The sequence below is a fragment of the Alosa pseudoharengus genome, unplaced genomic scaffold, assembly GCF_046254945.1.
Source record: "Alosa pseudoharengus isolate Yale_2024_CS ecotype anadromous, Long Island Sound unplaced genomic scaffold, YU_APseudo_1.1 YU_APseudo_1.1_scf_4, whole genome shotgun sequence".
In the NCBI taxonomy this organism is placed as follows: domain Eukaryota; kingdom Metazoa; phylum Chordata; class Actinopteri; order Clupeiformes; family Clupeidae; genus Alosa; species Alosa pseudoharengus.
This window is the reverse complement of record NW_027468774.1, coordinates 21535013-21587414: the sequence shown is the minus strand read 5'-3', so window position 1 is coordinate 21587414 and position 52402 is coordinate 21535013. Positions and strand designations below refer to the sequence as shown.

The 52402-nt window shown below is 43.9% G+C and overlaps 2 protein-coding genes across 2 annotated transcripts; both read left to right on the top strand.

Annotated features, from left to right (window-relative positions):
• Window positions 1-499: 499 nt before the first annotated feature.
• kpna2 (karyopherin alpha 2 (RAG cohort 1, importin alpha 1)) lies at window positions 500-3994 on the top strand. Its single transcript, XM_076265289.1, has 10 exons — window positions 500-625; window positions 714-854; window positions 957-1045; window positions 1145-1413; window positions 1519-1613; window positions 1899-2162; window positions 2834-3067; window positions 3175-3357; window positions 3505-3654; window positions 3753-3994. Exons 1-10 carry the CDS (start codon window positions 557-559, stop codon window positions 3840-3842), a joined length of 1584 nt encoding a protein of 527 aa, XP_076121404.1. The 5' UTR covers window positions 500-556; the 3' UTR covers window positions 3843-3994.
• Window positions 3995-4209: 215 nt separating this feature from the next.
• Window positions 4210-51017, top strand: smurf2 (SMAD specific E3 ubiquitin protein ligase 2). The gene is made up of 20 exons (XM_076265287.1): window positions 4210-4639; window positions 29441-29479; window positions 30348-30456; window positions 33260-33393; window positions 34488-34553; window positions 35355-35439; window positions 36248-36331; window positions 37105-37307; window positions 38461-38545; window positions 38932-39090; window positions 39374-39418; window positions 42399-42600; window positions 43489-43592; window positions 44164-44278; window positions 44599-44777; window positions 44937-45074; window positions 45391-45511; window positions 45869-46070; window positions 46555-46630; window positions 48205-51017. The coding sequence occupies exons 1-20, from the start codon at window positions 4588-4590 to the stop codon at window positions 48302-48304; spliced, it is 2298 nt and encodes a 765-aa protein (XP_076121402.1). The 5' UTR covers window positions 4210-4587; the 3' UTR covers window positions 48305-51017.
• Window positions 51018-52402: the final 1385 nt, after the last annotated feature.

Sequence of the window (52402 nt, the reverse complement as noted above, 5' to 3'; positions counted from 1 at the left end):
AAAAATATGGATGAGACTAATTTGTTAGCAAAATATCGCGATATTGGATCATGTGCATTCTTCGGATTCTCCGAGACTTCCCTTGAATTTTTTGAACAGTCCAATGGGTGAATGCTTTTGCTCGAACGGGCCAATCAGAGAGCTTTGCCCCGCGAATTTAAAGGTCTGTAGCATCTTACTGCCACACATCAAATTTTTTATCCAGACAGAGAAGGTAAGTCAAGTTATGGTCCTTTATCATATACATATTTAAGGTGCTGCGAATTGCTTTTAAGCATGTTTTTGCTGTTTGTCTTGATTGATTTTCAACTTTAAAACAACGTTCTTTTAAGTATCGATACTCTTCGCTGGTTAGTTTTAGGTCTTGACAGCTTTTGGCAGTGCGTTAACGTAACGTTATCGAAGAGCATGTGGAATATCATGTTAGCTAGCTGTCTAGTTAGTAAAGCTACAGATTATTTGTTTGCGTGTCTTTTCAACGCAGTTTACCAAGCTAACGTCTGTACTTTTCATTTGTTAGTTAACAGGTCTACCTCAAACTCAACAACCTGCAAAAATGTCGGCAAACAACGAGAACACGTCTGAACGTCTGAACAAGTTCAAAAACAAGGGAAAGGATGCAACTGTAAGTTACGTTGGCGTCAATCGACTGGCCAAATTGTATTTATAATTGAATGTGAAGTAACTTGAATCCACCTTCGTGTTGTATGCAGGAAATGAGGCGCAGGAGAATTGAAACAAATTTTGAGCTGCGCAAGGCAAAGAAAGACGATCAGATTTTCAAAAGAAGAAATGTCAGCACTTTACCCGACGAGGCCACTTCTCCACTTCAAGAGAAAAGTCAGAATTGCCAGGTAAGTGTTTTTTTTTTTTTTTTTGGTAGTATCCTGTTTGGATTCATGTTTGTGCTTACGTAAATGCACATTAATTAATTTGCAATACCATGTACTGTACAGGCGAGTCAGCAGTGGACAGTCGAGCAAATTGTGGAGGGTCTGAGCAATAACGACATGGAATCTCAGTTGCAAGCCACTCAGGCTGCAAGGTAGGGTGATTAATGAAAAATATTAACATTAAGATCTCAGCAAATGATAATCGTAGACCTTCTGTGTAACCCTCCTTGAATGTTTCTACTCCAACACAGGAAGTTGCTGTCAAGAGAGAGGCACCCTCCAATTGACCAGATCATCAGCTCTGGTCTGATTCCCAAATTTGTGTCCTTCTTGGGCCTGGCTGACAGTCCCCCAATCCAGTTTGAGGCAGCCTGGGCACTCACCAACATTGCCTCAGGAACGTCTGATCAGACCCGTGCTGTGGTAGAATCTGGAGCCATACCTGCATTTGTGAACCTCATCACATCTCCTCACCCCCACATCAGTGAGCAAGCAGTTTGGGCTCTGGGAAATATTGCAGGTATGTTTCAAGGACTAACCACTTACGGTCTGTTTCTGTTTAGTAGTAGTTTAATAACTCCATTTGTCACATTTAACATGTTTCTTTTTAATTTATTTATTTTAGGTGATGGTTCTTCATACAGAGATATGGTCATCAAGCACGGAGCAGTGGCTCCATTGCTTAGTCTGTTGGCTGTTCCTGAGCTGAGTGTATTCTCTGTAAGTTTATGTGTTCCTCGCTGGGGTGAAAGTGTATCAAGACCTATACATGGCTGTGTGGGGTCTTTATATTTCTGTTTGAAAAATGCCATTCTGGCCAAGTTCAGACTTGTATTCTAAATTGTTTTCTGTCACCACTAGATGGTGTAGTTATACACACACCATTCTGGCCAAGTTCAGACATGTATTCTAAATTGTTTTCTGTCGCCACTAGATGGTGTAGTTCAACACTTGTCTACATATGCCTTGGTCTCCATGATCATGTCTGAACTCCTTCATTTCCAGTCTGGTTACCTGAGGAACGTGACGTGGACCCTCTCCAACCTGTGCCGTAATAAGAACCCAGCGCCACCTCTGTCTGCGGTGCAGCAGTTGCTGCCCACGATCGTCCGCCTGCTGCATCACGATGACAAGGAGGTGCTGGCAGACACCTGCTGGGCCGTGTCCTACCTGACTGACGGGCCCAATGAAAGAATCGAGGTGGTGGTACAGACTGGCCTGGTGCCTCGCCTGGTGCAGCTGCTCGGTTGTGGAGAGCTGTCTGTAGTGGTATGAATATGACTTTGACATACTCACTCTTAGTAATCATTTACATTTATTCATTTAACAGACACTGTTGTCAAGTGATTTACATAATGTCAACTATATTACAAGGGATTCCATTGTCCCCAGAGCAACTTGGGGTTAAGTGCCTTGCTCAAGGGCACAATGGTGGAAGCTGGGAATTGAACCCACAACTTTTAGGGTACTGCATGCTACTACACTACCACCTCCCCAAATCATGGGATTTACCTTTTTGTCTGGCAGGAAATTACTTGCATATGGGTCGTTGTTCAGTAATTGAACAATGTTACAAAACGTTTAAGTGCTTTTACTGCTTTACATGGTCTACAGGGCTTAACGTTTTTAAGCACTATGCCTGAATTTGAGTCGTGGGCTGAACCTTTAAGATTTAATATAGGCAATTAGATATGATGGCTTCAAAAATGTCTGATTTCATGAACACACATTCTCCTTGCTTTTAAAGTTCCTGAGTCTGTAATTGGTAGACTGGGGTGGACATGGCTGAATTTTAAGTGTCTTGAATCAAATGGATCTTGGGGTGGTGGGGTTTCCAAGATGTTGCAAGTGCCTTGTTTGACTGGGTACATGTATGTTCTAAATAATGGGGTAATGAAGAAAAAGAAACTTAGCCACTGTTCTTCCTCTTTCTGCTACAGACTCCAGCTCTGCGCACTGTTGGAAACATTGTGACTGGGACCGATGAGCAGACCCAGGCTGTGCTGAATGCTGGTATTCTGGCTTTGTTCCCTGCCCTGTTGCGCCACCCCAAGAACAACATCCAAAAAGAGGCTGCCTGGACACTGTCCAACATCACCGCTGGCAAAGACTGCCAGATTCAGGACGTCATTGATTCAGGGCTGGTGCCTTACCTGGTGGATGTCCTCAGAAAGGTGTGTGTACCCCAGTTTTGCATAAAAGGATGAACAATTTCTTATTTAGTTACTGTGTTGATTTTTAGAGTTATTGTATTGATTGTATTGCCTTTATTTCTCCTTAGGGTGACTACAAGACTCAGAAGGAGGCTGTCTGGGCTGTGACCAATCTGACCAGCGGAGGCACTGTAAACCAAGTTGTGTACCTTGTTCAAGCTGATGTGCTGGAACCTCTGTTGAACCTGCTTTCCACCAAAGACAGCAAAACGATCCTGGTTATCCTTGATGCCATTACCAACATCTTCCTGGTATGTAATTTGTCACTTCAAAGTTCTTCATCTGGTGACTTCAAAGTTGTCTGAGGTTTAGCAGAATTTGAGTATGATGTATTAAATTGAAATGGACTTCTTGGTGTTCCTGGCAGCAGAACTGGAGCTTTGTCTTTCTTCCAACAGGCGGGTGAGAAAATCGGTGAGACAGAGAAACTCTGCCTGATGATTGAGGAATGTGGTGGCCTGGACAAAATTGAGGCCCTACAGTCTCATGAAAATGAGCTGGTCTACAAGGCTGCCCTCAACCTCATTGATAAATATTTCTCAGGAGAGGTATGTTTGTGTGTCTTTGCATGTGTTTAGTCTTCTTGCATGCCTCAGTCCCTACCAATGGTACTAATTGATTTCCGTCTGACTATTTTACCTTAAAGGAGGAAGAGGATCAGAGTGTTGCCCCAGAGACTACAACAGACGGTTATGCATTCCAGATCAGTGAAAACCAGAGCGCGTTCAGCTTTTGAATGGTTGTTTGTCTTCTATCTCCATTCTATCCTGTAACTGTTTGTCCTTTATTTGTGTGATTATGTCTCCAAACCTGTGGGTGGAAGTGTATATAATCTGTTAACTGTAATGTATCTGTTCTGTAAATAAAGTTTGTGATATATTGCTTACATTCTTGGATTCATAATTTAGAGTTAACCACATTTTACTAACAATTTTAAACTACCATAAACGTGGTAAGGCGCTTAGAAAGGGTGGGAACAATTATGTGCAAGGCCACTTTCAAAAATCTCTTGTGATTAACTTGTCTGATGATGTCACCAACATCAGCCTTCCCTTCCCTGCCTCCCTAAACTGTCTGCATATGCTGGCTCGCCTCAGGAGGAAAGCAGCGTACTAGATCACCACCACTAGTCAAGTTCGCAGTAGCTCCGCAAAATAAGACTGGACTTGAGCTCTTTCCCGAGGATGAAGAAAAAGTTATTTATCACTGTGCTATAAATTGGATTGGTTTAGAGACGCTAATTGAAGTATATTTTTGCAAATGGTGTTTGCCTTCTGGTATTCCTACTGTTCAAATGCGATGTTTATGTGACTACTTGGAGGCTAATTTAACTAGCTAACGATGGCAGCGGTATGGACATCCGGGCCACAGCACCGTGATTCTATTATTGTCGGTTTACTGTGATACCATCAAAACCGTTAACGTTATAACATATTTTACCACATTTTATGAGTCCTGGTCACGGGGTGAAGTGAGAGGAAATGTCTAACCAAGGAGCGAGGAGAAATGGACCAGTGAAGTTGCGTTTAACAGGTAAGAGTTCAATATTGACGATAGCTTGCTAATGTTAGCGGTAGTTGTCTAGCTAACGTTACTAATTTCTAAATGTTGGCTAGCTCGATTGCAGTGCTTCACTGGCTAGCTAACACTGCAGGGCATTATAATTACGATTTTACCATTTAACATTAGTATGTAGCCAGTATTGCTGCTGTGTGAGGGCACACTTCTGCCACTGACTGCAATACATAGTCACTCGTTTGGGAAAGCATCCACTGCAGCGGAGCAAGCCAAACCCTTCGATAACACTAGGTAGACACTAGATAGTGGTTGCTAGCATGCAATTAGCCGGGACCGAAACCGCCCCTTGCCTTAATCTAGGGAGCTAACATAAGCTAGTGAACTTGCCTAACAGTACTATAAGGAGCTCCCTGCTTTATTTCGTGCTCTTAAACGTTACTTCTTGTTGGTATCAGCTGTTTGCCTGTTAAATGAAATGAGTGATAATGGAGTAACAGGACAGGTACAACAGTGTGACCGTAAGGTTAGGCTATATGTTGCTTGCCAGTTCATGTTAGTTTACAAGGCTCGTTGTCAACCTTAGCACAAGGTTTGAAGTTGTCCTGGTGGAGTTGTGCCTTGCTAGCACGAGGAACATGCCTGCAAACCACTTCATCTACACTAGGATTTAAGAAATTGTTAAAGCGCTACAATACTTCATCAAATGCATCAAAGGCAATATTTAAGACACACGTTAGACATCATACCAAATATGAAAGGTTGCATATGTTGTGTGAAAATGTGGTTAATCCAGCTGTGATGGATTTGTCGGACACAAGCTAGCAGTCATGCTAACTAATGGTTGTCATGTTTACATGAGATGCAGCTTTTTAATAACAGTAATCCGCCATAGCACTGGGAATTCACCTTTCTATGGTATTTAATTTAAAAATCATTGAAGTACGTAGCGTCTGAGAGATGGGGATTTCTAACGCTAACGTTACCTTATCGTTGCGCCTGTTAACGTAGCAGCTAGTGACACTTATGTGCTAAATATCGGACAGTCGCTCATCTGTACGAAATTCTCGTTATCGATTCTAAATGTGTGTATCCTAAATAGAACTCTATAAGATCATAGAGAGCGCAGCAACACGTAATTACTGGTGAGGCGAGGTGAAAGAGCAGAACTGCATCTGTTATCAGACAGTGAAATAACGTCAGAACCATGCTCCTTCAAATGAATGTACATTGTCTGGGTCGACCCTCACTGTGATCACACTAACTAGTAGGTCAGGACAGTAGATCCTTTTATAATTGTATTCATTTTACTGTGTCGGCATCAAGCGACTCCATACTCAGTCACTTTTTTAAAGCGCCAACCAGACCCCAAACGCTTTGGTGTAGTCTTATAGCACATATATACTGATGGGGATTTGCAGCATTATTAAAGTACTTTGATGTGACAGGTCTTTGTGGTTTGCTCCAGGGGTCCTCCCCCTTTCAGTTTTATTGACATTTTGTATGAAAGTGTTTTTCAAATGGTCCCCTTTCAGTGAGGCTTGAGTGAAGGGATCTCAAAACTTGATAAGCATCAAAAACTGACAGTTCAGTGTTAATGCAAAACATCTTGTAAGTAAAAGCTTAGGCTCTTTGTGAACTCAGCTGTCAGCTGTGTCAGTAATGTGTAGGAAATAGTGGTCTACTCTTGTGATGGTCTTTTGAAATGTAATTTCCACTCTCATGGGCTGGGATAGGGAATCTGGGGTTCACCATTTCTGCATTCAGAAGAGGACCCTTGTGGCCCACGTCTGGAGATCACTGCTTGGTTTACGCCATTTCAACAATAACTGCTCAGCAAACGCAACAGGACATTGTTTTGACTGGCAGTGAAGGGAGGACGATAACTTCCAATGTTTGAAAAAGGAACAAGGCTCAAGCATATTACTGCTGGATAATACCACAGCCTTTGAGAACTTCAGATATAATATACAGGTGTTTACACTGTAGGAAAAAGATGAGTGAATATGTGAGCTTTCTGCCTCAAATCTTGGATGTGTGTGCTAGATGGTCAACTAACACGCTAGCCACTACACCAGGGGTCTCCAACAGGTAGCTCACGAGCTACCAGTAGCTCCCAACCTGTTTCTAAGTAGCTCTCCAAAAGGTTTGAGGAAGATAAATCTGATAACCCCAGTCACTTGGGAAACATGTTAAAATTCTTATGAAATCAAATTCACAGTTTACAAACAGAGAAGGTAAATGAGTTGAAAGGAACCTTTAAAAAGCATACAAATCTTATTCAGCAGTTTTGGGTGGAGATCAGCTATGTGAATACATGGCATGCTACTACTATCATAAAAGCTATTGGCCATGTCCAAAGTGGTCAAAGTAGATCTCGCAGGAAAAAAGGTTGGAGACCCCTGCACACTATGGCAGCATGTTCGCATAACTTCTCATGTGACTGTTTTGCAGATGATACCCAACTCTATTTGTCATTACTGCCTGGTGACCCCCCGGTCTTGGCGTGAATATCGGATTGCTTCTCAGATATATCCAAGTAGATGAAGGAATGCCTCCTTTAACTGAACTTATCAAAAGACTGAACTGCTGGTCTTCCCAGCCAAACAAATCTTACCAAACTACAAAATATCAACATCCAAATTGCCTCCTCATTTCTTACCCCCACCAAAGTTGCGAGAAACTTGGGTGTCACGATTGATGACCAGCTAACCTTCTCTGACCACATTGTCTCTGTCCACTTTTCATGTGGCTTGCACTAAGAAAAATAAGAACATTAGTTCATAGTTCATACTTATCTAAATATGCCACTCAACCCTTGGTACAGGGCAGGTTATTCTCTCCTTGACGGGCCTCCCGGCTTGCACGGTGAAACTTTTACAGAGATGGTCTAGAACGCGGCAGTGCATCTGGTTTTCAACCAGCCAAAAAGGCACATGTTAACCTGCTGCTCATTGAGTTCCACTGGCTACCTAGCCGCCCACATCAAATTGCTTGCCTACAAATTTACTTCTGGGTGTTAATTCGGGTGTAGCATTCTAGTATTTATTGTTACTCTAAAGTCTCTGTAAAGTCTCTATTGTTACACTGTCCATCTGTAATGTTTTATGTCAGTAAAACGCATCTGTTTATTTTAAGACGCTGATCTGGCTTATGTTTTTATTTTTCCTTACGCCACAGCATAATTTTTTTCTGCTCTACAAGTCTGTCTCTGCCTCATATTGATTTGTTTTCTCCTTTGGTAAAGCTGTGTGAGGTGTTCTATCGATCGAGAGTACTGGAAGAACATTTTCAGAAAGGGTCCTTGAAAATGGCTCATCCAGTTGAAATGATGTACTCTAAGCCAACCTCATCCCTCTTTTTTCTTCTTTACTCTTTTCTTCTCTTCCCACCTTTTTGCCTCATTAATATAGCGTTTAGCCCTTCCTTTTGAAGACGGCTTATATGGTTGTATTGATTAGTGGTAGCATTCGGCTGAAAAGTGCTTAAATTGCAGTGACATTGGGAAACAATCCCATTACCTTATTCAGTTGTTAGAAGACATTAGACAGAACTTTTTGAAGGCTAAAAAGATATGGAATGCAATGAGTATGGTTAGGTTCCCTTCTAGACTGTGGAACCATTGGCATTTTAGTTTATATGCTAATATCTGAACACTCTTTTTGTGTATTGTGGAGCTCCGACTGTAGTCATTTTATTGTATGTGTTTTCTTGTCTGTCTTTTTACCATGTTTTGTATTGTGATATGGACCGCTCTCTGTGTCCTTAATAAAGAATGAATTGAATTGAATTGAATATGGGCTGAAATGGTAGGTGAACTTTGTCACCTTATTCACACACAGTACTTTTCTGCCTACACTGAAACACTCTCTTAAACCAGATGTCACAGGCGTACGCCAGCCCTCAAACAGGAAAAACACGGGCAGCCAGCTGCTAAAACTAACACTGTAGCCTGAGCCTTGGCCTCCAACAACACAGTTCAGGATTCTGTTATGCTCTAACAGCTGATCTCCGTCCAATTATGTAACATAGAGACAGCTCTGATGGTGGAAAATATATACACAATTCTCATGCACTCTCAAAATGTGTTTTTTTTTTTTTTTTTTTAGCACCGAATAGTATTCTGTTTAAGTAATGAACTCAGTAGTAGTATCATTGAAGGAATATAGCAGAATATGATACCTGACAAGTGGGTTTTGGTAGTTTGTGGTTTGACCTCTGAGCTGTTCAGCATGAGCTGTTCTCTCCTCTGTTAAATCATTTGGGTTTTCATGTCAGAGTCTGTGGGATTTCCTAAGAGACCTCCCTTTTCACCTGGGAAATAACCTTCCACACCATACACCATTTCCTAAGCCCTTTCCCTTTGTAATGGTGTGAGTCAACCAGAGGTTCTGACTCTTAAACCTCTTGCACCTTTTCTTATATGTTGCATGTATGGACAACAGTGACAGGGTTTTGTTTTTGTACTTTGATATGGAAGAAATACATTTTTCCAGCTCTAGTTTATTGACTTAGCCTATACGACACGATTCTATGTCTAACCCATTCACCTCCCGAGACAGAACTGGCATATTGAAGGAGATCTGTGGTTAGCTTTGATCAGGATTAACTGAAGTTGCATTTCACATAATCGGTTTGTCTCCTGAGTGCCATGTGGGCATGGAAGTGATTTTGGAATCATGTGGGTGTCCAGACAGCATCACGTCTTTAACACATCTGTGATTAAGCCCATGTGTGGGCCTGCTGGAACTGTAGGCTTTCCTGCCAAAACTGAGCTATGCCTTTCTAACAGGTTTGTCATATCGCCTTCTAAAGAGGGAGACAGCCAGCCTGGACAACAAAGGACGGGGAGGTACCTTGACTGCAGGTCATTTTTGTGGTCTCTATTTAAGACCCTCAGTGACATATATACCGAGCATCTCTATTCCAATTAATTCATTCGTTTCTTGTCAGTTCATCCTCTTTTGGAAATCGAGCTATTGCAGGGCTAGTTATGCTTCCAAATGTGCACTGTCTGTCACGACGCCGGGACTCGGGATGTAGGTCAGTCTCGAAGTACGGCCTTTGTGCAGACACATGCCAAAGCTCATCTGACAGGTGACGTCTGAGTCTCCATAGGGCTGTGCTAGCTGCCTAGGCTGGTCAGTGCCATTTGGAAACCCACAAGCCCGACTCCCTCCCTGAAACTGAATAGAAGGTTTACTTTGGTTAGCAGACCTTACAATGGAATATTTTACGACTGTACAACATACTGAACAGTCAGTACAGGTGCTGCTGTCCTGAGGGTCTGCTGTACTGCACATTAGCCATTCATGTATGCATTGCTCTGGAGTTTACAGGCTAATGTACCAAAAGCCAGTATATCACTGTGTCCCTGGACACACATCTCTAATGATTGTATAAAGTACCAGATCTCATCTTTGAATGCAAATTCATGGTAATTGGTCAAAGAAGTGGTCTCCACTTCATAATTTTTCTCCCCTGGTCATTCAGTTCAAAAGCCATTTGTGAATCCTGTGATCTCAGGTGCATGTCGGCTGTGCCTGAGAGTCAGGTGGAAGTGCTGACCCACTGCACAACCAGACAGACGTCCAGCCCTCCTCAGCCTGGAAATGTTTAGTCTAACCTCGACAGAGCAGACCTTGCTTCCCTTCCCCCTTCTCCTGGGGCCGGGCCTGTGCGACGACAGGGCTCTTATTATCCTCTTCCCTCACCTCTGCTGCACAGCTTACATTCCTTCACCCTCACCAGTTCAGACAGAGTTTACTCGAGGAACTGAAAGGGCCTCATGTCAAACTTGTATCAGAGGAAAGCCTCAGGTTAGTGTGTGTTTTGCTCCAACCTGTTGTTCTAACAGGCGCTCAGCTTCACCACTTCCAAATCCAAATCCAAACAGACTGTGTTTGTGTAGTATATTCAACACATTTAACAGCTTTTAGGTAGGAACATTTGGATCCGAGAATAGGCGACTCTGAAAGCAGGAGTTGTTGTGGAGAGAATTTGCATCAATTTAGTCAGTGTGTAGAAATGTGTTAGATGTACTTATGTGGACATGGGGAAACATACTGTACATCTGCCAAAATGAAATCTCCCAAACATGATCACATTAAGGCCTTTACCCTTTCATCGATACTCTTTAAACCCAGAATGGACGAGGAAGTTTATGTTGAATTAGATATGTCTAACTTTTGCTAACTTTAATCTGGTCAATATAGGCTTAAGTTCTTTCTGAATTCACAATGAATTCACTTGAACCAAAAACATAATCATTGACTCAATTTCTACTGAAGTCCAGCCAGTGTTCACAGGCTTCCTTAAAAGGAGACATGTCTGTGATTAAGACAAATAAAACAAATATTCTGACCTAGATCTACTTCAAGGCCAGATTCTAGATTGAATGATGTGATTTTCTAAGATAGTATTACCATAGTTGTTTCTCCATGTTCGTGTTTGGTTAGACTGCTTGTGCCTCATCCATAAATCTGCCTACTTGTCTATTCACCTGGGAATAAAGTTTTTCTAGAATGATCTCTGATCATGCCTGTTGTGGGACAGGGAATAAGTTGTTTACATTGTCACATCCAACATATTTCTACATATCTACACATTTCTAATCACACTCTTATAGAAGAGACAAAATAAGTAGTCAAGCAGAAGTTCTGATTTTGTCAGATGTTTGTAGACCAGGCTCTCCTGAAAAATAAAAGGATATATCCCAAAAGACACAAGTATGTCAGTGATTTAATGAAACGAAAGACATTCGTTTCTTAATGGCAAACTTGGGTTTAAATCCACATGAACCAAATCTTGTGACTATTTTGACAAAATAATGAGGCAATTGCAAAAATTGACTACTACTGTCTCACCTTACTTTAATTTTCTTTTCTTTTTTTTTAATAAGATGAAGCCTGCTCTTTGATTTTTTTTCTAACTAGCTGATCATTCCCATGTTTTATGATGTCAGGCTGTTAAGCTGTCACAGGAGGGTTGCATAAGGCCTGCTAGGAAATCCATTCAGCAGGAATGACGTGCTCTTCCTCAGAGGGGAAAGAGTTTGTTCTGATGGACACTCACTGGCAGCACATACCCCTCCAAATCTGTTCAGCAGATTGGTGAACTTCCCAGACCTTCCACCACAACTCACTCCATTGCATCACATTGCAGTGAGGAGCCAAGGAGCACAGGCAACAGTGGCGCAGTCAGAAGCGGCTATCCTGAGCCAGGGCCTGTTCTTGCAGCATAGTAGCACACTGATTTTGGAGCCATTAAGGAGTCTGTCCTCTGTTCTCCTGGGTAGTACTTCTCTTCATAACTTGTAGCTTTCTCTCAATAGTATTGAGAAGAACACATAAATGCAACCCCCTTTATAAAGTAAATGACAGAACAATTGTTTTAGTGCTTTAAAATTGTGTTGCTGATTCATCTCAATTGCCATATGATGGAGTTTCATATCACTTTCCATATCACTTCCGTCTGCTCATTCTTTTGAGTGTTAAACAAAATTGTTTCCATGTCAACAGACAGATCGCAAACTGCCTGAATGGGTTCTCACATTAGTGTTCACTGCTTTGTGACAACCCAAGTTAATCATTTCCTTTTTTTCCAAATTCCACTGACATACTGTACTCGGTGTCTGAGATTAAGCTGCTAGTCCCCAAGCTGTCTGTGGCGAGACACAAAGTATGTTTATTGAAACCGCTCAGAGAGCTGGAACATCGGCATGCCTTTAGGGTGCCATGTCCCTTGTTTGTTGACCTCTAAGAAAGGTTTCGTGGGACAGTCTGGCCATCTTGGTGCAAGGGTGACAGGAAGGGTGGCCCTGGAACTCACTCTCAGCTGTGTTTGTGTGATGGAGCCAGAGATCACCACATGGGCTTCAGTCTTTCTCAGCCTCTGTTTTTTTGTATTTTTTTTTTATCTGACTCTTAAACCCCCCCCCCCCCCAGATGAGCCATCCTCCTAGTTATGCGAGAGAGTGAAGATTTTGCGGCTGAATTAAGAACCCGGCTTCACATTGCCTGAAAGATCAGCGAAATCATGTCCAGCTCTCAGACTGATCTCCTCTAAGTAGGACATGAGATGACTTTGATGCTTGTTTTGCTGTCTGCCCTGTGTGCTTTTAGCCGAATCTTTAAATCTTTGTTTACAGAGACCACGAAGATTTTTTTGGCATCTGTCCCACTGATCATTCAACACTGTGGATGTCTTCATCTGGGACTGGATTTACTTTGGCTTTGCAGATGTCCTTGAGCATGTCCAGATCAAGGCTTGATCAGAGTTGTTATATTGAAGACTGCCTTCAGGCATGTGTTAGTCTATCCTTGGTACTTCATAAATAAACATGAATAACCGATTAGAGGTCTTCATACCTTAGGTGCCAATAATCTATTGCCCCCTGTCCTTCAGTCCTACCCTGACCGCCAACTAGACCTCTGCCGCCATTCATTGTGATTCATGGTTAATGAAGGCACCAGGTCTGCAAAGGTCTTGATCAAGCCGACATTCATTAGGTCTCTGTCATTGAGCTTTGTTGTGTGACTCAGTCACCCCTTCCCCCTGCCATGCTGTCTGAACCAAGGTTGCATTGTTGCTTTGTCACTGTGACGTCACCGCAGACTCATTTGTCCCTCAAGCGTATTTGTCCTGACACGGGCCCCAGATTAGGATCTGTCTCTCTCCCAGACGGGGGAGATGGGTAAACTGCAGTCTTCTGTCCTATGAAACAGAGATCTCTGGCTTTGATGGAGACATGGAAAAGAGCAGGAAGCACCAGAATAGATATGTGGTTGGCTGACACAAGTTCTGTGGATCTTATATCTTTTTGTCTTTCTTTCTGCTTCTTTTTCCTACTCTCTAACTCTGTCTCTCCTCCATCTCTGTGTCAGAGAAACCAGGCCAGGGAGGAGTGGAGTGGAGTGGAGTGGAGTGGAGTGGAGTGAAATGGAAGAGGAAGCCCTTTGTTTATGGAAGAATAATGTAGCAAATGAGAGTGTGCAGTATTGGCACTAGGCTCAGAGAGGGCGCCGCTGAAGGCTGGGGTCGGGGGGTATCGGCCTGCTGGAAGTATAAAGGGGCTTCGGTTCCCAGTCGAGGGATTCATGGACCAACGAACACCAGAGCACAGAGGATTGAGGACATCTAAGTGACGCCCCACCATGTTTATTTTAGCTGCCGAACATATTAGCTCAACACCAAAGCTGGGAATGTTTTTACAGCACAGAGGGCTCTTCAGTTTCTCCTCTCCTCTCGGTTTCTCACTCCCCCACATCCTCTGTTATGCTCACTGTTATGTGCGATGGCTAACCACATGCCCTCTTTTCCCCGGAGCTGTGCGAACCCCCAGTATTCCCATAATTGCACTCAACTGTTTCACAGACATTCTGTGCTTGGTGTGAACACGTCTTGGGTGTTTCTTTTTTAAAATATGTGATTACAGAGTCTTCATCCGGATGGATGTGGAGAAATGGAATTGTTCAGTTGAATTGTAGTTTTTATAGCCCAATTTGTTTCCTCCTACTCCTGGTAGAGCTATGCTTGTGGTCCAGTTCCAATGTCATAAACCTTCAGCCTGAATAGAACTAGCTTATCATGACCAACATAGGTGAATAATGAACTGAGTCATTTTTTTGGCTTGTCACTGATTACAAGCAGGGGTGTGATTCTTCCGTTTTTAAACGGATAAACGGAATTCCGTTTTTTTCGACTTGAAAATGAGACCCACGTAATTCGTATAGATCCGATGATCCGATGATCCGATGAGGGGGGGGGGTCTGTCGATCAGAGGTAGGCTATATTTCTGCATTACACAGGCCATCATTATAACAGGCCGTTGACAATGACGACGGGTTTTGTGCTTCACATCTTTCCGAATATCACGCCGCTTGTAGTGTATTCCGTTTACTAGGATTTCATTGAAAGTGAAAGTAGACGGGTTGATCAGCTGCGTTCTGAAGAATGCTTGATTCAAGTTCAGTGTGTGTGGCGCACTTCTCCGCAGAAGCCATGAAACGGTAAAGGTCAACAAATTGATTTAAAAAGACATCATGTATGAAGTTTTCTTCCCCATCTTTTTGGCTTTGCATCCGCTGTCAGGATTTTCCGATAATGAATCTCATGATGCTGATATTTGATAATAAATCTCGTGATGCTGATATTGAATTTTAATTTTTGCGCGTGTAAGCTGTGCTTGAAGTTAGCTGTGACAGACCTTACAGGTTTTCAAAGCCTGTCTACCTTAGGCCTACTACATTGTTTAGTTAACACCTTGTCATTTCGCGTTTGTCCAGCGGTTCACCTCCGTGAACCTTGCGCCCCTTGTCTAAAACATATTTCAGGATGCCATCTCACCATGAGAAAACGTAACGTTATGGTGACGGTGCGAGATCAAAGCTTTGGCATAAAGGTCTTGCACATAATAACATTGCGCTGAATATTTAGTGGAAATAGCCTACTGTAGCATTGTGCTGATAGATAAAAAGTCGCCAATTTAAAGGCGCAGTCCGCATTTTAACCCTAGCTCTCCATTTAGTACAGCGTTTCTCAAACTGTGGGTCGCGACCCACTACTGGGTCGCGGAGACATGCCAGGTGGGGCGCGAACTGACGTGAAAAACAGGAGTTTTTTTTTTATTTTTTTTTATCTGTAGCCTGGGCCCAGGTAGCACCCGATGCGCAATGGACGCACTGTGAACCGAGGTGAAGTTAGTTTGATATTTGATATTCGGATATTCGACAGATATTCAAAAAAAAAAAAATATGCTGCCGGTTTCACCCCGTGTTTGCAGACAATGTACAAACAGATGACCTGTCTACTTGCTCCCAGCCGACCATAGGGACCGTCTAAAAAGTAACTTCTGAATTACCTTCATAGTCTTTTTTGTCAATAGCTTTGACATCATGTGACCTAGTGACTCCAAACCAATTCAAAATAGTTATCCTATATGGGACTCATCAGACACACTTCTTTTTATAGTCACTGTATGCACACTGTATTTTATATGAATATTTTAAAGATAATACATTATTTATCATAAGAAACGGTCTCCTTTTTTTCAATACCTCCCAAGCCATGCGACCTAGTGACTCTAAACCAATGCAGAATAGTTATCCTATATGGGACTCATCGGGCACACCTCTTTTTATGGTCACTGTATGCAAACTGTATTTTTTATGAATATTTTAAAGAAAATACATTATTTCATATAATAAACAGTCTTCTATTTTTCAATACCTCCCAGGTCATGTGACCTAGTGACTCCAAACCAATTCAAAATAGTTATCCTATATGGGACTCATCAGACACATCTCTTTTTATGGTCACTGTATGCACACTGTATTTTATATGAATATTTTAAATATAATACATTATTTATCATAAGAAACGGTCTCCTTTTATTCAATACCTCCCAAGCCATGCGACCTAGTGAATCCAAACCAATGCAGAATAGTTATCCTATATGGGACTCATCGGGCACACCTCTTTTTATGGTCACTGTATGCACACTGTATTTTTTATGAATATTTTAAAGAAAATACATTATTTCATATAAGAAACAGTCTCCTTTTTTTCAATACCTCCCAGGTCATGTGACCTAGTGACTCCAAACCAATGCAGAATAATTATCCTATATAGGACTCATCGGGCACACCTCTTTTTATAGTCACTGTATGCACACTGTATTTTATATGAATATTTTAAAGAAAATACATTATTTCATATAAGAAACAGTCTCCTTTTTTTCAATACCTCCCAAGTCATGTGACCTAGTGACTCCAAACCAATGCAGAATTGTTATCCTATATGGGACTCATCGGGCACACCTCTTTTTATGATCACTGTATGCACACTGTATTTTATATGAATATTTTAAAGATAATACATTATTTCATATAAGAAACAGTCTCCTTTTTTTCAATACCTCCCAGGTCATGTGACCTAGTGACTCCAAACCAATGCAGAATTGTTATCCTATATGGGACTCATCGGGCACACCTCTTTTTATGATCACTGTATGCACACTGTATTTTATATGAATATTTTAAAGATAATACATTATTTACCATAAGAAACGGTCTCCTTTTTTTCAATACCTCCCAAGCCATGCGACCTAGTGAATCCAAACCAATGCAGAATAGTTATCCTATATGGGACTCATCAGGCACACCTCTTTTTATGGTCACTGTATGCACACTGTATTTTATATGAATATTTTGTAAAACAAATACATTATTTCCTATATGAATGGTCCTCTTTTTTCAATACCTCCCAAGTCATGTGACCTAGTGACTCCAAACCAATGCAGAATAGTTATCCTATATGGGACTCATCGGGCACACCTCTTTTTATGGTCACTGTATGCTATATGAATATTTTGTGAAAAAAATACATTATTTCCTATATGAATGGTCCTCTTTTTTCAATACCTCCCAAGCCATGCGACCTAGTGACTCCAAACCAATGGAGAAAAGTTATCCTATATGGGACTCATCAGGCACACCTCTTTTTATGGTCACTGTATGCACACTGTATTTTATATGAATATTTTAAAGATAATACATTATTTACCATAAGAAACGGTCTCCTTTTTTTCATTACCTCCCAAGCCATGCGACCTAGTGAATCCAAACCAATGCAGAATAGTTATCCTATATGGGACTCATCAGGCACACCTCTTTTTATGGTCACTGTATGCACACTGTATTTTATATGAATATTTTGTAAAAAAAATACATTATTTCCTATATGAATGGTCCTCTTTTTTCAATACCTCCCAAGTCATGTGACCTAGTGACTCCAAACCAATGCAGAATAGTTATCCTATATGGGACTCATCGGGCACACCTCTTTTTATGGTCACTGTATGCACACTGTATTTTACATTAATATTTTAAAGAAAATACATTATTTCATATAAGAAACAGTCTCCTTTTTTTCAATACCTCCCAAGCCATGTGACCTAGTGACTCCAAACCAATGCAGAATAGTTATCCTATATGGGACTCATCAGACACACCTCTTTTTATAGCAACTGTATGCACACTGTATTTTATATGAATTCTTTAAATAAAATACATTATTTCATATAAGAAACAGACTCCTTTTTTTCAATACCTCCCAAGCCATGTGACCTAGGGACTCCAAACCAATGCAGAATAGTTATCCTATGTGGGACTAATAAGACACACCTCTTCTTATAGTCTCTGTATGCACACTGTATTTTATATTAATATTTTTAAGAAAATACATTATTTGCCATCATGAATGGTCTCCTTTTTTCAATACCTCGCAAGCTTTTTTCTCGCTAGACATCACAGATCAACATAGAACTGTTCTGCTATGTGATAATAATCAGACACATATCAATGTGAAATAATATTTTGCATGAACTATTATATTTAATTTTTTTTAAAGAATCATATTTATTTCCTATGGAAAACAGCTTTTTGCTCAATAGCTGCCATATAAGGGGTCCTAGACAACACAGATCAATACAGAACTGTTCTGCTATGGGGTACTTATCAGACACACCTCAATATGAAAAATGATTTGGCATCTACTATTATATGGAAGGTATTGAGAAAACACAGTTTCCATAGGAAACAAATGGGTACTATAAAAAAATAGTACGTGCAAAAATTATATTAATTTGAGGTGTGTCTGATTAGTCCCATAAAGGATATTCTGCATTGGTTTGGTGTCCCTACGTCACTTCCCTTGGGGGGGGGGGGGGGTATTGAAAAAGGAGACCATTCCTTATAGGAAACGATGTATTTTCTTTAAAATATTAATATAAAATAGTGTGCTTTCAATGGTTATAGGAAGAGGTGTGTCTGATGAGTCCCATATAGGGTAACTATTCTGCATTGGTTTGGAGTCACTAGGTCACATGGCTTGGGAGGTATTGAAAAAAAGGAGACCATTCCTCATGGGAAATAATGTATTTTCTTTAAAATATTCATATAAAATACAGTGTGCATACAGTGACCATAAAAAGAGGTGTGCCCGATGGGTCCCATATAGGATAACTATTCTGCATTGGTTTGGAGTCACTAGGTCACATGACTTGGGAGGTATTGAAAAAAGAGGACCATTCATATAGGAAATAATGTATTTTTTTACCAAATATTCATATAAAATACAGTGTGCATACAGTGACCATAAAAAGAGGTGTGCCCGATGAGTCCCATATAGGATAACTATTCTGCATTGGTTTGGAGTCACTAGGTCACATGACTTGGGAGGTATTGAAAAAAGAGGACCATTCATATAGGAAATAACGTATTTTTTTACAAAATATTCATATAAAATACAGTGTGCATACAGTGACCATAAAAAGAGGTGTGTCTGATGAGTCCCATATAGGATAACTATTCTGCATTGGTTTGGAGTCACTAGGTCACATGACTTGGGAGGTATTGAAAAAAGAGGACCATTCATATAGGAAATAACGTATTTTTTTACAAAATATTCATATAAAATACAGTGTGCATACAGTGACCATAAAAAGAGGTTTGTCTGATGAGTCCCATATAGGATAACTATTCTGCATTGGTTTGGAGACACTAGGTCACATGGCTTAGGAGGTATTGAAAAAAAGGACACCATTCCTTATGGGAAATAATGTATTTTCTTTAAAATATTCATATAAAATACAGTGTGCATACAGTGACCATAAAAAGAGGTGTGCCCGATGAGTCCCATATAGGATAACTATTCTGCATTGGTTTGGAGTCACTAGGTCACATGACCTGGGAGGTATTAAAAAAAGGAGACTGTTTCTTATATGAAATAATGTATTTTCTTTAAAATATTAATATAAAATACAGTGTGCATACAGTGACTATAAAAAGAGGTGTGTCTGATGAGTCCCATATAGGATAACAATTCTGTATTGGTTTGGAGTCACTAGGTCACATGACCTGGGAGGTATTGAAAAAAAGAAGACTGTTTCTTATATGAAATAATGTATTTTCTTTAAAATATTCATATAAAATACAGTGTGCATACAGTGACCATAAAAAGAGGTGTGCCCGATGAGTCCCATATAGGATAACTATTCTGCATTGGTTTGGAGTCACTAGGTCACATGACTTGGGAGGTATTGAAAAAAGAGGACCATTCATATAGGAAATAACGTATTTTTTTACAAAATATTCATATAAAATACAGTGTGCATACAGTGACCATAAAAAGAGGTGTGTCTGATGAGTCCCATATAGGATAACTATTCTGCATTGGTTTGGAGACACTAGGTCACATGGCTTAGGAGGTATTGAAAAAAAGGAGACCATTCCTTATGGGAAATAATGTATTTTCTTTAAAATATTCATATAAAATACAGTGTGCATACAGTGACCATAAAAAGAGGTGTGCCCGATGAGTCCCATATAGGATAACTATTTTGCATTGGTTTGGAGTCACTAGGTCACATGACCTGGGAGGTATTGAAAAAAAGGAGACTGTTTCTTATATGAAATAATGTATTTTCTTTAAAATATTAATATAAAATACAGTGTGCATACAGTGACTATAAAAAGAGGTGTGTCTGATGAGTCCCATATAGGATAACAATTCTGCATTGGTTTGGAGTCACTAGGTCACATGACCTGGGAGGTATTGAAAAAAAGAAGACTGTTTCTTATATGAAATAATGTATTTTCTTTAAAATATTCATAAAAAATACAGTGTACATACAGTGACCATAAAAAGAGGTGTGCCCGATGAGTCCCATATAGGATAACTATTCTGCATTGGTTTGGAGTCACTAGGTCGCATGGCTTGGGAGGTATTGAAAAAAAAGGAGACCGTTTCTTATGGTAAATAATGTGTTTTTTTTTACAAAATATTCATATAAAATACAGTGTGCATACAGTGATCATAAAAAGAGGTGTGCCCGATGAGTCCCATATAGGATAACAATTCTGCATTGGTTTGGAGTCACTAGGTCACATGACCTGGGAGGTATTGAAAAAAAGGAGACTGTTTCTTATATGAAATAAAGTATTTCCTTTAAAATATTAATGTAAAATACAGTGTGCATACAGTGACCATAAAAAGAGGTGTGCCCGATGAGTCCCATATAGGATAACTATTCTGCATTGGTTTGGAGTCACTAGTTCACATGACTTGGGAGGTATTGAAAAAAGAGGACCATTCATATAGGATATAATGTATTTTTTTACTAAATATTCATATAAAATACAGTGTGCATACAGACTATCAAAAAAGGGGTGTGTCTGATGAGTCCCATATAGGATAAATATTCTGCATTGGTTTGGAGTCACTAGGTCACATGATGTCAAAGCTATTGACAAAAAAGACTATGAAGGTAATTCAGAAGGTACTTTTTAGACTGTCCCTAAGGTCGGCTGGGAGCAAGTAGACAGGTCATCTGTTTGTACATTGTCTGCAAACACGGGGTGAAACTAGCCGCATACATTTTTTTTTGAAAATCTGTCGAATATCCGAATATCAAATATCAAACTAACTTCACCTCGGTGCACTGTGATATTCACAGGGAAGCGCTCGTGTCAAGGCAGCTTAGTTAGTCCCGACCTACATGAGATTTTGAACGTTGTTGTGAGAGTGGTGAATTTCATCAAAACCCGGCCCTTAAAAGCGCGTCTATTCTCCACACTTTGCGAAGAGATGGTAGCTGACCAAAAGGCTGTACTGTTTCACAGCGAGGCAAGGTGGCTTTCCCGAGGTAAAGTGCTGTCGCGCGTGTTTGAGCTCCGAGTCGCCTCTTGGAGGAAGAGCGCATGTTTGAATCTGCAAGCACGTTCATTAATGAACATTTCTTGACGAAGCTGGGCTATCTTAGCGATACATTTGAGTTAAATGTCCAGTTACAAGGCAAAGACAAGCACCTACCTCACCTAGCAAATAAGATTACTGCATTCACCAAAAAAACTTGAGTATGGGACAGGCGCCTCGATCGCGACAGTATTATGCCTTTAGTATTATGAGATTTCTGAGCGAAATCGCTGAAACGTCTGATTGGGAGGCACTCTTGTGATCCCATGTATTCAACAGTAGGCCTACATCACATCCCTGCAAAGTTTATTTCAAAAATATTTCCCAACCAGCAGTGCTCAGTATGACTGGATTATGGATCCATTTAATGCAGCATGTTGGCATTTCATTGAATATATTGTACAATGCTGTATAATGGCCTATGCTTCCTAATATGTTGCTGGAAAACAGAAATATGTGTGTTATGTATTTATTTATTTTTATATCTGCAGCACCAGCTGATTTTAACTCTGTTGAAGAGGATATTTTTAGAACTTGTCATTATTTCAATACATTTGACAATTTTAAGACCTACCACTTTCTTAGAGCGATGAGGGACAGGTGGGGCTCGAGAATGCCCCCTCAAAGTGGGGAATGAAAGAAAAAGTTTGAGAACCACTGATCTAGTTTGTTAACTACCACAGTCACTAGTTGGGTCGCGATAGTCTGTCATTTTTAAAAAGTGGGTCCCCAGAAAAAAAGTTGAGAAACACTGAACTAGTATGTGCGCTTGTAAAACTAGTGTTGTAGCCGCTTAGCCTACACAATCCTGGTGCAGTAGCTTAAAACAGAGCCTACCATTTATTTTAGGAGGAGAGGTGTAGGACCTACAGTGTTACTTTGGGAGGAGGGGAATCGATGTAATTTGATTATCTTTGGAACTGAAATATCAACAACCTTCAAGTTGCAACCTCTTCAATCAGCATCAAAATATCAGTAGGCCTATCACATGATTCACTATTTTGTACGTAGGCCCAGAGGACTGTTAGGGGGCAGGCTATATATTATCATCAAGTAGGAGTATAGTAAATAATTTAGTCAACATTTTAACTCCAATGTTGGTTTAAGTTATAAACAAAACATGTTATAAATGGAAAAAATCCATGGTTCTGCGTCACTGTTGGCAAAATGATCATGATGGCCTATATATTTCAGCCATATTTGGTTTAGTCTTGTGTAGGTTATAGGCTACATCAGCGACTTTCTAATGTGGAGACATAGCACTCAACAAATACTCCATAGAAATGCATGGGGCTAGTTTGTCACGCCAATATGGCCGTTGTCTACACATATGTGAATACATTGAGCCAATCATGTGGTGTGATGTGAATACATTGAGCCAATCATATGGTGTGTTGTGAAGACATCGTGCCAATCATGTGTTGTGATCTCGCCGCTGGAGCAAGATTGGTGTCTTGAAGCCTTGCGCACGCGCATTTCTGCCGAAATGGATGCCCTACGAGTGCCCAAAAAGCGTTGGCAAATGGCCGCCGAGTGGAGGGACTTGCCTAAAAGGACTTTGACTACATCTACTTTGCTCTATTATAAATTAGTTTTCTTTAGGCCTTATAGGCTGTATTGTAATATGCTATAATGTTTGAAATATATGTATTTCAATGTATCAATACTTCCCATAAAAGTCATCAGATGTCATCATTTAAAGGGTTGTTTTTCAAAATGTTCTTCCGGGGGAGCCCCCTAACATTTACCCCAAATATTTTTCCTTTAAGGCCCTTTTCCAGTGCCACCCTCGCATAGGATTTGCCTCATGAATTTTATGAAGTGTAGGTGATGTAAATATATACGGTAGCCAACACTATAGTACACTAAAGTACTCGAACCATCGGGGGGGGGGGGGGGGGGGGTCACTCCGTGCTACGTATATTTTCCTTTTTTTTTTACCTTTGCCAATCACACTCCTGTACAAGTTTATCAAGCAACCTTGATGGGGCAGCTAAAACATTTTGCTATGTTTTTCAATACTTTTGTGTCATATCAGGTTGGTATCTGTGTGGAGTTTGTTGAAATCTCCACTGCCATTGCAACCCATATTGTGTGAATACCAGACCTTGTGTCCTACAAGCCTTATGTCCTACAAGCCTAGGTGGCTCACTGGGGTCTCTGTAGTCCCTGCTGTCCCTCAGCTGACACGCCTGCTGAATGAGAAACACTCATCAGCAACAGAAAGCTCTCTCTCTCTCTCTCTCTCTCTCTCTCTCTCTCTCTCTCTCTCTCTCTCTCTCTCTCTCTCTCTCTCTCTCCATCTCTCACTTCCTCTCTCTGGCCCCCTCTCCTCCCCACTTTATCCTGTTACCGTTACCACAGTCACTATGGAAACGGGGGACATTCACACACATGAGCAGAGGTGTCAGCCCTGTACGTGATGGTTTCCCTTGTTTGTCTGTAACCTTTTGGGAAGATGGGAGAAGTAGAGAGAAACATCTGCAGAAAAAAAGATCAGCAGCCTCAGTTAGGCATGTTTTCTAACAGCTCACCCTCTCCGTCTCAGGCTGGAGTTGGTTCAAAAGGTATCAAACAGCATAGTATAGATATAGCAGTATACAGCCCTCTGAGTATCCAGCACAGTTTTAAAAAATAAGTAGTTCGTGATCAGACTGTATTTTTTGTTTGAAGGAAGAATGAGGCCACCTGCTGTACAGGTTTCTTTAGTCTCTTTAGTCTGCAAGTGTCTTTGGCACTTGACTGTTTCGGGGCACTCTGTCATATTATGTCTCCACACAGAACCATCTCTCAGGGCCACTATAGGAAGACCCTTTGGGAGTCTTAACGATGATTTATCTTATAGGTATGGCAGACCACACAGCATAATTGGGCGTGCGTCTTTAAAAAGTCTGAACAACATGCTCATGGGTCCCTTATTTATGTTCTGTTGCACCCTGAGCAACATGGCTCTGGTGCCCCTAACAGCCCCTGTGGCTCAGCAAGCAGCCTAATTTCCTCTCCAGTTATAGTGGGCTGGGTGGGGTTTCTGCTGGATGGCAGCGACTACACACTTAAAAACTAGGTGGATTTAGCAAAGAGAGAGACAGAGGAAGAGAGAGAGAGAGAAGGGGAACCTGTTCATTTTGACAGGGGGCAGGCTTACAGTACAGTATATTGGAGAGCACTGCAAGATGGATACTCCCTCTGTCAGGAAAGCCTCATGTTATCAAGTGCCATTTTCCAATAAAGCCCATCAGTCAACAGTCTTCTCAAAAGCACTCTGTGTGTGTGTGTACATTTGTGTCTGTGTGGTGTGTGTGTGAGAGAGAGAGAGTATGTGTGCGTTTGTAGCATGGCTGGGACACCACTTAACCATAGTACATTTAAATGGTGGTCGAGAAATTATTGCACTGCAGACTGGTGTATTGCTTTAATGTGATCCCTCTCGACCAACAGTCATACTAATTCATCAGATTGGATGATTGGCTTGAGGTCCATGGCTGCATTCACAGTGCTTGACATGCAGCTAATGATAAACAGATTATAAACAAGAGCCCATAACTATAGAGGGTAGCTATCTTTGGGTTTCAGCTTTTAGTTTTGATTATAATTAACCCAGTATCTACTTCAATGTCTTGTAATATAGCCAACCCTATTACTGAAGTAAAGTTTCCTATCACTGATTTGTATGTAAAATTAGTTTTCTGTGTCTGGCAAGAAACCTCCATCTTAAAAATATATGTTTGAACTGTGTGCAGTGCAGACACCAAGATGTATCCATTTGATTTCTCTAGGAGTAGGAGACTCACAGCAGCAGACATAGAAAATGCCCTTCAGCAGTGATGCTATTACAACAGATTGGTAGAGAGATGTCATAGGGTTACACCATGTTTGAAACAAAGCTCCATTAAAAGTGTTTTATAGATGCATACCATTACGATGGTGATGCTTACGATCACTCTGCCCCTTTGTGGTTGTGTTTAGAATCTGCCGTTTTCATGAACACTCAGCTCTACATGATATATTTTTAGTCTTTTTTTTGGTGCTTGGCAGCTTTAATAGACAGGCTATTTTGGGAGGTGTTGTGAAAGCCTGCTGTGTAATGTGGAATTCTCCTGCCCTCATTATGTGGGCTGTTGGGGAGCCTCCTTTGATTTCCGCTTCTGTCTGATACGCGGTCTTGAGTTCTGCCCTCACAAACTTCAGAATAATATTCAAACCCAGAGAGTGATGCACGTGTGTCGCTAGCGGGAGATGAAAGCAAGCCGTGTGTCTCTGCTCCTCTCTGAGGTGTGCGAAGCACGCAGGGCCACAGAGAATTAATTAGCATTCCAGAAAGAGCTTGTCACACTCCTCCCTCTGACAGGGCTGCCGCAACTCATCTACGCACTTTCTGATATGACAGGAAACACAGAAAACATGGATAGCATGGCATTAGGGGACTTACTGTACATTCTGAAGAAATGAAGCCAAAATTGGTCAGCCATATTGGCAAAATTGCAACCAGTCTGTAGCTCGGTGGAGCCAGACCATGCGTTGTGAAAAGCAAATTAGTCAGATCTGACAATTGATAGGAATTGACCATATTTGGTTAAAACTCATCCATTTTTTCTTCCTTCCAGTGACCTCACTTTTTGACTGAACTTACTACACTGTCCATGGTGTTTACCATCACTGCTCTGCAACCCTACTCCTATTCCTCCTGTCCTTCACACTCAGTCTTCTGGCAGGAGTGGGCTCTGCACGAGGACTTACTGAGGCCTACTGTGGTGACCTATCCAGGATCCCACCCACCCTCCCTTCTCTCATTAGAGTGCGTGCTGGTTGTGGGTGGTGCACACTGGTGGCTGCCCTTTAACACCCCCCAACCCCAGTAGGCTGTGCATGCTGAGAGCTCTTTGTGGACGGCTGTCCTGCCGTGATGCTATGTAACTGTGGGGCTCTAGCCAGCGGATGTGTAGTGCTCTCTCTCAGTAGTGCGCTCTCTCTCAAGCCCCTGCAGCAGGCCAGGCTGGGCCAGTTTAGTCCTCTGCAGAGTTGAGGAGTATCACAGCTGGCGGAGGAGACTCCACATTTTGGGAGATCACAGCATTTTGGGAGATCACAGCATGCCAGGTTCTCTCTGGAACTCTTGTGTGTGGCTGGTCCTTTTTACTTTGATGACATGGGTCACTTTAAACGGAGTCTGTACAGATTTCTTTTTGATTTACTAGCTCCCTCAATTCATCTCATGCCATTCACCATTGACTGTCATCAGCTTTGCTTTGTTATAAAGGGCACCACACCAAAACTCCACCAGAGCGGGTCACCTGTTTCTACCCTATCTCCTTCTCACTGCCTCTCTCTCTCTAGCTGCCTGTAAATAATGAATGAAAGAGCCCCCAGCTGCACAGAGTGAGGTGTACTCCCCTCTCAGAGGCCTGTGGTGTGTGTGTGTGTGTGTGTGTGTGTGAGTGTGTGAGTATCGTGACTGGCATGCTGAGAGAACGCTAGGCAAAGAGAGAGGAGAGATGCATACCAGATGTTTGAGTAATGAGGTGGGTTTCACTGGAACGTAACACATTCCCAGGGATGTTTGCAGAAAGAAATTCTTCCCTGTCTGCAGAGCGAGCATGTTCTCACTCCCTTCCCCGCCACCCCATCCCCCATACAGATTTGAGATCACACTATACTGACTTTGCACTCATTCACTCCTCAGCACTCATGACCCCCCCCCCCCCACACACACACACACACCTACATGACTTTTAGCACTTTTACATCCCTCTCCCTATGCTACAGACCTTTTATTTATTTTCTTATTTCATCACACATCAAAACACACACACACACACACACACATCTGACTTTCTTCAACAATCTCCATAGAACTTTTTATTTATTATTTTTGATTTCTCCTCCATCTATCTACCCATGTCCTTGATTGCTTAGCCTTTCTGCCCCCCCACCCCCATCCCCAACACACACACACAAAAAACACACACACTTACATCATCACTGTCATCACCACACATACATACAGCACACTGCTTGCTACAGTAAGCCTCCTCTACATACTTGCTGCACACTGCCCCCCCCCCCTGCCTACATACACAGCACATTGTCTTCAGGATCTTCTCCAACACACATCCTCTACATACTTACAGCACACTGCCCCCACCTACCTACACACACACTGCACACACACACACACAGTCACTGCTCCACTCCCCTCCCGCCCACACACACATCTTCACTGTCATCACTCACATACATCATACATACAGTACTCTGCTTGCAATAGTAAGTCCCTTCACCATACTTGCAGTACACTGCCCCCCCCCCTCTCCCCTACATACACAGCACATTATTTCATCAGGAAGCTTCTCCAACACACATCCCCAACATACTTACAGCACACTGCACCCCCCCCCCCCCAATACACAGCACATTGTCTCATGAGGAAGCTTCTCCAACACACATATTGCACACTGCCCTCTCCCCACATACACAGCACACTATCCCATCTCCCTTGTCATCCCCCAACACACGCACCAAGACCCCTGGCAGTTGGGTTAGCCCCTTGAGCCGTGGATCTGCCCAAGGTTTCTTCCTTGGTAAGGGAGTTTTTCCTTGCCCCTGTTGCTCTTGGGTGCTCCTTGTTGGTGCCCCCCCCCAAACTCATCACACGCATGCACAGATTTAAGCACAGACACATATACAGGCCCAATTACCTTGAAAACTATTTATTTGATCGACGCATTAGTCAAAAAATCAGATCAAAGCAGCACATGATGAAAAATAGTCACAGAACTGGGCACCTCTATAAAGCTGTGGAATATTGTGGAATTTAAGACAATGATGCATCGTTTATTATGTTTTTCATTAGCTGGGGATTGAAGCAAATTGAAGTTGAAACCATAGAACATTATGATTTCTTTTTTGTTTTGCACTCACCATTCTGTAATATGCCATGTCCTGTAACATTTAATGTGCTGTGATGGATAGCTAACTGGAAGTGGCAATTTGTTATTGATTACAGATATGTTTTTTAATGTCTGCACACACACTCACACAGTCCAGCACATCATAACTGCAGTGCAGTGATCCAGCACTCCTCCTCCTTCCCTCGCTGCCAGTGTGTCAGTTCAGACACTCCTCTCTCTGCTCAAACAGACATTACTACTGAGGCCCAGGCTTAGCAGCAGCGCTTGCATCAGGGTTGACAAGGAGTGGACAGTGAGTTCACAACGAGCTGTTGGCCTTTTTCCCCTTCCTCGTTTGATCTCATTCTCATTCCTGTCCTCTGCCTCCCACTCTACACCCCCCCCCCGTTCTCACCTCACTCTCACTTTCCTTCATCCCCATCTCTCTCCTGCAGACCCACACACACACACACACACACACACACACACACACACACACACACACCGGTTCGTCTCCTGTCTGTTTGTGTTAACAAAGTAAAGTCTGAATCTCACCTCATTTCACACACACAACTGTTTCTCCCGTTTGCCACCTCTCCTCACAAGCAGACACACACTTACACACTGTACTGCAGTTTCCTTCTAAATTAAACACAACCTATGCTGCTTGTAAAAAGACACAACAAGTCTGGTTTAAAGATCTCTATATCTGTCCAGCCCTCCCTCTGTCTCTCTCTCACTGAGTGCCACACTCTTCACTGAAGAGTGCTAGAATTGAATTGTAGAGTCCTTAGACTTCAGGGGTGATCACCCAAGAGTAGACCACGATGCGCTGGAGTATTTTCAAGTAGTCATAAGCCTGATGTCCATTAAATACAAGTGTTGCTAGACAGTAACATGTGCATGCTCACGTCACACGTACACAACTTCAGCACTCCTGAGTTAGGCATGTCAGTCCATGTTTCTTTTTCTTTCTAATCAGACGGGTTACAAGAGCCTCAGGACTTTGGTAGTGTAAACCTCCTAATGCACGTGTGTTCTGTTAAAAAGCCTTGGTAAACATCACTGGTATGATCCAAGATCGTGGATCTTTTTGTAGAATCTTACTGTGTAAAGTGAGACACCAAGACCTCCAGCAATCATCACTGATCTCTTCCTCCTCCCTCTCTGTCTACAGTGCTCTGTGCGAAGAACCTGGCCAAGAAAGACTTCTTCCGTAAGTATCTAACCCAGCACAGCTCAGCTCTATTTCGGTAGGCTGCCACAGATCCTCTGCTCTCGGCTTTGAAGTGTGCCCAGAGAGATAAGAGTCCCCCACCAGAGGGGAGAAATGTGGGTCAGTTGGAGTCGATTAAAACAAATGCCACTGCCTGCCAGACCCGCGTTCTTTTCTTCCTTTCTTTCTTTTCCTACTGTGTCTGTCTAGATGTTTGGCTGCTGCCTGCTGTCAGTTCTTTGTGTTTCTCAATGTATTTTCATCTATCTATCTATCTATCTATCTGTCTGTCTGTCTGTCTGTCTGTCTGTCTGTCTGTCTGTCTGTCTGTCTGTCTGTCTGTCTGTCTGTCTGTCTGTCTGTCTATCTATCTATCTATCTATCTATCTATCTATCTATCTATCTATCTATCTATCTATCTATCTATCTATCTATCTATCTATCTATCTATCTATCTATCTCTCTCTCTCTCTCTCTCTCTCTCTCTCTCTCTCTCTCTCTCTCTCTCTCTCTCTCTCTCTCTCTCTCTCTCTCTCTCTCTCTCTCTCTCTCTCTCTCTCTCTCTCTCTCTCTCTCTCTCTCTCTCTCTCTCTCTCTCTCTCTCTCTCTCTCTTTGTAGCAGTGTGTTTTATGTTTCTGTTCTTGATATGCATGTTATATTCTCTCCACTCTCCATTTCTCTGTTGTTACATACCTCTTATTTCCCCTCCCTACAACAAGAAAAGTGATTTGCGATCTTACCAAAAAACGGAATTGTCTACATAGTATAGTGTTGGTCATTAGTGTTGATGAAAGATATATCTAGGTCTCCAAGTGTTCATGTATTCTGTTTTTACACTGGTACTCTCTCTCTCTCTGCGGACTGCAGGACTCCCAGATCCTTTTGCCAAGGTGGTGGTGGATGGCTCGGGACAGTGCCACTCGACAGACACTGTCAGGAACACGCTCGACCCCAAGTGGAATCAGCACTATGACCTGTGAGTCCTCACTCGCTGCTCTCCGTCTGTGGCCAAGCTGTTAACACAGCAGGGGGCTCCGAGCCAGACACCAGCCCGGTGGTCAGGTCAAATCCCATGCGTTAGGGAAGCTCGCTGAAATACATTATTCAAAGCTCAGTCAAATATACCAAATATACACCAAGTCAAAATGCAGATACTTTCTTCATGATTGAATAGGTAAGGAAGATGGGGGCGTAATTTGTATGAAAGAAAAGCTCAGCCGATGGTGAGCTCCTTGGGGATGCCACTTCAGTGTTGAAGCGTCTACTTGTCTGTCACTCTTTCACAGAAATACTTTGTATATAGAAGCTGCAGTTTTCGGCATGTGCAGTCTTTCCTCGTATTTCATGTGCAGCAAAGGCATGTACACACTCGCATTCTGGCTCTACACGTGAGCACACATGCACACACACTGACCCTCACCCAGAAAGAAAGCTCTTGTCCTGTTTGCTGTTTGGTTGCCTGGACTACCTTCCCCTCTGTCTCAAACATGGCTGTTTAATGAGCTGCTGACCGGCTGGGTCACATGGCCTACGTGCTCACAGCCGCTGCCTTGGGGTCAGTCTTTAGCACGTTGGAAGTGTTTACCATCCTGTAGGTTCTGGTAGCAATATGAGTGCTGGTACTAGACTAGCCAACCCAGGCAAGGAGACAATGCCTATAGGAAGCTTTAGAGGGAAAAAGATTGATTGATTGATGGGTAGACATGGGCAACTGTATAGGTATCTCAATGGAGCCTAAAAAGTAGCTAGGAACAGGTAGGTGCAGGAGGCCTCCCTCAGTCAGCGGAGAGTTGAGTGTGTAGTGCAGAGTATGCTTCATATTGCTGAACTACAGTGGTTCTGACACTTCAACACACTGCTTAAAAAGCAATCTAATAAAATGCAAGCACAATTCAGCTAAACTCCAGTTACACAAGACATTACACATTACTAAGGACGTGTTTCCAGAACACGCTTAAAAGTGCTGAACGTGTCTGGATTGTGACGTGGCAATATGTTAATAGTTACTTTAATACTTTTGCTTGTATTTTCATGTTTTCCTGAATAGCATTGCTTTGAGCTCTCATGGCCACTATACTGTACAGTGTGTGTGCATGTGTGTGCGTGCATGTGTTTGTGTGTGTGCGTGTGTGTGTGCGTGTGTGTGTGTGTGTGTGTGTGTGTGTGTGTGTGTGTGTGTGTGTGTGTGTGCGTGTGTGTGCTCCACGGGTGTCAGTCATGGCCTGGTGACTCGTTCTTTGCAGGGTGACCTTTGCTCCCTCCTTCAGTTGCAGGAAATGGTTGGCATGCCGCGACTGACAGATGGCAGTCCCCAAGGCTGCCGCCTCTCCTGCCACCCAGGAACAGTGACGAGATCACAGCTCTCACACTCACACTTGGCAATACTATACACACTCGTGCACGCGCGCGCACACACACACACACACACACACACACACACACACACACACACACACACACACACACACACACACACACACACACTCTGCGAAGATATTCCCAGTGGCATGTAAAGTAAATGGAGATTTCCGGTCTGGATTGACACGCTAGAGCCTTCAACTATGCGGAGGGGCCATCATTCATGGCCTGAAGTATTGATAGAAAGGGTGGGAAAGTGCATTTAGATTCAAGAAAGTGTGATGTCAAAAGTCGAACAAATGAATAAATACGAGGGGAAAACATTTCTGAATAAATATGGGGGGGGGGGGGCATCTCTCACACTTATCAATGTTTGCACAGCACTTTTCATTTCGAATTGGTTGAATAAAGGAAGATTTGTCTTACCCCTGTTTACCACCCCCCTCTCTCTCTGGCATGAGTGCCCGTTTCATTCCGGCTGGGCAGTCATGCCCGCCTCGGGAGCAGGTGGGGGTTTGTGTGTGCCTTTGGGTGCAGCTGCTCGGCCCATCTAAAGGAAGCCAGGCTCCAGCTCGTGCCCTCGCCCATGCCAAGCAGGGCTCTGTGGGAGACCATTCAGTCCGCAGGACTTGTGTGGCACCACCCCCCATTAACCTGAGCACCTCACCCCAGCATTGGGCTCTCAGAGGGAGGTCTTGTTAGGCAAGGCAGCCCCATTGTCTGGGAGCTCTGATTTTGGCCGTCGCCAAATATGTCAGATGAAGCTTTTTTTTTGGTCAGGAGTTTTGAATGGAACAATCCCCATCCTGAGCTTTCTTTTTTTAAGTAAGTTAATATGAACTGTCTTTCTGCACATGCGGTACCTTGGCTTCCAGTTTAGAGTCTGTGTTTTTAAAAACCTTCATGATAAAGCCTTTGTTAGAAAGTCCCCCAGCAGGCAGATGATACCGCTGATTATACTAGCTGCAGGCACACACACACACACACACACACACCCTTGAGCTAAGAGCACAGTGATTAATGATCCACAGAATCACAGCTCAAACATTCAAGGCCAGAAAGGTTCACATTCACAGACTATGTGTGTGTGTGTCTCTTTGTTGGTGCCTCCTTACAGGGGCTGCATTGTAATGACCAATGCAGACTAGACCCGAGGTCTTTTTGATGTGGTCTGAAAATGAGTCACAAGATTAATTGCACCATGTACATGTAAATCCACTGGATGACTTCTCTCTCTCCCCCCCCCCCCCCTCTCTTTCTCACACACTCTCTCGCTTTCTCTCTCACTCACACTCTCTCTCTTTCTCTCTCACTCACACTCTCTCGCTTTCTCTCTCACTCTCTCTCTCTCTCTTTCTCTACTATTTCTCTTTCCATCTCTTTGTCTTTGTATCTGCCGCTCTGTTCTTCATCTTGCCCAGATACATCGGGAAGTCGGACTCCATCACCATCAGTGTCTGGAACCACAAGAAAATCCATAAGAAGCAAGGCGCTGGGTTTCTGGGCTGTGTACGTCTGCTGTCCAACTCCATCAACCGCCTCAAAGACACTGGCTGTAAGGCACCCTTGGTTCTTAGTGTGTGTGTGTGTGTGTGTGTGTGTGAGAGTGAGTCTGTCTGTTTGTGTGTGAAGTTAAATGTGAATGTGCATTGTGGGAGTATAGCAGATGCTAAACTTTCCCCTCTGTAGCCCACTGCTCTGCTCTGTACCCCACTCGCAGGTGTGTTTATGCTGTTGAGGGTGAGGGTCAGTGAGGGGCTTTGTGTGTGTGTGTGTGTGTGTGTGTGTGTGTGTGTGTGTGTGTGTGTGTGTGTGTGTGTGTGTGCGCGTCTCGGTCTCGCCATCCCTGCTCAGCTGGATGTCACGCTCGGCCTCTGCTCGTCACTCTCTGTCAGGTCAGCCCCGTCAGCCCTCACACCCCCTCCGGGAGCTGACGGTCATCCAGGCTTGAGTCATTGTAGCATCAGTCCAAGCGCCACAGTCAGACGGACGGGCTGACCCCTCTTCACTATTTCTGCATGTGGCAAAAGCCGACGTAGTTGTTTGTTTGTGTGTGTGTGTTTTGTTTTGTTTGTTTGTTCTTTGTTTCCTCTCCAGAGAAATCAAGAGGAATTTTAATGGGACTCCAGAGTTAGCATGACTGTCTACATGTCTGTCTGTTTGTGGATTGCTTGGTGGAATACTTTTCAATGTTTCATTTGTAGTGGTTGTCTGCCTGATTTGTTTGTATGTGTATGTGCTTGCAGGCGTGTGTGTGTGTGTGTGTGTGTGTGTGTGTGTGTACGTATGTGTGCATGTTCAGCAGACAGTGCACTCTTCATAACCCTTTTTTCTCTCTCATCTCCTTTTCCTGTGGCTCGGACACAAAAGAACTTTCCAGACAGTCCACAGCATACGCAGTCTGCGCGGAATAGTGCTGGCTTTGTGTTTGGAGAGGGGGTTTGCTTGAATTTTTGACCCCCTCTGGCTGAACTGCGGCATTCTGGGTATTTTTGGAAAAGGCCTTGCCTGAACAGAGGAACTCGCTGATGTTCACCTCCACTCAAAAGTTGACCTGGTCTCTCTCTCTCTCTCTCTCTCTCTCTCTCTCTCTCTCTCTCTCTCTTTCTCCTTCTCTCCTCCCTGTCCATCTCCATCATTTCTCTCCAGACCAGAGACTGGACCTCAACAAGCTGAGTCCCAATGACAGTGACACGGTCAGGGGGCAAATAGTCAGTGAGTATGAGAGGAGTCTCACAACGAGATGAACCCACTTTCCCAACACACTCACAGCACTTCCAGAGATGACAGGAATGTTCTTTTCATCATCACTCAGCTAACCAATGGATCCATCTCAATACAGCACCAAGTCAGTTTGTTCTAACAAGTCACTAGTAAGTCAGTCACTAGTAGCAGTCCAGTCAGATGACCTTGGCCTTGTGACGCTAAATAGAAGGAGGAGGGCCAGTGGAGCATTGCGTGCAGGAAGGCAGTGAAAGATGAGCCCACTGTAGATGTGATTGGTGCAGAATATTTTCTTTTCTTCACACACACACACACACACACACACACACACACACACACACACACATACATGCACACACACCTTTATGCTCTCACGCACATCCCTTAGCGTGTGAGGCCAGGCTCACAGGCTCAGTGGCAGCTGCCCTTCTGAAGTCTCATCCCCAAAACCACAACACTCACTCCTGCAAGGCCATTTTTTATGAGCAGAACATCCCCACAGTCAGGCTCCACAGGCTGCTCTATGCTCCCCAGCAGTGTGTGTCTGCCTTAAGAGAATACAACACAGCCTGTTGTCTGACACCAGTTGTTCCACCTCAGAGTCCTGAACCCACCACTAACATTGCGAGTCATCCTGTACGTCACCTATTTAATCTTGTGCAGCAGAACAGATCACAGGCCCCTGTAGAAGCCCCTGTAGAAGCCATTACCATTAGACCATCCTGTACGATTGCTCTGGTGCCAGAGGTCAGTGTCTTAAGTGATGTCCCTGTCTGTGTTTCATCTCCACAGTGAGCCTGCAGTCCAGAGACCGGATAGGCTCGGGAGGCCCCGTGGTCGACTGCAGCCGCTTGTTCGACAACGACCTTCCTGATGGGTAAGTTTGTGTGTGTGTGTGTGTGTGTGTGTGTGTGTGTGTGTGTGCGCTCTGTGGTATCACTTTCCTTCTTCCCTATCAGAGCAGGCCCAAACCACTAGACCACCCAAAAAGACTAAAGACTACAGCTGCCCCGACCACAGATAAGATAGCCCTTCATCTGCTCGGTCACTGGACTCCATCAGAAGCAGGGACAGCTCCTCTCTAGACAGCAATGTCATGCAGACGAGACTGTAGTTTCTCATCGGCCCATTAGCCTAGGACTGAAATGACTGAAGAGCAAATTGAAGACAGACCGTGTTTTAGGAACTCTGCCTCCAGTGGGGAGTTGAACCCATGACCTCCTGGCGTCAGCCAGCGCTGCGCTCACTCTTCATCCTAACTCCCAGTCACATTCGCCCCGGCACAGCACAGGGGAAGAGTGGTCCATTTGGTACAGGGCCCATAGTCCTTAGTGAGCAAGTGCGAGTGTAGCTTGGGGAGGCAGAGGATGCAGCGAGGCCAGATGGAGGCTGTCCCATTAGAGCAGCGAGGACGCGCGTCACGGATCAAGCTGTTCCCTTTCGTCTGCAGCCTCGGGGCCCCAAACACACACAGATCCAGGACAAGGAGACTTTTTTGGGGAGCGCTGATGAGCCTATTAACGTGTGTGTCTGTGTGTGTGGTGTGTGGTGTGTGTGTGTGTGTGTGTGTGTGTGTGTGTGTGTGTGTGTGTGTGTGTGTGTGTGTGTGTGTGTGTGTGTGTGTGTGTTTCTTTCTTTCTTTCTTTCTTTCTGTGTGCCTCATTTGGCTTTGTCACTGTCTGCAGATGGGAAGAGAGAAGGACCGCATCCGGTCGAATCCAGTACCTTAACCATATCACACGTAGCACACAGTGGGAGAGGCCCACCAGGTGAGTGTACTACATTACCCACAATTCAGTCCTGCCACCCCTTGGCATGACAGCGACAGCACAAACACACATACCCACACACATACACACACACACCCACACACACACACACACACACACACACCATCCTTCTCCTCTCTCCTCTTTAGCCTCTCTCTTTGTGCTCCTTCTGACTGAAGCCTCAGCTAGCCCCTGCGCAGGATAGACAAAGCTCTGCCTGTTTCTCAGAAGACTGACAGATCTGAGGCGCGAGCAGAGGGCTCTCTTAAAAAGGCCTCTGAATGTGTTTGTTTATGTGGGACGCTCGTCCAGGCTCAGCTGCCTTCCACTGTTTGGTCTGGAGATGTGCAGTGAAGCCACCGCAATGCTAATATATGAATATACAAAGGCCCCGGCCGGCCTTATACGGCACTTACAAAGAATCCATTGATCTTGCGGACCCCTCGGCCGTTGAAGCGGACACGGTCAGCTCCAGAGCAGTGGCTGCCCGCTTGGTGGTTTAACGTCAGTGGGAGGTGGGAAGACGGAAACAGCGGTGTGTTTTTAACGATTGGTGCCATTGACATTTTGACGTCAGCCGGGTACCACAGCAACAGCAGCAGGAGCAGGAAACGCGCCGTCGGGGTTTGCAGCATCCGTGCTGCCCCTCCTCACCAAACATTTAGTCTTTCTCCATCCAACGTAGTAGAGGGTCTGTTGTCTTTCTGCTCTGCTACCTCACTCCCTGTCACCTTTTTCAGGTGTCACTCATGCGCTTCTCTCTCCTCTGATAGGCCGGCGTCGGAGTACTCCAGCCCCGGGCGGCCACTCAGCTGCCTGGTGGATGAGAACACTCCCATCATGACACCCAACGGCGCGGCAGGGGTGCAGGGTGGGAACCTGCGGGTGCAGGAGCGCCGCGTCCGCTCCCAGAGGCACCGCAACTACATGAGCCGGACGCACCTGCACACGCCACCCGACCTGCCCGAGGGCTACGGTGGGTACCGCCTGCACACACACACCATGCTCACACACACGCCTGCACACTCACACCATGCTCACACACACACCTGCACACTCACACCATGCTCACACACACGCCTGCACACTCACACCATGCTCACACACACACCATGCTCACACACACCCTGCTCACACACACGCCTGCACACTCACCATGCTCACACACACACCATGCTCACACACACCATGCTCACACACACGCCTGCACACTCACACCATGCTCACACACACGCCTGCACACACACACACCATGCTCACACACACACCATGCTCACACACACACCATGCTCACACACACACCATGCTCACACACACGCCTGCACACACACACACCATGCTCACACACACGCCTGAACACTCACACCATGCTCACACACACACCATGCTCACACACACCATGCTCACACACACGCCTGCACACTCACACCATGCTCACACACACGCCTGCACACTCACACCATGCTCACACACACAGTGTACAGGACACTCAAGAGTTTCAAAGTCAGCCTCTGTGAGAAACACATAGAAGTTATATTTACAACCCTGCGTTTGACTTCTACCAAAGGACTTTTGAAATGCCAGACAGACCTATTCAGATGTGCCATTTCATGGCAATTAAATAGCTTTGGGGCCGGTTCTTGCCCACATTTGGATGGACTAAATTGGTGCGAGAACCTCTCTTGTGCTTTTTGGAATCTCATCACCATGGGAATGTTCTCTGATGATTCAGCGGGTTCAGTTGACACGTTCCCTTTTGACATACACTGCTCACACAAACTCACCAGGCACCACTGAATAATTGATGACACTTTGCATGTTTTTGAGTGTGGGATTAGAATAGACTCTAAACCAGGTGAAGAGCTCTTTTAGGGGCCTCTAAGGGTAGCAGACAGGATGATCCCAACTGCGTGTGAAATCTTCTTTTGTGCTCGGAAGCATTGAACACATTAGAGAAGGGTGTTAGCTTGGTTTAAATGACAGCGTAGTCGTCCTGCCTTGCTCTTTCTCTGCCTTCTGTTCCTTTTAAATGGTTTTGAACTGTCTAATTGCATTGCTAGACGTGAGCACTCAGCTGTGTTGTGTTGTGCGCGTCGTTAACTCCTCTCTGTCTCTGTCTCGCCCCACAGAGCAGCGCACTACTCAGCAGGGTCAGGTCTACTTCCTGCACACGCAGACCGGCGTCAGCACCTGGCATGACCCGCGGGTGCCCAGGTAAATGCTCCGGAATATGTGTGTGTGTGTGTAGTGAAGGGGGCAGAGAAATACGGTACTACCACTTTATGTGCCCATGTAAATGCACCAGTAAAGTAAGAGTATGTATCTGTATGTGTGCAGGAGACTTCTTTTACTCTTACCACTTTGAGTAATTTCTATTGTTATCTGTATGTCTATTTGTACACTGCTGGGTTCATTGTAGGTAACGATATATAAAAATACAAAAGATTATACAATGTCCCACTCTTCTATCAGTGTCCTCCGGAGGACATGTCCCACTCTTCTATCAGTGTCCTCCTGATGACATGTCCCACTCTTCTATCAGTGTCCACCCGAGGACACGTCTCACTTCGGTCTATCTGTCTGTCCTCTCTTTCCATCAGGGACCTGAGTAATGTGAACTGTGAGGAGCTGGGGCCTCTCCCACCAGGCTGGGAGATTCGGAACACGGCCACCGGACGGGTCTACTTTGTGGACCACAACAACCGCACCACGCAGTTCACAGACCCGCGACTCTCCGCCAACCTCCACCTAGTGCTCAAGTGAGTCCCCCTCTCCTTTTCCCCACACAGCAACACGACCCAGGCATTTCCGATCTCGCAAGCCCGAGCATGCACTTCGGGGGGAGAAACTGAAAAATCATGGGGGAAATTTTTTTTTTTAGATATGCATGGTTGCCAAGTATGTCTCCTTCAGACACTATCTCAGGGAGACGCATGGCAGAGCAATATGTTACATGATCTCTCTGCAGTAGAAAAAAGAGCGGCTGAATCGGGAGTATTCGTGTGAATTAACACTGTTTATTTTCTTTTCTGTCTGGAGCAGCCCAAGTGCTAATGGTTCCCGTGCCACGCCTGATGGTCCGAACAGGTGAGCTCTGCTTTTGACACACTCCTTAGTCCACCCCCCCCCTCTCTCTCTCTTGCTCTCTCTCTCTCCTCTCTCTCTCTTTCTCACCCTCTGCTCTGTATCTGTTTGTCTCAGCTTGTCTGGGTTAATCTCTCCTTGTCCCCCCTCTCTGTCTGTCTGCCTTCCTCACACTTTTCTCTTCTGCGCTTCCTCTCATGTGTGAGGTTGGAGACAGGACAGGAATGCATCGGTGGACAGCTCAGGTTTCTCTGCCAGATCTCTGTTCTGTGTCGTATCAGAGAACAGTGATTTTTTTTTTTTCTCTCTCTGTATTTCTTTCCTCCCCCTGACTTTGCCTCCCAGGCTCCTCTCGGCAATTTGGAGAGGAATCTCAGCGAAACGAGGGCTGGCATTCCCAGTATGCTTGCCACGCTGGAATGTGTCTCGTGCACAGAAACTGCCCGCACCGGCCATCTGCGAGCCGCGGCGTAGACGCTCACATGTTGTTCCAGGACAAGGGAGTTCGGGGCAGGGCCAGGGCCAGCTCAGTCAGCTGGCCTGTGGTTCGTGGTCGCAGTCAAAGTGGAGTTTGTGTTTCGTGTGGAGCGGAGCTCCCCACAGCGCACAGTCCCACACCTCGCCATAGCAAAGGAGTAATGATCACCAGATGAGTGGGGCCTGTAATTAGGCAAATACAAGGCTGTTTATAATAGATTTCCAGCCAGCGTGTCCAACCCAAGACACAAGTCAGGTCTTAAGTGGAGGTTTCGGGGATGAATGTGTGGTGATGTCTGGTCAAGAGGGATGGAGGGAGGGGGAGGAGGTTGTCCTCTGGGAAATGCTGTCCTCTGTCCACAGGGAGAGATGCTGTGATCAGCCAGCATCCACTGATTGCCGTTTGGACGTTTGTAAGGGACACAGGCCCTTCTGGGTCAGGCGATGAACTGCGACACAGGAAACAGATGGAGAAAGTCCACTGCCTGAATAGGGGTCCACAGAGGTCTCATGTGACCCCAGACTGTGAGATTCTCCTCTTGCGTCCTCCACGCAACAGTGACCATTCCCAGAGCCCTTTAGTGGAATCTGAGTTGGCTCTAAAAAAGTTATGAGTTAGTGCGCATTCCAGCCAATGATATGAGAAGACAGAAACGAAAATGGGAAAAGATACCAGCTGGCTTTTCCCCAAAACATCTGCCTTTTATCAAGTCCAGAGAGCGAGTTGAGCAATTCACACCCTGACACTGTCATGCTGCAAGAATGTGTCATATACATGTCACAGTCATCACAGTTATGCAGCCTGTTTTATATCTTCATAAAATATGAAGCCGCCAGGTCAGGCTCTTGCCTCTGCACAAGCATCCTCACTGACCAGGCCTGTCACTGGAGCTGATCATATATAGATTGTGTATAGTTTGAGTGCCTCCCAGTAGTGCAACTTCTGTGGAGAGGTGGCACATGAGCTGTGCTCTGAACAGTTGTTGCATGCACATGTTCCTGTTGGTGTATAAAAAGAGGACAAAAGCATTTGTGCACACACACACACACACACACACACACACACACACACACAGAGAGAGAGGCATAACCGCACTCCTAATTTGTCTGGAGTGTTGCTCTCGCTCGCCAATGTTTGGGTGCTGTCTGGCAGGGCTGCTCCTTTCCTGCTGGCCGCTGCCCCACCCCGCCTTGCCCCTCGCCCTCTGGGAGTCTAGTCAGCAGGAACTCTGGGAAGACGGAGGGAGTGCGGCCAGGGCTGAAGAGGCTGGCAGTAGGGCGGGTGGGTTGGGCAGGATGTTAGTGTGGCGTTAGCAGCGCTGGCGGTGTGGGGGATCAGCTGGGTGGGGTCCCCCCTTCCAGACACCCCTCCTCACCTCAGGAATGCCAGCCAGGCAGGGGAGGTGGGGGTTGAGATCGGGGTTGGGGGGGTTGCACTGCACTGGCTGAACCCTCTCCAATTCCCTTTGCGGCTTCAGCACAACTGGGTCACACACACACACACACACACACACACACACACACACATGGACAAAGACATACAAAAAGCCAGCCCAGAGACCTTGGAAATACCATTCTAAGAAGGGCTCTGCCATGGGCCACTACATTTGAATTTCTGTAATAAGTACAGAGGACAGACATGTGGATAGACTGAATTACCCTCAGTTACACAGCATCATTCAAAAGCAGCTGAAACGGGCAGTCAATTACTTGCATTTTTTATTTGTACTAGAATTCCCTTGCTCTAAGACTGGCAAACAATTTGGCTTCTCTTAAAATTGTATGCCGCATGACCCAAACCACTGTGTTAATCATGATAGCGTTATCTTATCTGCTGTATTAATTTGAGATTGGCCACATGAGTGTAGATGCACACCATGACGTTGAAACATTGATTTGTAGTGAGGTGGCGACTTCCATTAGCAGCAAAGGTGGGCGTGTGTGAGTGCACGTCAGGTCTCTTTGAGCTGCAGCTCCTCCAGACATCCGCCCATGTTTGTTTACGTCTCCATCTGTCGGCGCTTCTGGGCTTGTGCTTTGCCACTGGCGCATTTCCTCTAGAGGAAGCTGACCGTGGCTGCAGTGCCTCGCAGAGACGTAAAAGTCCGGCTTCAGAAAGTAGAAGTCCTGCCATGTATTGGTTCTGCCTGTGCACTTAACACAGGTGATTTCACTGATTAGCGGATCTATCTGGCTTAAGAGTTGTGCTGATAAAAATCGGCTGATTAAGTGAATGGTTGGAACAAAAATGTGGCAGGACTTTTACTTTTTGAAGCCAGACTTTTAAATCTCTGGCGCCTCGTATGCGTCGGGTGCATATTTACGCTTAAAGAGTTTCCTACCCACACTTCTCTCCTTCTAGCACAGTTCCCAAAAGGAGCCGTGTGGCCCCTGGCTTCATTTGATTCTAACCTACAGCACAACTCAGACTAACAATTCGTGTAGACTAGCAGATTGCCATTGTTCTTAATTCGCCTTCTAAAACCTTTCTGCCGTCCCTCCACAGTCGTCCTCCCCAGCTGAAGGAGCAGACCCAGCAGGTGCTGGTGTGCGCAGGGCAGCTGCCCGAGGACCCGGAGTGCCTGACGGTGCCGCGCTACAAGCGGGACCTGGTGCAGAAGCTGAAGGTGCTGAGGCAGGAGCTGTCCCAGCAGCAGCCCCAGGCCGGACACTGCCGCATCGAAGTGTCGCGTGAGGAGATCTTCGAGGTGAGACGTAGGGCCTCCTCTACATGCATGGAACAACATGGAAGCACCTCGCACACACACACACACAATACAAGAACAGAGTGAGAGATGGACTTGCTTGCTAGAGATAGATGGGTTGTGCACAGGTCTCATAGTGGCTTGACTGGTCTATAGGTTCTTTTGTAAATATTCAAAATGCTTATATTCATTCAAAAATATGTCATCATCCCCAGAGATGTAAAAGTCCGGCTTCAGAAAGTAAAAGTCCTGCCATTTATTGGTTCTGCCTATGCACTTAGCACAGGTGATTTAACTGATTAGCAGATCTACCTGGCTTAAGAGTTATGCTGATAAGAATGTGGCGGCATCTGATCATCCCCCAGTAGCTGAGCCACTCATGGTATTCAAAATATCACCTTTGGCTTCTTGTTCTCCTGATTCACCTGAGACTGATGTGTACAATAGTCAGACAGAGAGAGATGGAGAGCAGAGCGACACCAGCTCTGCAGTCCAGCATCTGTGCTCATAGTGTGGTCAAGAGAGTGCACGTCCTGCTAGGGGCCCTCTGCTGGTCAAGCTGAGGAAGTACAGCTTTCAGGCTCATCAGCAGTCTCTGGCTGTCTGTGTTTTGCAGGTAGTTGTATGTAAAAGCAAGGATCCTGTTATAAAGTTTCTGACTTTTGAAGGTCAGTGACACAGCTGGGGAGAGTTCTGCAAATACCCCTTTGTGTTGTTGTTACTGATAAACTGCATAGGGGGAAGACAGGAGAGATTGCGAGTTTGTCTGTGTACATCTATCAGCTTCAATCAGAGGCATGTGAAGGGGGGTTTGAGGTTTCAAAGGGCCTGTGTTGAGACTTGTAGTGATAAAGAGTGCCCTCTGAGATCTCTGTGATATGCCTTTTCCAGGAGTCCTACCGCCAGGTGATGAAGATGAGACCCAAGGACTTGTGGAAGAGACTGATGGTCAAGTTCCGTGGAGAAGAAGGACTGGACTACGGGGGAGTAGCCAGGTTAGAGCCCTCACACTGAACACAGAATCACATTCTGCACTAGTCATTGGTTAAAGAATCTAAATGCAGCAATGTGTTGTTTGTTGTTTATTTATTTTTTAAGGGATTGTGAACATTGATTAACATTAGATTAGACGTTAGATAAGCCATATAAATGTACCAGAGTAAGACATGCATATATATATATATATATATATATATATATAGCCAGGTATATTTTCATGTGAAGGTCAGATAAGCTCACCTGTTTTCCCCACTCTCCACTTGGGCTATGTACTAAACACCAGTAGTTATCTGGTTTGGGACTGACCACCGCACAAAAATGTAAGAACAGCTTTTCCAGCATGCCTCTCCAACGACAAAAGACACCAGTTAGCACAGTTAGCACTGAAAGTGATTCAGGCTGTTCGATAGATTCACAAGGTCACAGAGTGGATTTCTGTAGTCCCTTACTGAATTTATTTGAATAGTTATATTGCAATTTATGTAATTGAGTGTGAATGTATAATTTGATCTTCCTTTGTCCGCTGGTCAGTTTTAGTTTGTTTTTAATTCTGTTTTTGTGATGTAGGGAGTGGCTGTATCTGCTATCCCATGAGATGCTGAATCCATACTACGGCCTGTTCCAGTACTCACGGGACGACATCTACACCCTGCAGATCAACCCGGACTCAGCGGTCAACCCTGTGAGTCTCACGCAGTCACACACGAGTGCTCCAGAACACACTACACTGTACCCACACTACATATCCCCTTCATTCAACCTGTGAGTCTCCATCTCACTCACACACACACACACACAAACACGCACACACACACCCTCAAAAATAGATAGCCCGTAGATACACACGTCCTTGAGGTCAGCTTGACTCATATGTCAGTCTAGTGAAACCCACGTCAGAGCACTTAACCCAGCCTTAAAATCACTAGAGGCTGCAGATGACAGACTGTCCCTGACATAGCCTGTGTGTCTGTGTACCCCCACCCTCCCATCTCCACCCCTCAGGAGCACCTGTCCTACTTCCACTTTGTGGGGCGGATCATGGGCATGGCGGTGTTCCACGGCCACTACATCGACGGCGGCTTCACGCTGCCTTTCTACAAGCAGCTGCTGGGCAAGCCCATCACCCTGGACGACATGGAGTCCGTGGACCCCGACCTGCACAACAGTCTGGTCTGGATCCTGTAAGTTTTCTCAACCTAAAGAAGACATACAAATACATTCTCACACACACACACACACACACCATGAAATGCACACTTTCAGCTGCTAAGTGCACACTTTCAGCTGCTACAATGAAGTAAGGGAAGCTCTAAAATATGTGTGTGTGTGTGACTTTATAGGGACAATGATATCACAGGGGTGCTGGACCACACCTTTTGCGTTGAGCACAACGCATACGGCGAGATCATTCAGCATGAGCTCAAGCCTAACGGCAAGAACATTCCCGTCAACCAGGATAACAAGAAGGAATACGTCAGGTGAGCAGAGCACCTCCCACCTCCGTCCCGTCCTCTCACCCTCTGGGTGACCATTCCGTTCAAGTCACACTAATCTGCCCCCCATGTCTTACATGTCCCCCAAGAAGTATTAATGCACCGATTCAAAATCTGTCTTCCCTTTTGACAAATATAGGTAGTCTACTTGTGTTTTCATCAAGTGTGAGTGAAGTTTTTGTCACTCTGAGCAGTAGAGCTCGATACAAAGATGGCTCTTGATGGATCTCATGCATGTCCACTGCAGCAGAAGGCTGCCACCGTGATGCGTTGTGGTCACAGTGCTCTCTCACTCTTCCAGGCTGTATGTGAACTGGCGTTTCTTGCGAGGCATTGAGGCTCAGTTCCTGGCGCTTCAGAAGGGCTTCAATGAGGTCATCCCCCAGCACCTGCTCAAAGCCTTTGATGAGAAAGAGTTGGAGGTGAGACACATACACACACACACTCTCTGAGCTCCTGCGTCTCCACTTGACATAAACCTAATTGGTAGCAAGCTTCTGTTAATTGAGTCTACTAATTGGTAGCAAGCTTCTGTTAATTGAGTCTACTAATTGGTAGCAAGCTTCTGTTAATTGAGTCTACAAATAGTAGATAGTGAAAATGTAGATAGTGTAAATAAGGTATTTTATGCTGTGGCAGAGTGAAGCTAAGCTTTTGTTCTGAAAGGTTCAAAGGTATTACCAAGATAACGTTAACCTCAGTAACCTAAACATGTTCTTGTCTCTGTCTGCATCTCTCTTCATGTCTTTTCTTCTCTTTCCTGTCTTGCCTGCATCCAGCTCATTGTGTGTGGTCTGGGTAAGATAGACATTAACGACTGGAAGTCGAACACCCGTCTGAAGCACTGCACGCCAGACAGCAACAGTGTGAAGTGGTTTTGGCGGGCCGTGGAGTCCTATGACGAGGAGCGGCGCGCACGGCTTCTGCAGTTCGTCACCGGCTCCTCTAGAGTCCCCCTGCAGGGTTTCAAGGCCCTCCAAGGTAACTAACGCCAGCCTTGGGCCTTGACATTCCACATAGTGTGTAACCTGACGGTCCAAGGTAACTAACGCCAGCCTTGGGCCTTGACATTCCACATAGTGTGTAACCTGATTGTCCATGATAAAGTTGCATAAAAAGAGATTAATGTCGTTTGGCAGAGTCCTGGGCCCTGGTCATTTTGTTGGTCATTTTTGTTTAAATCGAGGCCTCACTTCAGAACAGTTGACTTAGTCACTTACAAATGATTGCATATTCAATGTTATGTGTGCTAAGTGTCACTTGTGTCTGGTTGTATGAGACTTAAAAGTGCTCATATACATCTTAGTCAAAAAAGTACACACAGTCACATTCCAGTAGTGGTGGCAATTTCAAATGTTATCAATTCAATACAAGTTATTGATACCCCTCCTAGGGCAGTAACAATCTTTGTGTTGGTGTACATGTACTTCTGTGTGTATCTAATTATGAATTCTCTCGTTTATAGGGGCTGCTGGGCCAAGACTGTTTACTATTCATCAGATTGATGCCAGCACAAATAACCTGCCCAAAGCTCACACCTGGTGAGTTACTGATCTGTTGTATTTTAAATGACAAGCTAACAGTCCAGGGTTTCATATTCAGGGATTAAAAATAGTTCAAAGAACGGAAACTAAAAACATTTTTGGATGAAAACGCTATTTTCAATTTTAGATAACCGGTCAATAACCTTTCTTTGAATATTATTCAAAAGTCCTTAGGCTTGGAAAGTCACCTGCCCACACAGTGTTCCCCAGACCCCTTATAGGATGAATTTAGCCAGATTTTATGAACCAGTGTCTCCCAGTGTCTCACCAGTGTATAATAGGCTAGGCATATTATAGATTTTCATATCCAACACTATATAACTGCCTTTTCCATGTAAGCAGCCTAAATTACTGAAACATTGTGTGAAATAACATAGGCTACCAGAGAGACTAGGAAAATATCTAGGTCTAGTGTCATGCAGTTGATAGCACCACGCATATTACTACATGGCTTGAAGCAAGGACATTTTTACTTTGTATATCACATTGCACTTTTCTGCTTTTTTGCACTTCTGGTTAGACGCAAACTGCATTTTGTTGTCTTTGTACTTGTACTCTGCACAATGACAATAAAGTTGAATCTAATCTAATTTTCTGTGCCTGAAGTTAGGCGATCAGACATTTTTGAAGATCTACAGCCACTGACAAAAGTATTGTTACCCCTTTAGAAACTTTGGTTTTTAAGCAAAATGCACACACTTTTCAATTTGTTTTTGAGAAAACAAACAAACCAGGACCATTTCAATAGCTCAACACAACTGAAACAACAATTGGTTTCCCCAAATTCAACACAAAATATCACTGTCAAACTGACACGATCTTGGCACAATTCACAAAAAGTGTCTTTTGCACTGATAAAAGCACACTTTTCATTGTTAAAATCCAGTGCTAAGGTTATGGGTAGTCAGACATCAGCTGTGGTAGCATTCCTGAGAGATATCAGTCCATTTCTAATGGACAGTAGACTCAAGTTTACTCATTTTACATTTCTATTGGTTTCTACGGACAGTATGTCTTCTCCAAGGACTTCCAAATATTTGAATGACTCTACCTACCCTTTTATATGCAGTTGATTATCAGTGTCAGAGGAAGTAAAATAGGCAGTTTCCTACCCGAAACTAGAAAATTGCTAGCTCGGTAATCGCCTACAAAGATAGATAGATAGATATTTTATTGATCCCCGAGGGGAAATTCAAGTGGGCCGCTCAGACAATGGCAGAAGTGCCATTCATCATGAGGTTATGTGCCATCAAAATGATTTTGGAAATGTTATGTTAAGGTCAAAAAACTGTTACGGGTGCCTTCTATAATTTTCTAACCAGTTACCATTCAGAGGAGAGGCCTTGGAACACTGGAACGGGAACGAAAAAATTATGTTTTTGCTCAGAACGAACCAAAATGAAAATCATTCTGTTTTCAGTCCCTGTTCATAATGCTACATTTCTTTAATGTGTCTGCATGTAGTTTGGCATTAGTCATGTGCAGGTTAGTCAGGTGCACAGCGGGAACAAAGTATTGCTGCTGTCTGATGTCATGCTATAGGCTAAGAGATTTGTATTCTGTCATTGTAGCTTCAACCGGATTGACATCCCTCCATACGAAAACTATGACAAGCTGTACGACAAGCTTCTCACTGCCATTGAGGAGACCTGTGGCTTTGCTGTGGAGTGATTTGCTGAGCGACCAGTGAACATTCGCCGGTCACGTGTAATCCAGAGCGATGGGGCTTTGGGACATGCAGTCCCGCCACACCCCGTCAATGGGGCATCCACACTCCAGACGAACCACCACAGGTCCCAGAAGCAGGCGAAAAGGCTGCGTCCAATGAGAACATCATGGAACCTGGCAGAACACGGAACACACAGTCCTCCCTGGGGATTCGGCATCCTTTTTATCTTTTATTCAAAAAACAGTTTCTAGCTGCTAGTAACTCTTCTCTCTCTTGATAAGGACGCTCTCAAAACTCTTCCTGTGTTTTTCTTGTTTTGTTTTGAAGTACATTTGTTTTTTTCTACCGTTTCAAATATGTGGACGGCTTTTCATGTAGCATGTTTAAAACGGACCCACCAAACAAGAGCCCCCGAGCTCCTTTGCTGCTCACGCAGTGTTGCATAAGCTAAAACCCCACAGCACTACTGCTCCCACAGACTCTTCCACCCCCCACACATGCCCAGAAGCAAAGCCACACCCAGGACACTTTGGACCTGTTGGCTAGCCTGCACAGCCACCCTACACACCCCCTCGCTGGTGGTAATGACAGCTGAACTTGGGCCCTGATATTAGGCCTTGGAACACTTTTTGAGGCCTGGAGGCAAAGATGAGTGGCCAGTGGATGGAGTTCACCTGGCTGTCACCTAAGCTGGATTCTTCTTCCCACATCATACTCCTGCGCTCTCTCTCTTTCTCTCAATATTTCCTTCTGTCCATTCTCCCCGCTCTCTTTCTCTGTCCTCTGTGAAGTACCTGACCCATACCCCACCACCCCCAGAGACACGTTTGTCAACATGTATGATGAGATATAAGCTCCTTTAAAAAAATGAATGTATGGGTGAGAGAGTGAATGAATGACTATACATAGTTATTTTTATACAATGGGTTGGGAAGGGGGTAAAGGAATAATTATAGATGTATAAATTATTACCATTATACCCCCAAAACCTTGTGTTGTTGTTTTGTTAAAAGAAAAAAAGAAGAAAAAACCCTTTTTAAATGCTTATATAACAATTTCAAGGAATACACTCAATACATATAGTTAATCTTTGGAAACATATTTTTAAGTTTTGTGCAAGCATGGAACCCCTCCAAAAATTGTTGGGTTAAGTTAAGAAACGGAATAGAAGAAAAAAAGCAGAATGTTGAAAATAATGAATAACGAGTCAATAACTACAGTATTTGGCAGTCATTTTCTACAGTGCCATAGTGTGTTTGGAATGGCCTTTGAAGGGGACATCAACCTGTAGAGATGTTGTATACATACATGTGCAGAGAGATGTTTGTGATGGTTTTGTGTGGGACTGGCTGAAGGCTATCTGGTGGTGTAATCCCTGTGCGGCATTTCAGTGGAGATCCTTAGTCCTGATGCTCTTTGCCTGAAGTTCTGCAGCTCATATCACTCAGTATCTTGATGTTTTATGTCTGGAAATGGCCACTGTTGTGTATCTGTTCAATGAAGGCCTCCTGCATACACACAGTATGTATGTGGCATGTGCCACCTGACTGTGTTCCTGCTGTAACTCGAGCAGTGTAGCCTAATTACACAGACAGTGCAGACCCTTCACCAACAGGGCATTCGTCCTATATACTTGGCACAGAGGCTGCCTTTGTAAAAGCCACTGAAGTGTTGTCATTGAGCTTGACATGGAACTCAATTGAGAGTGTACTGTTGTGTGTTTGGAAAGAACAGGGTTTTCCAATCACTGCCAACAGACTGTTGTGGTCTTCAATAAGCAGCATTTCAAGTCGGAAACAGACATGAGTGGTAACCTCACAAGTGTATTTGTTCCAATCCTTGAAAAGAGGCCAGAAATTCCAGACTGCCATTAATTGCAGGTTGCCATTTTTCCTGCCATGTTTCACATAAAACATTTAGTTTTTCTGTGAATTTTTGAAGCATATAAAAATCGATGCAGACATCACTGAAGCTCTTAAATCTGTATTATAAATGGGACAGACAACAGCTCCTATCTCCATTAGAATAAAGTAAGACTATTGTATTTATTTTCTCTCAAAAGCTCGTATACATACATGGTTGAATGTTGTGGAATTGTTGCCTGTCTATAACAATTTGTTTATTATCACAGATTCTTCTAAAGGTTTGTATACACTCAAAAATTATGCATCTTCTTGCCCTTTTTTTAGACGAGTGTATTCAAGTTGAAACTGTTTCGAAACCTCTGGATTTATAAATGTGGAAGTGTTCTGAGATGGTGCTCTGTACAGTTATAGGAGATTTTGTTCATATGTGGATCACAGAATCTGTAATTTATCTTTAACTTAAATAGAGATATACAAAAAAAAAACATTTTGCACACATTCAGACTTGGCTGTAAATAATATGCGACTTCTTGTTAACAAATGGTATGTAGACTTCATCATTTTTTAATATTAATTTTCATGTATGTCCAGTGCACAGAAACAGATCTATTTTTATTTTTCAGTAATATTTTCTTTTTTCATCATACATAATACAGCTGCCTCTTCAGTGGCACTATTCTTAACAAATCATAAACTAGCATGATACACTTGCAGGATGCTTAATCTCATATAGTTGACTGGTGCAATTTGTTGTACGTAACACACTATCATTTTTGTAAGAGTATTTTATTTTTGTGTGTATTTAGTTTTAATTAAACTTGCCTTTGTCTTGGGTGTAAGGCACCTTTTAGCTGTTTCTTGTGTGATTTGCTAGAGAAAAGTCGATTATTTATGTTGTGATGTCCATACGTTTACATTGCGTTTGGTGTTGTTGGTATCTGTTATATGTTACTAATATCTTATGTATGAAATGCCTCATAGCATGAGGTTTCTTATGAGCCACAATTTAGTCATTCTTAAGAGGTTTTGAAAATGGTGATTTGTGTGGTTTGCTGGTTGCACTTTCCAATCAGACTATTCCCTGAAGCGCATCAGAAAACTCACTCCATAATTTAGCAGCATTTAATGTATGTTCTCATGAAACAACTACTTTGGTGTTGGGTTTTGGTTTCAAACAGGTGCACTTCTCCAACAGTCTTTGTGTCTCCAGCACACACCTCCCCCAGTCATTCATATTCATACCACCCTTCTCCAGTGATGGCCTGAGATTAACACCCCATCTCCAATCAGTTTACCATAACCTGTACATTTGCATACACCATTTATTCATTTAGCAACCTCTTTTATCCAAAGTGTCTTGCAAAAAAAATGAAGAATAGCATTCAAGCTACTGCACAGAGGAGACCTTAGATAGGCTAGCCATTTATATTACATCAATCTATTACCAAAGGATGTAATAAGAGTGCAGACGTTTTAAGTGTTTAAGTGATAAAGGAGATGTATGGTAAGTGCATGTTATGTAGGCCCTATGTTGGGTTGTTAGAAGGAGAAGAGGTACCCTTGGTAGAGAGGGATGCCCCTGCTCTGGTAAAACTCAAAGGTTCACTCCCTAGCTTCACACACACCCCACACCATTATAATTTAAATAGGCATTGGTCTTTGTTCCTTAGGAGCAAAACCTCATCCTAAGAAACATAAGGTAGTGTAAGAAATACATTTTAACAACAATATTGCCTATGATTGATTATGTAGGTATCCACCTACTGGTGGAAACTCTTAGAAGAGGTTAGTTCTTCACAAATAGGGAGTTCAAGGCAGAAGTTTTAACATCCTTTGGAAGTTGACCTCACATGCCTACAAACTCGCACTGGAAGCTGTGTGATGCCCAAAGTCCTGCATGGAACATTCTAACTAAACACACACAGATTGTGTCAAAGTATAGCATAGGCTACATCAGATCATTGCTGATGCTGATGTGTGTTTCATTTTGGTTTATTTGAGTGTTTCTACTCAATGGTTCTCTCCCTAACCTGGAGCTTTTTTTGGCCAGGTAGGCCTGCAGCCAGCCACCACCCATCAAATGAAGGCAAAAAAGCAAGCAAGTTCGTCGTAGTTCATGTCAATGGGGATCGAGTCCTGTCTGCATAAAGACAAAGAGTAGAAGTAGTTACTTCTAGCAACCAGCCAACAGCAGCAGAATAAATAACAGGCGCACTGGTTTTCTCCAGCCTGGAA

Bases quoted from the DNA above. Each gene is read 5' to 3' on its own strand.
- smurf2 (XM_076265287.1), top strand. From the start codon at position 4,588: ATGTCTAACCAAGGAGCGAGGAGAAATGGACCAGTGAAGTTGCGTTTA. The intron at 44,279-44,598 runs GTGAGTCTCACG...TCCACCCCTCAG, and splicing joins CGGACTCAGCGGTCAACCCT to GAGCACCTGTCCTACTTCCA. The intron at 44,778-44,936 runs GTAAGTTTTCTC...GTGACTTTATAG, and splicing joins AACAGTCTGGTCTGGATCCT to GGACAATGATATCACAGGGG.
- kpna2 (XM_076265289.1), top strand. From the start codon at position 557: ATGTCGGCAAACAACGAGAACACGTCTGAACGTCTGAACAAGTTCAAA. The intron at 1,614-1,898 runs GTAAGTTTATGT...CTTCATTTCCAG, and splicing joins CTGAGCTGAGTGTATTCTCT to TCTGGTTACCTGAGGAACGT. The intron at 3,358-3,504 runs GTATGTAATTTG...TTCTTCCAACAG, and splicing joins CCATTACCAACATCTTCCTG to GCGGGTGAGAAAATCGGTGA.